General features: G+C 40.2%; 2 long non-coding RNA genes across 4 annotated transcripts; both read left to right on the forward strand.

The window, feature by feature from the left end:
* The first annotated feature begins 3,184 nt into the window (after positions 1-3,184).
* On the forward strand, positions 3,185-11,183 carry LOC117082700. Its single transcript, XR_004436737.1, has 3 exons — positions 3,185-3,390; positions 5,589-5,919; positions 11,144-11,183. It is a non-coding gene; the product is annotated as an uncharacterized LOC117082700 (long non-coding RNA).
* An 8,836-nt stretch (positions 11,184-20,019) lies between these two features.
* On the forward strand, positions 20,020-54,498 carry LOC117082135. 3 transcript variants are annotated; one of them, XR_004436485.1, is made up of 5 exons: positions 20,020-20,280; positions 20,976-21,104; positions 21,482-21,773; positions 22,924-23,122; positions 52,671-54,498. It is a non-coding gene; the product is annotated as an uncharacterized LOC117082135 (long non-coding RNA). The 3 variants fall into 3 exon arrangements; XR_004436484.1 differs by having other exon boundaries at positions 20,020-20,250; positions 21,479-21,773; XR_004436483.1 differs by having other exon boundaries at positions 20,020-20,250.
* Positions 54,499-60,948: the final 6,450 nt, after the last annotated feature.

The following is a 60,948-nucleotide window of genomic DNA, read 5'->3' on the forward strand; positions in this document are numbered from 1 at the left end:
GAGGGCTTAAAGGAAGAGGAACACAGAAAGAAAGAAGAAAACGAAAAGATTCGTAGAAGTAGGGGGCAGAGTTCCAGGGGAATGGTGGTGAAGTGTTTTGCACCTTAGGAAGTTCAAGAGAAAGAGAAACTAGGAGCCGTGAGCCTTCTACTCACACGCAGAGAATACTAACCCCATATGGCCTCGAACACAGTTCTCTTCCCATATTTTCAGTCAACACTGGTTTGACTTCCCTTGTGGATTAAGTATGTTTTCACTTCAAGATAGGTGGGTAGGCAGGCGAGGGATTTCTTTCTCTTTTTCTTTTTCTTTTTTTTTTTTTTTTGAGATGGAGTCTCACTGCAGTGCCCCAGCTGGAGTGCAGTGGCACAATCTCAGCTTAGCACAAGCTCCACCTTCCGGATTCAAGCAATTCTCCTGCCCCAGCCTCTCAAGTAGCTGGGACTACAAGCATGCACCACCACGTCTAGCTAATTTTTGTAGTTTTGGTACAGACAGGGTTTCACCATATTGGCCAGGCTGGTCTCGAACTCCTGACTTCAAGTCGTCCGCCCTCCTCAGCCTCCCAAAGTGTTGGGATTACAGGTGTGAGCCCCCGCGCCTGACTGGGAAAGGTATTTCCTAGGATGGAAGAAGAACAAACTCACCCCACGATCATCCAGTATATTGGATGATATACTCAGGGACCAATATGCATGGTGGGCTGTGATTTTATATATAAATCTAAGTTTATATATTTATATATGAGTATAAATATGAATACATATATTCAAAATGAATCTGTATTGTGTAACAAAATCTCGTAAATAAAGAAGATATTTAAAATTAATTGCTGGACTCCCAAGATAAAAGTCCATTAAAAGTATTCATACTGTATCAATTTTTCAATTGCTGATTTAGATTGGTAAACATTTCATTGTCTTTCCTCAAAATTCAGGAAGAAGAAATGATGTTGTAATTTTCTTCATAAAACACAATGCAATCTGTGCATATGCAATTTAGCAGATCAAATTTTATGAAAATTGATGACGATTAGCCAAGGACATTCTATCAATGAAAAACCACAACAACAACAGCAACGAAAAGATTGAGTGCCTGTATGCCAGGTTCTGTAGTCAGCATTAAGAATGCAAATGTGAGAAAGTTACAGCACCGTCTGGAGGGGGCATGATATTACGGGAAAGATTACAATGGGACGTGTCCATTCTGACACGTGTTCTGTACTCTTACAGAGCTTCAAAAGGTGTCACTCGCACAGGAGCCCTCCATCCTCAACACCACATGTTGGTGGTAAGGGCCCTGGAGAGTCTCTGGTCATGCAGAGATGACACAGACCAGTTTTATTTGTTTTGGTTCCCTCTGTTTGTTTGAACTTCACAGTACTCACTGCTATCATGGGAGCAGAGTGAGTCATGGCTCAAGTTTAGCTCAGAGTAGTGCATTTTACCAAGCGTGTGTGTGTGTGTGTGTTTGTGTGTGTGTGTTTGTGTGTGTGTGTTATTAATATATATGTGTGTATATACATATTTGCTAATATGTAGTTTATATATGGGTGTATATATACTTTGTGTATATATGTATATTACAAATATGTACATATATAATACACATATTCATATATATTCATCCCATGATATATATGTATATATGTATGTATAAAATCACACACCTATCATGAGATGTAGGTATTAAAATAATGCAAGAATATACATATATATGTATAAATGGATGAGTAAATACACACGTGCACACACACACACACACCCTCATACATATGTACATCCCCTTCCCCTTCCAGTTGTACAATTGCCTCCTGGTTGAGAGTTCTACCATTATTTTAATATCCACACCCCATGATGGGTCACTGGGGCATCATCCAGATGGGTGGGAGAGGTGAGCCTGAAACGTAAACTTTACCCCACCTCTTGACAAATTGTCTGTGCTCAGAGTCTCATCTGGGATCTAATTTGCTAACTTGAGGGCCTTAGGCATTTTTGTAATGCAGCATATGGCCAAAAGAAATCAGGATCTTTTTTTTTTTTTCAGTTGAATAAGGCTAAGAAGAGGAACTCACCCAAACTGAACATAAGTACATGAGAGGAGGATAAAAAAATCCAAAGCTGTGCCTGCAACCTAGGCACAGAGAGGTGCAGACAAAGCCTCTGACATGAGGTGCTCTGATGAGCACCAGAGGCATTCTTTAATGTGCAGGCAAATGAAGAATGATGCAGGGCTGTGCCAGAGCCTCATCAAAGGCAAAGGTGTGCCAAGCACTGAGCTTCATCACAGAGACTAGTGAGCTTCCCTATATCTATCTGGAGCCCTCTCAGCATGGAAACATTGCAATGGGAGGAGAGGAAAGAATGTAATGATGGAGGAGTCCTATAATTGTACCTCAAAAGAGGTGACAGTTACAGGTAGGGGCTGTGATCCCTAGAACAGATTGCCCAATAAAAGCAAAGAGAGATTTCAAGTTGTCTGATCCTGAAAATTAGAAAAGTACATGGCTTAGCTGATATCACTCTTTTTTCTTTCATTCACCTCTGGTGGCCTCAGAAAGCCCATAACCTCTAATGTGGTTTTCTTTCCCAAAATTTCTCCAGTTTCACCCTAACCTTCTTCCACACCACTCTTCCTTCCAGCTCCTGGCTCACCTAGTGTAGTACGAGTAGTGCTGGAATCATCCATCATCTTTCCATCATCTTCCTCAGAATTATCCCTTTTATCTATTCCTTCTGCCCTAAACCCTGGTACCATTGCCTGATAACTGAAGTTCTCATGCAACTCTTGAGTTTTGTCCATGACTAGTGAGCATAGATGGAGAAGATTTCATTGGTGGCCAAGGTTGCTGAGACTATCAGGTGCCTTTAGCATTTGTATGGGACTTTAATGAGTAAGGAGGGATGTGCTGTGTGGAGAAAGGAAGAAGGGCTTCCAGGCAGAGGAAGCAGTGTGCACAAAGGCACAGAGATACACAGAGGGCACCAGGGATGGAGACAGCATGAGTAGCACTGAGGAGACAGAGCACAGTATGCACGGGGAGACAGTGGGTGATGTGTCTGTAAAGTTATGGCGTCATAAAGAAAAGTTATGACATCATAAAGAAAAGCCACCCCGGGAGTAAAGCAAGTCAGGGTTGTAAGAGACATTTCTGAGATTAAAGCAGCCAGATCTATGAAGGGGTGGTTACGTGTGGTTAAAAAGAAAGAGAACGTGAGAATGACTCATGAGACTATTAAACTGACTTAAGTGAAACTTAAAAAAAGGAGGAAATACCAACTACGATGCATCCCCCACCCCGCCATGTTTCAATGCTACTCAAGGTCTATGGCTGGGAAAGGCCACTTGTTTTTCTTCAGTTAATGCTGAGAATTTGTTTGTCTGCCAGGGGTAAGAATGTCCTGCTTGGTCAAAGGATATGCTAGAATTTTGGAAAAACAGAGGAAAGGTTTATCTTCCAACAGAATAGACCTAGATTCTGATATGCTATATGCTATTCCACCAGATCTAGAGAAAGTTACAGTAAAACCTTTTTTTTTTTTTAGAATTATCATGGGACATTTGACATTAACCAAGTCCCCTAGTTATGCTGAATGTGTCCACTGGGCCTGACATGGACTCCTTGCACGGGAAGCATTCATGAAGTTGGGCCAAGTTGTCCAGCTGCATTGGCAATGGCTGGCCAGTAAAGGCCAGTCTGGATCCCATTTCATTTGGGCATTTCGTGCCAGGGCTGTTGTCCTGTCTGCAGAGGGGCTGCTGGCAAGAAGCATCCCCAAACATTCAGTTGCAAGGTTATAAATTTCAGCGAGGCTTTTTAATATTCATGCAATTACCCCGGAAAGCACATTTGACATTTCATAAATATAGCAGAATATTTAGCATTTGTCTCTCCCTCTCTGCTACCTAAGCATACATGGGAAAATATTCCCCAGAGACCCTGCTGTCTGAAATGGCAACAGTTATTGAATCCATAAATTTGATGGCTCAAAGTCTTCCTTCTTCATCCCTTTTGTAATTTATAAATGGAAGTGTGACCATATAAATAAGGTGGCAGGGTGTCCTTCCTCATGGAGTATAACCAGCCATTCCTTGCAAAAGACCAGCCTCCCACCAACTCTGCCTGCAACTTTCGTCCTTTATGTTTGAGTCTCCAAAGTGAGCTCACAAACCAATAGACCCCACACAGACCTGTGGCCATGGCATGGGGTCCTGAGCATGGAGGCCTCAGACGCCCAGGCAGCAGTAGACAGTGCCAATGACAGGTTTGTGTTCCTGCCTCAGGGCCACCAAACACTATTTCAATTTCTCAAGGACTCCTCGGGGCTCTGCAGATGGATTGAGAGAACTCTGGGGCCTTGCACACAGCCCTCCCCGTCTTCCCACAACCCACACAGGCTCAGGAATAAAAACTGCATCTCTTCAGTAGCTCACTTGAGGGTGCATCAATGAGAGAAGCAAAACACCTAGCTTGACTCAAGCCTGGCCTTCATGAGCCAGCGCTGAAGACAGAACTTCTGTATAAGAGCAGCTCATCTCATAGTGGCCCTGTGGTATCCCAAACACCGGCTGGATCTTCATAGACCTGGCTCCTCTCCTGAGACAGGAAAGTGGTATGGCCACAACATGAAACAAGGACCTCCTCTGCCACCAATAGGCTTACGAAGATGACAAAATGCATATTTTTCTCTAAAAGAAGTAACGAGCCGTTTTCCATACATGAGGCAATAAGGTTGACCTACCAGAGAGTTATTTTCAGAGCTAGATAGTGAATTATTTTGACTTTTTTCAATATTAGAGATGAATTCTTACTATGTAGAATGTGTGTTTATACACATGCCTGCATACATACATACATATATAATATGTGTATGTATGCATGTGTGGATATATGTGTGTGTCTAATAGTGTGGTGTATCTGAGAGTAAGTTGATATATGTTCATAAATGTGTATATTAAAGTTTATATGTATAATATATAAATGAGCATAAATGTTAATGCCATCCACAGATGTGTATAAAATTATTGTGTGTTGGTATTTATGACTGTGTATGTGCTTGTATATATGTAAGAATTTATATGTGTATAGGAATGCATGTATGCACGCATGCATTTGTATGAATGAATATGTGTATGTGAGTCTATGTACGCATAGTTTAAATGTAGTTTATATTTAGTTTGAATTTCTCTATAGCAAAATATGTGTCAGGCACTGTATTTTACATATATTAGCTTATTCTCACATCTTTAAAAATCTGTAATTACTTTCATTTTAACTGATGCAGAAAGTTACTGTCAGAGAATGGTTTGTTCAGGATCACACAGGTGGCAAAAGGCAAAGTGGAGATTAACTCCTTGGTCTGACACACTGTAGATAGACAGGGCTCCTAATATATATGTATATACACAAATACTCATGTATGTTGTATAGGTATGTGGGGGTAGGGGTGTGCAAGTGCACATACGTATGGAAGGGGTCTCCTGTACAGGGTCTCTGTGCACAGGATTCACCTGCATGCATATGTAGTCTAAGCCACCTCCTCTCATTGATCCATTTATTTTCCTGAAAGCCCTTTCTTCACCATCAGTCTCTTCACAGGATGATTGTCTGTCTGTGGCACTTTGGCCCTTTTAAGTGCTGCTGCAACAACAGAAGCAATAACCAGATATGGGACCAGCCACTTTGGCAAGGCCACCCAATTCATCTAGCACATTCAAGAGACCTGCAGAGCCAGGGGTTAGGAAGACCTGCGGTGCCGAGTGGCTCCAGAGTAGGCCCACCAGCTTTCTCCAGTTCATGAAGAAAGTGGGTACCTTCAGGTGGAATGTCATCATAAGGTCCCAAACGAGTTGCCAATCATAAAATGAGGACTGCTGTGTCTCCCACTCAAAGTAGCTGATGGAAGAAAGCCAGAGAAGGTAAGTGTCTGGCATATGGCTATACAGATGCAGTGCTCTAAAACTGTCCTCTCCTTGCTGTGGAGACACAGTACACTGCAGCAGTGCTGGCCAACAGGCAGATATATATTTTATCATTCGTCTTCTTTCTTTGAAACCGTTACATTTTGCACACGTGAGTTCACTTCCAGTCTGCATCTCCCTCTTTGGGAACTGCCCATAGTGCAGCAGTAGAGGCCCTGCAGCCATGTGGACACCATGTGATCTGCCTCCACACTCAGAGACAAATGATTGGAGAAAGGGGAGCCTTCCACAGTGACACCGGTGAGATTCCGGCTCCAGGAACCTAGACTGAGGTGGAGGGGCTCTTGTAGGCCTCTGGAGCCCATTGGAACTGATAGCCCAGCTAGAGAAGGACTGAGGCAGCCCTGGCACGCTGGGGTGGAGGAAGTTGTTTATACAGGAAAACAAAAAAATTAGCTGGAAGAAACAATCAAGATACCATGTGGCCCCTAGAAGACAAGCAATGACCTTGCTTCTTAAATTTTCATTTCCATGTTCATTCCCTACCAGACCTGGCTATTACTCCTCACCTCAGTTTCCTTCAGGCAACTGCTATGTCCTTCCAAAAACACCTCCCTTTTGCTTATAATATTCTGGACGCATTTCTTTTCCTGTATTTTGCTTATAATATTCTGGGTGCTTTTCTGTTCAGTGATGCCTGAATTTCAAATGCTCAGCTGTGTCTGAGGCACTGAGTGTTCTAGAACATTCCTGCCACCCCTTTCACTGTTCTGACATTCCTGTGATCTATCCCCATGTAGTTTATAGTCTTAGTGAAAAAGAGGCTGGAAAAAACTTCAAAAGGTTGGGATATCCTAATATCACCAAGTAAGAAATGTGACCCTGAAAATTTATGATATACTGAAAGCCCCCAAATTCAAAATATCCTCCTAATCAGCCATCTTTGTTTCTCCTGAAGATGTAGTATCTGCACGTAGTATTCTAAAAAGACATTATACATGCAGATATCATGAGTGACATTTGACATACACATGTAGCCAAGGGTGACAGCTGGCATCTCTCTGTTCTTTAATATTCAAATAAAATTGGTTCAAAAGTATATGCTTTTCTGTTCTGAAGTTTAATATTTGCCCATGTCTTTGTGATTTCCCAGGGACTTCCTTGTTTATGTCACCCAGTTTCTGCTGTCTGCTTATATTGATGCTCCCCTCCTTTGGTGATTGTCTTAATCTCTCACCTGCAACCCAGGCCCCGCCCCTTGATTTCTGGGAAACACCATTCATGCAGGCATTTTGGATTTGCAGTTGCTTTTCCTGAAGAAGCTCAACAGTGTTGCTCAGCAAACAACCTAAGACTGCACCACACACACCTCGTTCTCTTCTCAGCAGCCTTGGAATGCCCTTTCCCCTGCACGCCAACTGCACCAAACCCTCTCAGCAAGACAATACTTCCCACTGCTCCCTTCCCCCACTCTCACCTGCTTCTCCTCCGCACTGCGTCAATCTCCTTCTCTCCCACCCATGCTTCCCCCTTAATTCCTCTAAGCGTGAACATTTCGCTTTCCTTGATAAACCCCCACCCCACTCAGACAATCCCCACAGGGCCTCCAATCATATCCATAAAGGCCCATTAAGGCTTGTTTTTAAACAAGCACAATTCTCTCCCTGAGTGGAATTCTGTTTCCAACATCCAAAATAACATTATTTCCCTCCCCCTTACACAGGCAGCTGAAGGAAACAAGGCCCTCTTGAAGAGCTCGAGACCTCCTTCTGTCCCCAGTCTCTTTTTCAGCTCTGTCCCGACACCTGTCTCCTGACAGCCTGCCTGCCTCCTTCCCCGCTTCTCTCCATGTGGGCCTACAACGGCCTGGCTCCTTCCTGCAGGCCCTTCCTTCTTCCTGGAAGACCTGACCTTTTCAGCTGTGAAATTTCCCTTCATCCTTCTGAACTCAACTCAAATACTGCCTTCTCTGAGACTCCTTGCTCAATTCCATGAACCCAAGAGGAATTAGACACTGCTGTCCCCGGGCTTTCTCAGACCTCTGGTTTCATGGCAGGAACAATTGCCCCTGTGGACAACAACATGCTCATACCAGCACCTTCCCCTTCCCAATCAGGAAACTTTTCGGTAGGGGCCAGGTCTTTTCCATCCCTCTATCTTTGTCATGGGAGATGACAAGTAATTACTGCTCTAATAGTGTCACACAAACAGATGTATAAATGAAGAACAGGTGACATTTATTTAATCACTCCCACCACCATACGTGAAGCAGTATTCTAGGCATCTGATAATGTATTAACTTTTTTGAGTACCTATGTGTACTTCCTCACCACAACACTACAAGGCAGGAGAGAGCATTAGGTGTTTCATATACCTGTATCCTGGGACTCATCTATGTCAAGGAGTTTATATAGGACCATCCAGGTAGAAAGGGTTGGAGTTGAAACCTGAACCCAACCTAGAATCCTAACAATTATAGCAGACTCTGAAATAAATGAAATTTTTTAAGGTCAAGGGGAAGAAAAGGAAGGGTTTCTTCATGAACAGTGGTGTTAGGTTCATGCGAAAGACATTTACTAGGGAACCATATTGATACTGTGCGAGAATCAAAAGCCACAAAGACACCTGTACCTTACTATAGCTGTGACTATAGCTGAGACTTATTATAGCTGTGACTGTTAGGTGCTCTGGAGTCAAATAACTTCAGTGGGAATTCCTGACCTATCTTTCAACTGAGGTAGGAAGTACCTATCATAAATACTTGGGACTCCATAAAGTACAACCATTTTTAATCTCACTGCTGTGTAACATAATGGGAGGAACACACACACACACAATAATTACAGTCAGTCCTGGTAAATGCCATAGCTCTGTAGACTAATCTGAGGCCAGTGGTTGTTACAAGAACTTGGGGTATGCCTTGGCCATCCAGACAGGTCAGTACCCAGAGTACTTTGGCTATAGCCACAGAACAGAAAGATAAGCTCAGAATCGTGATTGTAGGCCCCTGGCCCTGCTTAACTGGCCAGGTTGGGAGGAAGCTGACCCTTTCTCTAACACTTTAATGGCATTTGAATTGTGTTTTCTTTGCCAAAAGAAGTGTTAGTCTCTTTGCTAAAATCACACTCTAAAGCACTCATAAAAAAGATTCCAGTTCCATAAGCCAATATTGACATAAGGACAATGAGAAGCATATGCAAAGAGAGTTTATTTGAACCCATGGGAACAAATGCTTCCTCTCTCACTCATTAGAAGCAACAGCAGTAGCCAGTGTGGAGTTGCTTTCATGTATGTACAAGGAGAATAGGAGCATGCAGATGAGAGCACACATGAAGATAAGGGAAAAGAGACTACTCTGAATAAAACTGATCATGTTTTTGAGCTTTTTCTAAATAGTACTGATAATACGTGATTATATTAGTTAGCTATTGCTACATAACAAAGCACAGCAAAATTAATGACCTAAATAACACCCGTATAGAATTTCTCAGGCGACAAGAAGATGGCTGGGTGGTCAGCTGAACCTAGCTCATGCATCTGTGGTCAGTTGGCCAGTTGTCTGGGGCTTGCTCATCTGCAGTGACCTCAGCTGGAATGACCGTTCTGCTCTGGGTGGTTTTTCATTTTCCAGCAGGTTAATCCAGGCTTGTTCTCATGGTCATGGTAAGAGTTCAAGAGAAAAGGTGGAAACATGCAAGGCCTTTTCAGGTTTGGAACTAACACATTTTTACCTCTGTCACTTTCTTTTTCCTAAAACAAGCCACCAGGCCAGTCCAGATTTCTGGGGTAGGGAAGTAAATGTCATCTCCTGATGGGAGAAGCAGAGGTCACTTGGCAATCGATTTTCTACCCTGCTCAACACTAACATGGTGACAAATTAACTGATACTTGTTGAACATTGAAGACCTACTATTACCTAGTTATTATTATCCCCACTTTTATGAGGAAGCTAAAATTTAGGAAGGTAACTTGGGAGAACCAGAAAGTGGGAAAGTAAAAGAGCTAAGGTTTGAGCAAGCCTGTGCCTTTTCTGGTTCACCAAATAGGCCTGACAGCTTTCTATGCTCTTTAATATTGATGTAAAGAAGCAGGCATGCTTGACTTTGGGTGTTCACAGGGATGTGTGACAGGAGGGAGGATTAGCCAAGACACTGGGGAATAGGCAGTGTCCAGGCAAACAGGCTAGCACAATAGAAAGAAAAATGGTTTTGGAGTTAGACACTCCTGGGTCCAAACAGCTATAAATCTCTTTCCTCATCTGCAAGATAGTGATAGCAGCCCCTTTTTCACAAGATTGTGTGAAGAATAAATATGCTTTGAGTTACCTGGTTTCAGATGCAGGAGCTATCACTGGCTGGATGTTTGACCTCAAGTAGGTCATTCTGCTTCCTGGGCCTTGGTTTACTCATCTGTAGAATGGGCCTATCAAGGGTCCTTGTCTTATAGAGTTATTGTGAGGATTAAATTAATTCACTTCTGCAGAACATTTAGAATGCCTGGCATGTGGTGATATATAATAATCAACATGCAAATATGCCTGTGCACTTATTGTGCCTTAGAGACAAAGGCAGTCATACAAGGCCAGGGTGCTGAGCTCCATCGAGGACCTGGCAAAGGATCTGCTATGGAGTGAGCACTTCACAAATTGCACCTCCGCATGTAGGGATTGAGGGACCTGACAGAATCAGATCTAGAGACAAACTCTGACTTCATGCCCTGTTTGAGGAGTCAGTTCTTCTGTCCAACTCAGAGGGAAGCAAAGGAAGTGGGTTTCAAAGCCATTTTATGTGGAAGTTCTCAGAGAGAACTTGCTCTACCAGAGATAGAATTGCCATGCTTTTTGAAGGCACACAGCCCAGCAGCTGTCATGTGCAGTTGAAAAGTAGAGAGATAAAAGTATTATCAGGGAGAAAAACTAGTCCTTTTACAGTCACACATACATATGCAAATATGCACACATACATACACACACATACACATATACGTACACACACTCACATTTCTATCTGGACAGTTGATGGTATTTGAGTGGAAAATATACCAAAAGAAATAAATAGACTGAAGTGTGTCCAACCCTCAAAATTCATATGTCAAAATCCTCATCCCCAATGTCTCAGAATATGACCATATTTGGAGAGAAGGATTTTAAAGAGGTAATTAATGGGAAAGTAAAATGAGGTCATATAGATGGGCCCTAATCTAATACGACTGTTGTCCTTAGAGGAAGAGGAGATGAGGACACAGACATGCACAGAGGGAAGATCGTGTGAGGACACAGGGAGAAGGTGGCCATCTGCAAGCCTCAGGAGGAGCCAACCCTGCTGACACCCTGATCTCAGCCCTGCAGCCTCCAGGGATACAAGAGAATGATATTCTGCTGCTTCAGCCACTGTCCGTGGAACTCGGCTGTGGCCGACTAATACAGTCAATAACTGGCCATTGACTTTATATAAAATTTCAATAAAAGAATGTGGGACTCCCAGACCTAGTTTGCTTCCCCCAGGCCAGGAGAGCTGCTAATTATTATTTTTAATTGTCACATAATAATTGTCCATATGTATGGGCATGTGTGATATTTTGTTACATGCATAGAACATGTCATGATCAAGTCAGGGTATTTAGAATATCCATCTCCTCAAGCATTTATCATTTCTGTGAAGCTGTGGACTCTTCATGAAAAGTATGGAGGAGCTGGCCTCCAGAACCAGGGACCAGGGTAAAGGAGGAGCTGGAGACACACTCCCATCCTTCTCCCCACGCAAAGTCCTCCTGACATGACCATGCCACTCTGGTTGAACGCTTATTTCTGGGACCCTCCCCAGTCTGTGTTCATGGTCAGCTTTGACCTCAGCCCATGTCCTGGATTTTCCACTGTGGCATCCTGCTCCTCCCATACCTGCCTTCCCTCTCTCCTCCCACGGGACACATGCATATCTGACCGAGAGACTCCTGTGTGCCACCCCCTGCTGTCTCTGCATCTCCCTACTTTTGGGTCTGAAGAAGTGTGAGGACAGAGTACTATATGCACGCCCATAATGCCTGCCGAGTCTTCAGGGTCCCTTAGCTTGTAACTTACTTCACATGAATGTGAACAAGTTGACATTTTTAACGTTAATGACCCAGTTGCTTATAAGACAGGCGGGGTTTGAAATCAAACAGCTCATATGAACCGGAAGCCTGTGAAACAACTTTTATTATGCGGCTCGGCAGTATCCAAGAAAACTAACTCATCCTTTGGCACCAATACAACCATCCAAGACTCGTGTTCTCCAGCTAATTTACACTTTAGAAAAAATTTCCCCTAGTCTTCTCACTTCAGTAAGTGTCTCACGTTTTTTTAATTTAATTATGTACATCAAGACTCAACTTGTTGCAGTTGCTGAAAGTAAGCTGAGCCCGCTTACCTACAGGGCAATAGAAATAAATTGTCCTAAAGAGAATGGGCTGCAGTGAACAATATTGAGAAATTATGCTGATTTATAACACAGATAAAAATTGTCCTTTTTTCACCAGTCACAATTAAAATTGGGAGGTTTTCAATTTTACAAGTAGCATATCATCTGTTTTCTCATTTCTTCTTAATTTTAAGAGGCTGTGAGTTTTCCATCTTTTTGCACATCTCCTCACTCTTGCAAATTCACTTTCCTGTCTGTAAGATGGGTCCTGAGTTAATGCAGCCAACCCCAAAAATGAAAACAGAAAACCCAAACTGAGTTCTGTCAAATACCAACTCTGTATAGGACTGGGCCTTGCGGGCCACCTGCTCTTTCTTAATGAAGAGGAGTATGCTGAATTTTACCTCCCTATTTGATGGTCTATTTTTTTCCTTTTAAAAATTGTTTTATTATTTAAAGATAGCAGTGATGCATAGTAGTTCTACCACATTCTAAAATTCAGAGTTATAAAAATCTTATTGAATCTTCTCCCCATCTCCTAATCCCACCTGAGTTAAACAGCATTTGCAGGGTCTATCCTTGCCTTTCTCTCTAATTGCATGAAGATCGATGATAGATAGATTGATGGATAGATAGATAATAGATATGCATATAAAAGACTTTTCATTTTTAATTGTTTTACAGAAGTGTGATGATACTATTCACATGACTGAGCCATTTGATTTTTGTACTCAGTGACCGCTAAATCCCCCTGACCCTCAAACATGCACCAAATTTTTCCCTTTTAACTGTAGCATAAAATCTGATAGTAAGAATGTTCTGTGGCTTAATCAACCATTCCCCTCTGGTAGCTGTTTAGGTTGTTTTTATCTCTGTGCTTTTTCTTTTGAATACTGCAAACATTACTGTGATAAACGTTGTACTCATGTTTGTAATATCACCTTCCAAAAGGTCAACATATATAGATACTCTCAGCTGCACTCTGTACACTGATATTATTTTCCTTAAAAGTTACAGCAATTTACAGTTAATCAGCAATGTGTTCTTCATATCTTATTTCACTTACCTATTATCTATCTAAACAACATATCAAGAGTGGGAGTCCTTCACATATTCAGGAAAGTGACCTTCCGTGCTACATGCAATTTGGATTTTCAGCTACCTACGAATGCCTCTAAATTTTCTTTTCACTTAAGCTAAGTTCACTTTTATTCTTTCACTTGCAAAAGACTTGATTAATACATCATATATTTTGCCATATATGGTATTTTTGCTATAAGTTTTCTTCTCTAAAATATGCCCTCATCCAAAAATTCTACAATTATTCTTCTAAATTTTCATTTAGATTTTTCATTTGTCAGGAAGTATTTTTTTCCTCCATTGGCTTTAAATATAAGCGTGCTAAAAGGTTAAGATTTTCTTGATAGCAGGGAGGCATTAGGAATGTTTACACATCTGTATCATTCTCAATGCCCTCTACTCAGTATTTCACAAAAGAAGGGCTTAGAAGACATCTGTTTAAGAAAAGAAAGGAGAAAAGATTGAAAGAAGAAAGGAAGAAAAGGAAGAAAAAAGAAGGAAAGAAGAAAGAAGAAAAGAATGAAGAAAAAGGGGAAGGGAGAAAGGAAGGAAGGAAGGAAGGAAGGAAGGAAGGAAGGAAGGAAGGAAGGAAGGAAGAAGGAAGGAAGGAAGGAAGGAAGGAAGGAAGGAAGGAAGGAGAGAAAGTTTCCCTAGAAAAGAAGGAAAAAAGATGAAAATGTGTTTCTAATCTTTTAGGAAAAAAAAACATTTTTCTATATTACCCAAGATGGTGATGTTAGTCGCTGAGTCTTTCATAACTTTTGTATTTGTTAAGATTTAAGATTTTCTCCTTTTTTCCTTGCTTTCTTCCATATTTTTTTTTTCTTTCCTTCAACAGGTATTCCTGAGTGGCCTCTACTAATGAAGACTATTCTTCTACATTCTCACTTCCCTTTTCAGAAGTTCTGGCATGCGGGTCACACATATTTGAGTTTAAAATCCTTGATCATTCACCTACAAGCTGGTTTTCCTTGGAAAAGTAGTCTGGCATCCCTGGGCTCATTCCACCCACCTGTAAAATGTGGCTAATTGGCACCACCCTTAGAGATCAGCCATGGAACTTCATTGGGATTACAGGGCAAAGGGCCTGACGCCAGAGGTGCAACACAGATGGCCCTAGGCTGACTTTGCTCAATTAGTCCTGTGCCCAGATTGCCTTTGACTGCCCCATTCTAACACATTTAGAAAAAGAGGAAACACCAGGCCCTGGGGATGTTCTCACACATCTCACCCCCTTTCCCTTCCCCTCTCACACCTTGTGTGTGTTGGATCCCACAGCATGCCAGGGACCAAGCTGCTTTCCTCTGTGTCACGGATTGCCACATAGCATTTGCCATCCATTCACGTTTTCTGGGTCATAGAACTCCTTGAGAAATTGATGAATGCTTTAGATCCTTTCCTCAGGAAAAAAATAAATAAATATAACAGCCTCCATTACTATGTGCATGTAATTTCGGTTTCACAAACACCCCATAGAGGATCCATCCTTAGACCTCAGTTAAAGGCCTGGATCTGTAAAGTGGTGGCTTCAAACAAATCTAGTCCCTGCATCCTCCAGAGATCATAGCTGACATAAGAATGTATGTGTCTATGGCAGGCAGCCATGTGTGCATCAGTCAGCAGTCTCCTCATCAGCACCCTACAGTGGAATTGTAGGGCCTCCCCCAACAACGTGAGTGGTAATGCCCATGGTGGGCTTGGCAGAGGTGACTGCCCGTTCTTCATCAGCCAGGCCTAGACAGAGGTGGAGGGTGGAGGGAGGGTGCCCAGAGAGTTTCACATGCTTTTTATCTCTTGTGCTTACTTGGCAGTTTATCAGTTAGTAAGGGAAAATGAAAAGTGGTTATCTTATTTAAGTGACTATATTTTTTAACCCCCATAACAGCCCTGAAGGAGCTTGTTATCATTCTTCCAGATTAGGGATGGAGGAGTCTGGGAGAGAATGTGACTTGGCTGAGGCAACATCAATAGCAAGAGGTGGAAGGGACCATATCCGTGCCCGAAGCCCATGTTTTAATATTCCAGTGTGGTTTAGTCAAATCCAGACTGCTGCATGTTCTAGGACTCAACAATCTAATAAAATTAAGAAGCTAACCAAAGAGCAGAAAGGAGCCCCCCACCCTCAGGAGCAGTTTTCTAAATATCTAGAGACATATCCAGAGGACCCAATGTTAAGGCAACAAAAGAGAGGCCTCACCAACCATGAAGACTCTAGAGGCAAGGATCTAAATGAAAGAAACTGAGTGTGACCTTGGGGAAAAGTCTCAACGAATCTCATCACAGACACAACGGTGCCCGTCCAAGTTCAATCAGACAAGTATTGGTGGGTGACTTCCCTCCCAGAGCCAGACCTGTGCTGGTGCTAGGGATAGAAGGATAAATAACAGATGATTCTGGTCTCCAAAGGGCTCACAGACTCACAAGAGGAAGATAAGTGCAATGCAAAGTAAGAAGGTGTCTGCAACGTGCTGCAGGGGGTAAAGAGAGCAAGTAATTGTGCTAAAGAGTGGTAAAAATTCCCTACAAGATGTTAATATGACAGCTGGGTATTTTCAAAAATGTAGCAGTTTGTCATGCAGAAAAGAAAAAGGGAGACATTCCAGGCAAAGGAAAGATCATGAAAGTGAATAGCTTATGCATTAGTAACAACACGTCTAAAATGTCAGTGGCTTATCACAACAAAGATTTTCATCAGTTGGAGATCCGCATATTCAAGGAGAGTCAGGGATGAGGTTGGGAGCCTGGATGCTGCTCCACACAGTCATTAAGGGACCTAGGCTGAACGGAGGACCTCCAAGGTCACAGGCCAGGAAGAGTCTGGACAAGGAGAAATAGCTGTTAATAAATCAGCCCAGAAGTGACACACTTTATTCTCACTCATCTTCATTGGCTAGAGCTAGTCATTGAACCCCACCTAACTGCAAGGGCACTGGGAAATGTTTTCTTCCTAGAGAGCAGAGCCACAACTAAGTGGGATTGGTCGGATCGTGGTTATATATTGTGTGCGTACTGGGACAGTGCATGCTGAATACATGTTTTGGAATCTTTTTTTGTCCACGCTTTCTGCAAACCAATTTACCCTGATAATTAGGGAAGGGTCATGTATGCTTGTATAAGAAATGAGCAGCCGAGCATGGTGGGTGGCTCGTGCCTGTAATCCCAACACTTTGGGAGGCTGAGGCAGGTGGATCACCTGAGGTCGGGAGTTTGAGACCAGCCTGGCCCACATGGTGAAACCCCGTCTCTACTAAAAACACAAAAATTAGCCGGGTATGGTGGCACATGCCTGTAGTCCCAGCTACTCAGGAGGATGAGGCAGGAGAATCACTTGAACCTGGGAGATGTAAGTTGCAGTAAGCTATCATGCCACTGCACTCCAGCCTGGGCGACAGAGTGAGATTCTGTCTCAAAAAAAAAGAAAGAAATGAGCAAAAACTAAATATTCCCTTTCATGTTCATAGACCCTCCAAAATCAAGAAAATATTTCAAGGAAATGCCACATGGAGAGGACATGCAGGACAAGTGATGAGAATAATCCTGTTCTGAAAAACCCCCTGAAGACAAGTTTGGAAACCTGATTTCCAAACAGCACCTCTGACTGACTGTCTGGAAATCATCCTACCCCCTCTGAATCTTGCAACAGGCATCTCCAATTGGCGTCTTTCACCGCATCATGAGGCAGTAGCTCCTCTGAGTCACTTCCCAGTTGGGATTGGGTCTGCTCAACCCAGCCACTCTGCCTCTCCCACCCCACCAGCATCACCATTACCCACTGTTTTTCTGTTGTTGATTTTTTTTTTGTTTGTTTGTTTGTTTTGTTTTTCTGGTTTCTGTGGAACAGCCTGTTCCCTCATAGACGCGAATTCTCTCGCCACCATGACACTGGGCTAGGCAAAGCTCTCTCCTGCCTGCGGCACCTTGGTATTCTCAGCCTCACACCTGAGGGCATTTTTATTCTTTTCTATGCATTTTGTCCTTTTACTGGAACTTATCTTACCTGCTTCTCAAGTCAAGAGTGGTACCATAAGAAAACCATGCATTGTTTCTGCCAGCCCTAGCTCTAAGCAACTCCCATCTGAACCACTGCAAGGACCTCCCAACTACCCTCTCTACACCTAGGCATGCACTTTCTAATCTATTTTCTATACCAAAATACAACCAAAGCCACAGAGCACAGTGGTTAAAGGTGCAGCCTTCAGAATCACCCCAAGTTCTAGCTATTTTGCTTCTTTGAGCCTTCCTCTCTGCAAAGTAGAGATGACCATTAGACTTACCTCGTTCAATGGTTGTGATTGCTAAATGCAATAACGTGTAGGGTACTCAGCAAAGTTGCTACCACAGTACAAATGCTCCATATACTTTACCTATCATTATCATCATCTCCAACATCATTACCATTGCAGACCCCATATGCTTAGAATTGGCCCAGCTTCTCCTGGCAACTGGACAGAGAACAGTATGAACCACCATGGCTTCTTACACCACACTTTGAAAAAGGAAGTATTATCGCTCCAAGATCCTGCCCACAAGACCCACACTGGCATGTCAGTGAGACCGTGACCATCATTGTGGGCACCATCATAGCTGCATAATAACAGTTGGCCATTGGATTGCACAATATGGCACACAGAGCCACCTCTAGGGAGTCTGAAACTCCATGTCTGTGATTGAAGGTGAATTTGAGATTTGGGAAGAGCAAGTGGGTAACAATTATAGATCTAGGTGCTCAGAAATAGGGCAAACAAAACAATTGCGTGAACCCACAAACCTACACAGTGTCTGTAATGTGTAGTCCACTCCTGTGGCACTACATTTTATCTCAGAGATATAACTAATCTGTCTTGCCATCTGCAAAGCTTCCTGAATCCTTCTCTCCAGGATGAATAAATTTCTCGGCAAAACAAGGCCCAGGGGAAAGGTTTGAATCCATATAATAATATATCACTGCATTTGCCACAAACTCTTGATTCAACAGAACTGATTTTGTGCACTTAGTCCTTGCCCTGGGGATAGAACGTGAACAAGAGAGACATGGGGCCTGCTCTCATGGTCTTATCCTTTAGCAAGAGCGATAATAAACAGGTAAAGACATAAATAAGTAATAGACCTTCGGAGGATGGTAAGATCTACAGATAAAAATATAACAGGGTAATGAGCTAGAGAAGGTTAGAGAAAGAGAAGATTGCTGGGAAGATGGAAGGGGCTGCATGTGGCTACTGGGAAGATGAAAACATTTGTAATCCAGGTCTGTTGTGCATGGGACAAGGACACACAGAGTAGTATGGAGAAAGGACAAAGTGACATGTGCTGTCACCAAGAAGCTCCAGAAATGAGGTGTTATGTTCGAATCTACTGGGTGTCATCAAGGGTGACCCAGGTACGGAGCCTCTGGACTAGGGGAAAAAAGAGCCAGACAATTAGCCAAATTGGAGGCACCTCCTCCCAGGAGAGGGCCCTTTTGAGCAAGCTGCCAGTGGCTGTTCCCTACATTCAGAGATGCTGCTGCCTGAGCTGCCAGGTTTCACATGCACAGGGCTGGCCTGGAATCAAGAGGCCCTTCTTCTCGCGTTAAAGCGTAGCAGTCTGTTCTGTTCTCCTGTCATGTCATAAATAAAGGAGCCTTGATCTCATAAAATGGGCATCTCTGGCTTTGTTGTGAGTGAAGTGCCTGCAGACAGATGATTGTAGCTGCACAGGATAACTGAACATAGAGGAATGCGGCCACCTCAGTGTACCAGGGAGTGCTCTAGAGAGGAGTAGCCAGCAGCCTCCGGGGTGCTCCAGAAACCTACATGAAAACGAACAGGCCAGAACATCTGGTGAGGTCAGAGCTGAGTCTACGCACCTCAGAGCTTTTGTTCTTCCTGACTAATTGTGCTCCTGCTGGTGTCACAGATCAGACAGGAGGTGCCAGGGCCATGGGGTACAGGAAGTACAGGTTAACAAGAGCACATTCGCACACAAGCACAAGAAAAGCAATTAGGAAAGGCCAGCAGGCGATCGGCCTGGCCTTCAGCCTCTTCTCTCGCTGAAGGTTTCCCAAGGTCTGGGAAAGGTTTGCCTGTTTCCTGTGGACTGAATCACAGGCAGTTCTAAAGGCAGGGAGACCCCTGAAATGCCTGACTGAGATTCTGGGAGGAGATTCTTAAAAGTGAACGTCAGCATTAATAGCTCAGTGTGATTCTTTTCTCGGAAAAATGTTCACGAATTTCATTTTGCTCTCAAAAGGACCAATGGCCCCCCAAAAACTTTCAGAGACAGAGCTCTTACGACTTTACCATGCCAGATGTCATCCCAAGTCCAGGAACCATGTCTCAGGGGAGGAATCTTTTTACTGAAGGGCATGAAGAGGGGAAAGGACACTGGCCCTGGGTCCGGCATTGTGTCAGCTGCTTCACATCCAGCATCTAATGCAGTTGCCCCATCTAATGCTCAAGCGGTAAGGCTGCCTCAGTTTTCCCAATTAACAGATGAGAGGCCAAAGGTCCAAGTAGTTGGGCAGGTTGCCCAGGATGGGTGCATACACAGAAGATGGAACAACCCAGAGTGGTGTGATTCCAAACCATGCTTTCTCCATTGCATCACAATGATCTTTAAGATCTCCAGCAGAGTGGAGTGGGACTTCAGGGTAAGATCACATCAAGACATCAAGTCCAGACAGGCCAACCCCACACCAGTCACATGATCTCTGAAACAACTTTTCAAGAGCAGCATTGTGAATTCAACTCAATACTCTTCCATCAAACAAGGACAGAAAACTCCAAATGACTGTAAGACAAGAGCTCCCAGGAAACACATAATTCCAGAGCAGATTCTTCTTTTGAAGCTTCTGTGAATGAAATCTCATAATCAGGTGGGGCTTTGAGCCACCCTCTCCTTAAAGGTACCTTCTAGCCTTGTGGTTCTAGATTGGGTTCCTACTCAATGTAGGGATTTACTTTTTTATTATTATTATTTTATTTTATTTTATTTTTTTGAGATGGAGTCTCACTCTGTTGCCCAGACTGGAGTGCAGTGGTGTGTTTAGCCAGTACTCAGCCAGTACTGGGTTCACACCAGTTTCCTATCTCAGCCTCCAGAGTAACTGGGACTACAGGCATCCGCCACAATGCCCAGATAACTTTTGTATTTTTAGTAGAGACGGAGTTTCACCATGTTAGCCAGGATGGTCTCGATCTCCTGACCTCGTGGTCCGCCCGCCTCGGCCTCCCAAAGTGCTGGGATTACAGGCATGAGCCACTGCACTCAGCCAGTGTGGGGATTTTTTTAAACATGTAAGTGCCTGGATGGGTCAGTGAAAAACATTCCTGCTGGCATAAGATTCTAGCAAAATTAAGACCTTTAAGAGTATAGCTTTTATCTTATTCAAATCCCATTTTCACAGATGGGAGAAATGGGGCAGAACTGGCAAACAACCTATCCAATGTTGTACTATTTTTGGTGCCTAGAGTTGGTCAAGCTGGAAGTCAGATCTAGCTTTGACTTATTCAGTGGGAAGGACTTCTTCCTTTTTGCATGTGTTAGTTTCTCATACCATTTCCTGGCTCTGAGTGAAAGCTGGAGTGTCTTGTTTCACAGTTCAGTGTTACCTCTGCACTTACAACAAAGTACTATGAAAACAGCATGGCCTTGAAGTCCCAACAGTCTGGAATGAAGTTTTCTCTGCCAAGGCTGTCCACTGATTCGACCCTCAGTCTCTTCTTATAGGTAATGGGAAAAAATAATGTCTATGGCATAGGGTAGTTGTAAGGAGACAATGAGATCAAGCACACAGAGCACTTAATAGGTCCTCAGTGGATGATAGGTATCTCTTATAATATTCCAACATCAATTGTGACTGCGACTCAGCCGGCAGGGCCAGCTTGTAGTTTGTGACACTACACTGCTTGCCCCTGGTGGAATTCCTTGCCCTTGGGCTGGTCACATGTTCTTCCCTTGCCAGTTGCTCTTTAAGAGAAACCAATTTCACACTTCCAGATAGATCCACACTCCAAATTGTGTTTGTTTTAAAATAATGAATAGTGGCATTATTATCCTCACTGCTCTCCGGGGCACTCTGTGCTGAATGTATTTTGCATTAGTAGAGCTTCACCGCAGCAGATAAATGGGCCAGCGCCTGAGCTCAAATGCACAGAAGCAAGGAAGACCCACCCTGCCTGTCTCCCACCTCTCTCAGTGAAACCTTCCCAGGAGGCTTCAGATGCTTAGGGAAGCAGTTAAATGTTTCAGCAGCCAAGTCTGTCATCCTCCTGACTCTCAGATGACGTCCATAGTGAATGGAGCTGTTGAGGAAGCCGGAAAGGAAATGAAGCTGTGACAAATAGATTCTTGCATAAAAAAAACCAACAAAAATTTAACGTGTGCATTGAATGCCAGGTAAGCTCAAGATGCACAAATGAGATATGGTTATATCCAGGAATGTTAGCAATGAAGTCCCTGAACAGAGCAATCACAAGCCAGGGCAGTCCTGGTTCAGCCAAGTTGCTTTTCCTTTTGTGATCTGGAACAAGATGTTGCATCTCTTTGTTCTCTTGGTAGTGAGGATTATGTGAGGCTCACCATGAGGCTTCTGTTGCTTATTATTTTGCTTTTTTTTTTTTTTTTTTGAGACAGGAGTCTCGCTCTGTCACCCAGTCAGGAGTGCAGTGGCCGGATCTCAGCTCACTGCAAGCTCCGCCTCCCAGGTTTACGCCATTCTCCTGTCTCACCCTTCCGAATAGCTGGGACTACAGGCACCCACCACCTCGCCCGGCTAGTTTTTTGTATTTTTTTAGTAGAGACGGGGTTTCACCATGTTGGCCAAGATGGTCTCAATCTCTCAACCTCGTGACCCACCCGCCACGGCCTCCCAAAGTGCTGGGATTACAGGCGTGAACCACTGCACCCAGCCTTCTGTTGCTTTTAAGAGAGGAAATAGAGGCTCTTCTTCCTGCTTCCTAGTCCTTCCCCTTGGGTGGGTGAAGGTGGGAATCACCTACCATTCTCTGGTAGGACAGGCCTGCCCAGTATGTGTGGCCATATGCTGAGTTCAGGTCTCTGTGTTGGATGCCATCTTCCCCGTCACACTGAAAAGGAAGATTCGGCTGGGACAGGTCTGAGTCCATCATAAGGGTTGCAAAACAGAAAAGCCATTCAGTTAATGCTTCTGATGATACAGAGACTTCCAATGCACGCTTTTTGACCCACACATTTATGTTCAGTACAATAACACACAGTCATAGAGTTAACTCGGCTGGCTGAAGAAAGAAGACACCCATCACACAACTTTAAATGTGAAAGAAGTCAAAGCTTTTTATACATAAATGCCTTCTCCATCCCCACACCAGGCCTCCTGGAGCACCATCTTGTAATATCAGCTACACGAGATTTTTTTGTTTTGTTTTGTTTCTTTAATTCTGGGATTATATTGTACAATTTTATCTTTGCCTTATTTTTGTTGAAGACACTAACTTGTTTAAAGTAAGCATGTAATATCTATAAATTCTATGACCTTCTTTTCAATTTCTTTGTGTTTTTGATATATCAGGAACCTCAAAAATAGAAGTGCCTTGGATCTCTGACAACCTCTAGGGGGTCCCACGGGAGTGTGCCTCTCCTTCTTCCTCTCAATTGCATTCCCTAGCATCTGTCTCCTGTGAGAAATGCTTCCCATCTCTGGCATTCCACTCTACTGCATCCTGCGTGTGACCTCCCAGAACTGTGGAATGGAGTTCCAAGACACAGAGGTAGATTTTCAGATGGAGGTGGTCAGGGCAGATGGCCCGTCCAAGGTCAGGAATCTCCATAAATTCTGACGAACATTCTGTACTTATTCACCATAGTTGATCGGAACTATGGTAGGCATAAAGTGCTGCTTCGCTTGGCTTTTATCTCTGCACACATATTTCCTGGGAGGCCCTTGGAGGGAAAGGTGACTTGTCAATGGCATCTTCAGCAAATTTGATTGTTCTTGGATCCCCTTGTTAAATAACACCAGAATATCAGCTGGAGATCTCCAAATAGCCCCCACAGCCAGCAGAGTGCCAACTATAACATGATCAACATTTTGCATCTATTCAAAATTCCCAATAAAAGGCCCACCCAGGCCGGGCGCAGTGGCTCAAGCCTGTAATCCCAGCACTTTGAGAGGCCGAGGCGGGCGGATCAAGAGGTCAGGAGATCGAGACCATCCTGGCTAACATGGTGAAACCCCGTCTCTACTAAAAAATACAAAAAAACTAGCCAGACGAGATCCGGCACCTGTAGTCGCAGCTACTCGGGAGGCTGAGGCAGGAGAATGGCGTAAACCCGGGAGGCGGATCTTGCAGTGAGCCGAGATCCGGCCACCACACTCCAGCCTGGGCGACAGAGCGAGACTCCGTCTCAAAAAAATAAAAATAGAGAGGGTGGAGCAAGATGGCTGAATAGGAACAGCTCCAGTCTCCAACTCCCAGCGCAAGTGACACAGAAGACCGGTGATTTCTGCATTTTCAACTGAGGTACTGGGGTCATCTCACTAGGGAGTGCCAGACAATCAGTGCTGGTCAGCTGCTGCAGCCTGACCAGCGAGAGCTGAAGCAGGGCGAGGCATCGCCTCACCAGGAAAGTGCAAGGGGGAAGGGAATCCCTTTTCCTAGCCAGGGGAACTGAGACACACAACACCTGGGAAATCGGGTAACTCCCACCCCAATACCGCGCTTTAAGCAAACGGGCACACCAGAAGAATATATCCCTCACCTGGCCGGGAGGGTCCCATGCCCACGGAGCCTCCCTCATTGCTAACACAGCAGTCTGTGGCGATCTAACCGCAAGGCAGCAGCGAGGCTGGGGGAGGGGTGCCCGCCATTGCAGAGGCTTAAGTAGGTAAACAAAGCCTCTGGGAAGCTGGAACTGGGTGGAGCTCACAGCAGCTCAAGGAAACCTGCCTGTCTCTGTAGACTCCACCTCTGGGGGCAGGGCTCAGCAAAAAAAACAACAGGGGGAGCAGCAGAGGCCTGAGCAGACGCAAAAGACTCTGTCTGACAGCTTTGAAGAGAGCAGTGGATCTCCCAACACGGAGGTTGAGATCTGAGAAGGGACAGATTGCCTGCTCAAGTGGGTCCCTGACCCCTGAGTAGCCTAACTGGGAGACATCCCCCACTAGGGGCAGTCTGACACCCCACACCTCACAGGGTGGAGTACACCCCTGAGAGGAAGCTTCCAAAGTAAGAATCAGACAGGTACACTCGCTGTTCAGCAATATTCTATCTTCTGCAACCTCTGCTGCTGATACCCAGGCGAACAGGGTCTGGAGTGGATCTCAAGCAATCTCCAACAGACCTATAGCTGAGGGTCCTGACTGTCAGAAGGAAAACTATCAAACAGGAAGGACACCTATACCAAAACCCCATCAGTACATCACCATCGTCAAAGACCAGAGACAGATAAAACCACAAAGATGGGGAAAAAGCAGGGCAGAAAAGCTGGAAATTCAAAAAATAAGAGTGCGTCTCCCCCTGCAAAGGAGCACAGCCCATCGCCAGCAACGGATCGAAGCTGGTCAGAGAATGACTTTGATGAGAGGAGAGAAGAAGGCTTCAGTCCATCAAACTTCTCAGAGCTAAAGGAGGAATGACGTACCCAGTGCAAAGAAACTAAAAATCTTGAAAAAAAGCGTAGAAGAATTGACAGCTAGACTAATTAATGCAGAGAAGGTCATAAACGAAATGACAGAGATGAAAACCATGACACGAGAAATACGTGACAAATCCACAAGCTTCAGTAACCGACTCGATCAACTGGAAGAAAGAGTATCAGTGATTGAGGATCAAATGAATGAAATGAAGTGAGAAGAGAAACCAAAAGAAAAAAGAAGACAAAGAAATGAACAAAGCCTGCAAAAAGTATGGGATTATGTAAAAAGACCAAATCTACGTCTGATTGGGGTGCCTGAAAGTGAGGGGGAAAATGGAACCAACTTGGAAAACACTCTTCAGGATATCATCCAGGAGAACTTCCCCAACCTAGTAGGGCAGGCCAACATTCAAATTCAGGAAATACAGAGAACGCCACAAAGATACTCCCCCAGAAGAGCAACTCCAAGACACATAATTGCCAGATTCACCAAAGTTGAAATGAAGGAAAAAATCTTAAGGGCAGCCAGAGAGAAAGGTCGGGTTACCCACAAAGGGAAGCCCATCAGACTAACAGCAGATCTCTCGGCAGAAACTCTACAAGCCAGAAGAGAGTGGGGGCCAATATTCAATGTTGTTAAAGAGAAGAATTTTAAACCCAGAATTTCATATCCAGCCAAACTAAGTTTCATAAGTGAAGGAGAAATAAAATCCTTTACAGATAAGCAAATGCTTAGAGATTTTGTCACCACCAGGCCTGCCTTACAAGAGACCCTGAAGGAAGCCCTAAACATGGAAAGGAACAACCAGTACCAGCCATTGCAAAAACATGCCAAAATGTAAAGACCATCGAGGCTAGGAAGAAACTGCATCAACTAACGAGCAAAATAACCAGTTAATATCATAATGACAGGATCAAGTTCACACATAACAATATTAACCTTAAATGTTAATGGACTAAATGTTCCAAGTAAAAGACACAGACTGGCAAACTGGATAAAGAGTCAAGACCCATCAGTCTGCTGTATTCAGGAGACCCATCTCACATGCAGAGACGTACATAGGCTCAAAATAAAGGGATGGAGGAAGATCTACCAAGCAAATGGAGAACAAAAAAAAGCAGGGGTTGCAATCCTAGTCTCTGATAAAATAGACTTTAAACCATCAAAGATCAAAAGAGACAAAGAAGGCCATTACATAATGGTAAAGGGATCAATTCAACAGGAAGAGCTAACTATCCTAAATATATATGTACCTAATACAGGAGCACCCAAATTCATAAAGCAAGTCCTTAGAGACTTACAAAGAGACTTAGACTACCATACAATAATAATGGGAGACTTCAACACTCCACTGTCAACATTAGACTGATCAATGAGAAAGAAAGTTAACAAGGATATCCAGGAGTTGAACTCATCTCTGCACCAAGCAGACCTAATAGACATCTATAGAACTCTCCAACCCAAATCAACAGAATATACATTCTTCTCAGCACCACATCGCACTTATTCCAAAATTGACCATATAATTGGAAGTAAAGCACTCCTCAGCAAATGTCAAAGAACAGAAATTATATCAAACTGTCTCTCAGACCACAGTGCAATCAAACTAGAACTCAGGACTAAGAAACTCAATCAAAACTGCTCAACTACATGGAAACTGAACAACCGGCTCCTGAATGACTACTGGGTACATAATGAAATGAATGCAGAAATAAAGATGTTCTTTGAAACCAATGAGAAAAAAGATACAACATACCAGAATCTCTGGGACACATTTAAAGCAGTGTGTAGAGGGAAATTTTTAGCACTAAATGCCCACAAGAGAAAGCAGGAAAGATCTAAAATGGACACTCTAACATCACAATTAAAAGAACTAGAGAGGCAAGAGCAAACACATTCAAAAGCTAGCAGAAGGCAAGAAATAACTAAGATCAGAGCAGAACTGAAGGAGATAGAGACACAAAAAACCCTCCAAAAAATCAATGAATCCAGGAGTTGGTTTTTTGAAAAGATCAACAAAATTGACAGACCGCTAGCAAGACTAATAAAGAAGAAAAGAGAGAGGAATCAAATAGATGCAATAAAAAATGATAAAGGGGATATCACCACCAACCCCACAGAATACAAACTACCATCAGAGAATACTATAAACACCTCTATGCAAATCAACTAGAAAATCTAGAAGAAATGGATAATTCCTGGACACTTACACTCTCCCAAGACTAAACCAGGAAGAAGTTGAATCCCTGAATAGACCAATAGCAGGCTCTGAAATTGAGGCAACAATTAATAGCCTACCCACCAAAAAAAGTCCAGGACCAGATGGATTCACAGCTGAATTCTACCAGAGGTACAAGGAGGAGCTGGTACCATTCCTTCTGAAACTATTCCAATCATTAGAAAAAGAGGGAATCCTCCCTAACTCATTTTATGAGGCCAACATCATCCTGATACCAAAGCCTGGCAGAGACACAACAAAAAAAGAGAATTTTAGACCAATATCCCTGATGAACATCGATGCAAAAATCCTCAATAAAAGACTGGCAAACCGGATTCAGCAGCACATCAAAAAGCTTATCCACCATGATCAAGTGGGCTTCATCCCTGGGATGCAAGGCTGGTTCAACATTCGCAAATCAATAAACATAATCCAGCATATAAACAGAACCAAAGTCAAGAACCACATGATTATCTCAATAGATGCAGAAAAGGCTTTTGACAAAATTCAACAGCCCTTCATGCTAAAAACGCTCAATAAATTCGGTATTGTTGGAACACATCTCAAAATAATAAGAGCTATTTATGACAAACCCACAGCTAATATCATAGTGAATGGGCAAAAACTGGAAAAATTCCCTTTGAAAACTGGTACAAGACAGGGATGCCCTCCTCACCACTCCTATTCAACATAGTGTTGGAAGTTCTGGCTAGGGCAATCAGGCAAGAGAAAGAAATAACGGGTATTCAGTTAGGAAAAGAAGAAGTCAAATTGTCCCTGTTTGCAGATGACATGATTGTATATTTAGAAAACCCCATTGTCTCAGCCCAAAAGCTCTTTAAGCTGATTAGCACCTTCAGCAAAGTCTCAGGATACAAAATTAATGTGCAAAAATCACAAGCATTCTTATACACCAGTAACAGACAAACAGAGAGCCAAATCAGGAATGAACTTCCATTCACAATTGCTTCAAAGAGAATCAAATACCTAGGAATCCAACTTACTAGGGATGTCAAGGACCTCTTCAAGGAGAACTACAAACCACTGCTCAGTGAAATAAAAGAGGACACAAACAAATGGAAGAACATACCATGCTCATGGATAGGAAGAATCAATATTGTGAAAATGGCCATACTGCCCAAGATTATTTCTAGATTCAATGCCATCCCCATCAAGCTACCAATGAGTTTCTTCACAGAATTGGAAAAAACGGCTTTAAAGTTCATATGGAACCAAAAAAGAGCCCGCATTGCCAAGACAATCCTAAGTCAAAAGGACAAAGCTGGAGGTGTCACGCTACCTGACTTCAAACTATACTACAAGGCTACAGTAACCAAAACAGCATGGTACTGGTACCAAAACAGAGATATAGACCAATGGAACAGAACAGAGTCCTCAGAAATAATACCACACATCTACAGCCATCTGATCTTTGACAAACCTGAGAGAAACAAGAAATGGGGAAAGGATTCCCTATTTAATAAATGGTGCTGGGAATTGGCTAGCCATAAGTAGAAAGCTGAAACTGGATCCTTTCCTTACTCCTTATACGAAAATTAATTCAAGATGGATTAGAGACTTAAATGTTAGACCTAATACCATAAAAACCCTAGAAGAAAACCTAGGTAATACCATTCAGGACATAGGCATGCGCAAGGACTTCATGTCTAAAACACCAAAAGCAACACGAGCAAAAGCCAGAATTGACAAATGGGATCTAATTAAACTAAAGAGCTTCTGCACAGCAAAAGAAACTACCATCAGAGTGAACAGGCAACCTACAGAATGGGAGAAAATTTTTGCAATCTACTCATCTGACAAAGGGCTAATATCCAGAATCTACAAAGAACTCAAACAAATATACAAGAAAAAAACAAACAACCCCATCAAAAAGTTGGCAAAGGATATGAACAGACATTTCTCAAAAGAAGACATTCATACAGCCAACAGACACATGAAAAAATGCTCATCATCACTCACCATCAGAGAAATGCAAATCAAAACCACAATGAGATACCAATCTCACACCAGTTAGAATGGCAATCATTAAAAAATCAGGAAACAACAGTTGTTGGAGAGGATGTGGAGAAATAGGAACACTTTTACACTGTTGGTGGGATTGTAAACTAGTTCAACCATTATGGAAAACAGTATGGCAATTCCTCAAGGATCTAGAACTAGATGTACCATATGACCCAGCCATCCCAATACTGGGCATATACCCAAAGGATTATAAATTATTCTACTACAAAGACACATGCACACGTATGTTTATTGCAGCACTATTCACAATAGCAAAGGCTTGGAATCAACCCAAATGTCCATCTGTGACAGACTGGATTAAGAAAATGTGGCACATATACACCATGGAATACTATGCAGCCATAAAAAAGGATGAGTTTGCGACCTTTGTAGGGACATGGATGCAGCTGGAAACCATCTTTCTTAGCAAACTATCACAAGAACAGAAAACCAAAGACCGCATATTCTCACTCATAGGTGGGAACTGAACAATGAGATCACTTGGACTCGGGAAGGGGAACATCACACATTGGGGCCTATCATGGGGAGGGGGGAGGGGAGAGGGATTGCATTGGGAAGTTATACATGATATAAATGATGAATTGATGGGTGCTGACGAGTTGAATGGCGCAGCACACCAACATGGCACAAATATACATATGTAACAAACCTGCATGTTATACACATGTACCCTAGAACTTAAAGTATAATAAAAAATAAAAAGAAAAAAAGAAAGAAAAACTTCAAACTTTAGCAAATCTTGTATTAGTCACTAGTTAATAAAAATTGCACTTCATTAGTAAAAAAAAAAAAAAAAAAAAAAACACTATTCACTTTCCTCCCAGCCTCCATCTACAATGCAAATATGAATTAATCAGGAATTAAGCCTCTAGAAATGGGACTTGGGTTGGAGGGGATAAATTATCAAAGGAAGGGTAAGATATCTAAATAACTAACAGTCCTTCAGAATGTTAAACACAATAGAAGATTTCATTTTAGCCATTGCCCTGCTTGCAAATAGGAAGCAGAACAGCAGATAACAGTTCAAATCAGACAGGCATCAGGTTCAGCAGTGCACCTGCAGACTTCATCCGTTCTAGTTCCATCATTGTACTAATAAAAAAATCTGAGCATGGCAATGTTGAAATTCAGTTGCAAGAATATTCATTGAAGGAATTATCAGAACCCAAGAAAGACTTTCGCAATGACGAAAAAAAGAAGCAAAGTGTGTGTATACACACACATACACAAACACACACACACTATATATATATACCTGCAATAATTATTTTCACACCTAAATCAGCCAACTATTGAGACCCCTGATATAAAGAAAATAAAAGAAACTCAACTTCTAAAATAAAGCTACCAGAAAAATATCAGCAAAGCAGTTTTCCAGAGCAAAGTAAGTGGATGTTGCTTCAGTATATTGATTGATATAAAATCCAAACTATTGACTTATGTGTAATTAACAAAAGAGTTTAATTAATCTGCTGATTGAAAATGTCATCAATCTGATTCAAGTGAATTTGAATTCAAAGATAATATCATTATGAGTATTATGCACAAGTAATTTCATTTAATTAATCATAAAACTTGTTCTCACATATGCCTTTAGCTTCAATAAATCATAAATAGATGACAAATTTTCTTTCTAGAAGAAAATTTAAAAAATAAATAAATAAATAAAAATAAAATAAATAAATAAATAAATAAAAATAAATAAATAAAAGACCCACCCACCAAGCGGAGGGATTCTGAGGATGCAGAACAGAGCTTCTACTGGCCTCTGCCTTAATTCTCATCTGTCCCATGTCAAACATCAGTGCACAGAAACAGAGCTACATCCACCCAGTGAGACCCATGAGCCAGAAGCTTTGGGCTGATGATGTGTCCTTGAGCGTCTTGCCTTTAATTTACTTTCCTTTACGTGTGGCTCCTGGGCTGTGAGATGCTTCTTGATGCCAGTGTCTTGACTCATATACTGAGATTATCTCTGCCTGAGCATCTCCCTCAAGTCTGTTCTGTTCTGCAATAGCTGGAGACCGAAGGTGAGGCAGGTTTCTCCACTTCCTCAGTCTCAGCAGTGAGACATGACTCAGGGTCCCTCATGCAATCTTGAGCCGGGGGCTGGCCAAACACTGCGTGCCAATTTGAATACAGGAGCCCAGGGTCCCTTCAGGACTGTTATCCACCCTTTCATTTTTGCTGAGAATCTCTCCCTTCAGTCATCACAGACTCTAACACACAAGATTTAGATGAAATTTGAAGAGAGAAGTCAAAGCTTTTCATATATAAATGCCTTCTCCATCCCCACACCAAGCCTCTAACTCTCTCTGTGTTGTGCCATCTTTCTGGAGAGGCAGTGAAGGGATACATTACTCCCACATTAGCCTACAATACCCACTAGTAGACCCTGTATACCAGTAGGAGTGATAACAACAGATTCCTCTAACTCGTTGCTCTCAAATACCAGCAAGCCTCAGAATCACAAGTGGGCCCTCCTGCCTCAGAGATTCTGATTCCATACACTGGGGTTGGGCTTAAGAATCTGCATCTCTTAAAAGTTCCCAAGTAGCCCTAATGCTGCTGGTCCAGGCTCACACAAGAACTACCACTGGGATTCACTTCAGGACAGCATTGCACCACACATCGAAAGCCATCGAGGGCTAACCCATCTCTCTCCATTTCAGACTACTTTCATTGTGATTCTTTCCAGAGACTTTGGCCTTCCACTGCAACAACTCATCAGAAATGCTACTTACTTGCCCCAGTGCCATGTCCTAGGACCTCTCTCAACTACTTTTCTCTTCCCTATAAATAATAGCAGCATGGTCTGCAGAGCTGAAGTGGAATGGGCAGCTTTATGTGCCAGGCTGAGGGAGTGTTCTTCCTGGGGAGCTGCTTATCCACAGTCTGTCTCAGCCAAGAGCTGGGGTTCCACTTTCCCAGAGATCTGGTTGTTTCACTTACTCAGCAGCCTCTTGCCTTGTCTAGTCTTGTTTCCCAGATAAGCTGCCTTTTCTGGACTGCCATTCAAATACTGCCATGCTCTCTCAGTCCCAGAAAGAATCAGAATAGCCTTTGGGGAATTTTATCACATATAGGAAAGTAGTGAAGTTTGGGCAAAAAAGAGATTATATGACCCAAGTATATTATCCTGCCACTAGTAGTAGACGTCTCTGAGTTCTAACAGCTATAGGAGAAAGAAGGACTCAGCCATTGTTTGATTCCACTTGATTCCACCATCATTTACTAAGCAATCTCCATATGCTGAGAACTGTAGTGTTTTAGAGATGCCTGCTAACTGTTGCTCAACAAGTTCATAAGAATGACAATAATGACAGCTGACCATACCATTACTGCAGGGCTCGGCAGCATCAGAAATTGCTTACACATAGCCCACCCACCCTTACCATCAAAAGAGTTTGCTGGATTCTACATGCCAGACCCTGCATTACGAGACCCTCCAGTCTCCTAATGGTGCTTCCTATTGGACAAACTGAAACCAAAGCCAGGCAGTAAAGGAACCCATCAATACAATCCGTATAGTTGAGCCCCTCGCCGCACAGAGCAGGGTGAAGAAGGGTGTGAAATAGAGTGAGCGAGGCAAATGGAAGGTGCCCAGCACATTTCCCAAAGAGTGAAACTGCATTTGAGAGAAAGGTGGCCCTGTGGGCAGGCATTTAACCCCGAATGGGAAGGTGGGGAGGGGTGGCTAATACGAAAACATTCAAAAAACCCTAAAAAATGGCTACAAACTGAGTATCCCTGACATGCTTTTAAACAAAAGAAGATCTGGCTATGAACTCGAAAGATTATGAGGCACAAAATGACTCAACTCTTATCACGAGAGGAGCTCGACTCTCATATTCAATATTGAAAAATAGAACAGGGGCACATTAATTAAGAAGATAGACAGGGGATCTCATAAGGGTTTAAAAGGGTATTAGCATTTTCTTTGAGTCTAGAAGAAACGGGAAGCACTTCAATAGAAAGGAGGTCATATGTAGGATAGTCTGAATAAAGGCATGAAATCAGAAAAATAAGAGTGTATTCAAGGATTGATGAATTGCCAGGAACAGGGCAATGCACAGTATGCTGGCAGGAAAATGTGGTCAGATTCATATGAAAAAGTAGACCGGTGCCAAATCAGAAATATTTTGGAATGGCAGACAAAGAACAGACTGCTATGTATGCAGCTGGGCATGTTCGAACGGGGAGTAACTTGCTCAGCCCAAGATGGACATGGCACTAACCTACTGGGTAACTCAGCTGCAGGACAAATTAGAGGACACTGAGGGCAGATGGAGAAGGCCAGTCAAGAGGCACACAGTAAAGAAATAAAATGGCTCTGGACAGTGGAAGGGGGAGAAAAGAATAGCTGCAAAACATGTTATAAGGCTAGCAATAAACACATGGGCACCTAGACATCACGGTGGATGGAGAAGGAGAAACCAAGTGTGCCTCTGAAATTTCTCCACTATCTTCCTATGAAGATGTTTCTGCCATTCATCATGATTATTATTATTATTTTTTTTTTTTTTGAGACGGAGTCTCGCTCTGTCGCCCAGGCTGGAGTGCAGTGGCCGGATCTCAGCTCACTGCAAGCTCCGCCTCCCGGGTTTACGCCATTCTCTCGCCTCAGCCTCCCGAGTAGCTGGGACTACAGGCACCCGCCATCTCACCCGGCTAATTTTTTTTTTTTTTGTATATTTTAGTAGAGACGGGGTTTCACCGTGTTAGCCAGGATGGTCTCGATCTCCTGACCTTGTGATCCGCCCGTCTCGGCCTCCCAAAGTGCTGGGATTACAGGCTTGAGCCACCGCGCCCGGCCCATCATGATTATTTGGAATGAGGTTGAGGGGTAATTCAGTTGTAGAAGTTACTGTAGGACATCCAAGTTGCAATGCTATATCTGGTAGCTGAGAGTATAGATCTGATGTGGGAAACTACAATGAGGTGATGGGTTTTAAAACAGGGTGAAAATTGAAGCAAGAATTAGAGTTGGGGACCATTTAAGCATGTGACATATCTGACATAGAGTAACTCTGGCTTGGGAATGGTTCTATACATTGTCTGATGAATACAAAGATGAAGTCTGAGGGAAAATAGGGAAGGAGAATTCCAGTGTGAGGAGGGTTTAGAAGCAGGTAACCAGGTTTTCAGTAACATTATTTGCTGGATGTTAAAAAATTTTGAGACACAAACAGAAGGAAACTAATACGTGTCCTGGTTACAAGAGGAAGTGCATGGAGAACCAAGCCCTTTAGAGTACACAACCTCTCTGGAGCCAGCTCCCAGTTTTCTCTCTTTGGAATGTATGAAGTTCCTGCAGCTGTTGTAACAAATTACCACAAACTTTGTGACTTAAAACAACATAAATTATATTATATTTCAATTCTAGAGGCCAGAAATCTGAAATGGGTCTTATGAGACCAAAACAAAGGTGTTAGCCAGGTGGTGTTCCCTTGGTGGCTCTAAAGGATAATCCATTTCCTTTCCTTTCCCAGCTCACAGAGGCTGCTGACATTCCTTGGCTCACAGCCTCTTTCCTCCATCTTCAAAGTCAGCAGATGAATGTCTTCAGTTCTCTCTCTGATCCTCATACTCTTGCCTCCTTCTTTCACTTATAAAGACACTTGTGATGACAGTAGACCTGCCTGAGTGGGCCAGAATAATCTTACCATCCTAAGATCCTTAACTTAATCACATTCACTAAGTCCCATTTGCCATGTAAGGCAACATATTCACAAGTTCTAAGAATTAGGGCATGGAAGTTTTCAGGGACGGCATTATTTGCGTATCACAGAGAATACACTTTGCCCTACTTGGAATGCCCTAGAATATTCCAGATATCCCTTAAAATACAGTTTAATTAGTACCTGCTTGGGACTCATTCACTGATGACACCTCCAGGCAGCTACTCCCTTTCTGTTCCCTGCTCCTCCGGGATGGAACTCAGCACTCAAGAGACCATCAGGCTGGTTCTACTGCCACCAAGGACTTTCCCTCTGATAAAGACAGCAAGAAACTTGATCAAACCATTTCCATATGCTCAAGGACCAGCAAGATTTTTTTTTTTGGAAGAAGGAAAGGGAAACAAAAGAGAACATGAAGGAGTGAAGGGTAGAAAAAAGGAAGAAAACTGAAGATTATTATTGAGTCTATTTAAGTTAGGCCTTTTCCTCATTTTCTTGGTTCAGCTCTCAAATAATACAGTCTAATAGGCATTGTAGTCCATATTTGACTCATGAACAGATCAGGGCTCAGAAAAGAGATTTGCCCTGCCCAAGGTTGAGCTAGGAAGATGGGAGCTGGGAGCTGTCTGGCTTTTGCCATCATATTGTCAATCATGATCCCCTAGATTTACTCCACCCCAGCCACACTGGACAGCATGCTGCCCCTACACATCACTCCTTCTCACTGTAAGCACATCACTCTTTCCCGCCACAGTGCCCTCATATTTGCTACTCACTCTGCCTGGAATATTCTCCTCTAAACATTGTCATATCACTTGCTCTATAACTTTAGGTGTCTGATCAAATGTCACCTCTCCAGTAAGGCCTTTTAAGACCATTCTTTCTATAATAAGTCCTTTCCTCCAAAACACTCTTGAGCTGCTCACTCAGGTGTATTTTTTATCATAACACTTCTCACTAGTTGAAGTCAAACTAAATATATATAATAGATATATATTGTGTGTGTGTATGTGTGTGTGTGTGTAAAGGTCCAGGAAGGCAGGAACTTATGCATTTCTGTGCCCCTAGAGCCGAAAAAAAAAATCTAGCATAGAAAAGATATTTCTCAATAAATGTCTATTGAATAAATGTGTCAAATGCAGAATGACAAGGTTTATAAATTTGGAAAGGAGAGCTTTATTTCTCACAAAGTTTTGCAGCCTGTAGGGTGGCCTTTCTGACAACTTAGGTAGCACAGCTTCCGGAAGGAAACCAGAACAGATACTTCAAGGGAGGGATACGGACAGCAGTAATGCATGCTGAACGGAGTGACTGAATATACATATTTAATAAGCTATAGAAGGAGTTATTAGTATTCATGAAAGGAGAAATGTGTCCATGTGCAATTGAACTTTATGCCCCTTAATGGGACCCCTGTATAAGAAATGGCGGTGTTAGCATGATCTGAGGGTGGAGTTGTCAGCCCCCTAATGTCAAAAGATGAAACAGAGGACAAAAAAACCCTTCACTTCATATTCTTAGTAGACTGGCCAGAACAGCTCCGTGGTGGGTGGTCTCTTATCAGACAAAACGGGAGGGGCAGTGTCAGGCGATTAATTGAAATCAGCGGCAAAGCCTTCTGAATGGGCTGGTTTCTGTTATGCCCTTAGGGAAGAAAGCATTTTATTTTTAGTTTATAAATTAATACATAAATGAATGAGGTGTGAGATACAGTAATGCTATAGGAATGTTGAGAAGGCGGGATTCCAGGAAACATGAGCTACAGAGGAAGAGCTATTACAGATAAGTTGGCATTTGGGGTGATTCTCAGAATTAGGGATGAATATCCCATTTGCACCAGGAAAAAAGCGTGGAGTTTGGCAAATGTGTGGGTCCTTCTTAGAAAATAAAAGGCACGTGTCAATGTGTACAGACCTTTTATTCCCGAATGGCCTACTTCTATTTCATTCTGGTGAAAACGAGCCTGTCATTCCTGAAAGCAGGGGTCTACGGCCGACGACACAGTTCTGGGGTCAGGCCAGTTTATATTTCATAGCCACACTCTGCCACTTATCAAACTTTGCAAATCAATCACCCTCTCTGACCCTAGCTTACTTCCTCAAATAATTAAGATGATAAATCTAGTTTCCAGCATTGCCCTAAATGTGCAAACTAGAAAACATATGTAAATCACCAGGTACTTAGAATGTGCTCAGGAAAACTCAGTTATTTCCTTGACCCTAGCTTCTCTAACTGGCCTAGACCAGGACTAGGTTGTTGTTTTTTATTTGTTTGTTTGTTTGGAAATTGTGCTGACATTATTTTATTCTCAGTAATTTCTTGAAACTTCAGGGTTAGATCTAAAGACTATTATCGGCTGCTTCAGCTGCCCCAGGATGGCTGTGTTTTAATGGAGTCACATTTCTCCACAGAGTCTGCCCTGAGGGGCTATAACTTGGGGCCGTCATGAGCCCTGGCAGCTCCTTGTGACCTTGGGTAGAAAGGAGGACATGAGGTTCCCTTGGGCCAGCCCCATACACAGGAAATCAGATGACAAGAGGCCAGCCTGGCTTTGCTTCCTGCCAGCAAGTCTGCCTCCAGCATCCATCCTCTCCCCACAGACCAAATGTGCCGCAGTGGGAAAATGTTCCCACAAAACCATGCAGGCCCTTGGGCAAAAAGCTGATCCCATTACCCATCAGTCTTCATTACAATGAGAAATTAGAGCTGGGAAGGTCCCACAGGGTGCCTGGAATTGCCTCCTTTCCTTTCCTGTAAATGGTCACTCCCACAATCAGCCTGCAGCAGCTTCTTCTTAGAGAATAACAGATTTTTTCATGAAAAAGTCCTTTTAAAGAAGTCCAGCTCCAGTCCCCTTCCTTGGTTTCCTCTATCACTTTCTGCTATTTAACTGAGTCACTTGAAAGGGACCCATGCAAACACCAGTATCACTTCTAGTTGTGAGGTCAGACAATTAGCCCCCACCACAGAACTCAGGAAAATGCATATCCAAAAGGTTGGTGCCCTTGGAGAATTTGACCCTCTAATATGGCAGAAACTCCTTCTATCTCTTACTTTCTGAGTACTGGAGAAAATCAAAGACTGTTTTCTAAGTGGGGTTCAGTATCACTGTAGATAGAAATTTGATAGAAATGCAAATTTTTGGACCCTAGACTAACCTACTGCATCCGAAGTTCTGAGGGAGAAGTCAAGCCATCTGTGTTTTAGCAAGCCTTCCAGTTGACACTTTTGCACACTCAGAACCACTGGCCTAGATATCTCAGCTCTTTGCAAGGAAAGTAGTACTCTAGGAGATGACTTGTTATGGGGACAGAAGAAAAGAGGGAAAGGCTCGTAGAGAAGAATGAGACCTGTCTCAGTGGCTGAGAACTGGCAGACCCAAGACAGGCCAGCTCAAGAGGTCTCTGAAACCCACTCATTGCAGGTCTACCCAGATGACCTCAGAAAGGAGGTGACTCTGGCAACCTTGGTCTAAGTCACAGTGAATTTCTTGACATTCTGGTGGTCTTAACTTTCAGGGTGGTAATTCATGATTCAACATCACCCTTGTGATGATCTTCATTAACACAGAAGCTAGAAAGAAATTATTTAGGCAGATAGTGAAGGTAAGAGAGTCCTTGATAAGGTTTCCTTTTAATAAAAAGCAGCCCACAAATCATTTCTTTTGTACCAAAAAGCAGCCTGAGAAATCAAGCTGCAAGCATAAATAAGCAAGCCAAAATGCCAGCAGCTGTGCCAACAGAAAAGCAATATATGGAAACCATGCATATTCAACATGAGGTTCCCTCGCTCTTTTTCTTTGTCACCGTGTGTGGTAAAAAGGCAGACAACATGGCACCAGCTAGGTAGAGACCCCATCTGCATAATTCAAGATTAGGGTGGGATGGTCAGCTTCTTCACAGGCTATGCAAACAGCACACCTGGTCCAACTAATCTTTTGGGTGCTATGTAAACCAGACACTGCCTCCTAGAGCTCGTCTATGAAACCCCATGCATTTCACCACAAAACTGGAAGACCCAGTCGGGATCCCTTCTCTCTCTGTAGGAGAGACAGCTTTTCTCTTCTCTTTCTCTTGCCTATTAAACCTCCACTCTTAAACTCACTTCTTGTGTGCCTGCATCCTCGATTTCCTTGGCATGAGACGACAAACCTCAAATAGTTACCACAGACAATGATGCCACTTCATCATGTTCCCAGTACTGCACTACCAGATGATGGGAGGGGGCCATGGAAAGTCCTAACTATCCCAGCCATGAGGTTTACTTGGGTTTTCCCTTTAACTAATTGTTTTAAGCTCTTTCTGCCTACATTTTCTTTAGTCTTCGCTCAGTCAAGACACTAATCTTAATCTTAATCGCTTATCTTATCTCTTAATCTTATCTTAATCTCTCCTTTTACCTGTTCTATATGTTCTCTTCCTTTTACAGAAGAACAAAACAAAAATTAATATTTATTTAATATCTATAGATACTTGGCATTTTACTAAGTCAATGAAATACATTATCCTGTTTAATGCCCAGATAACCCTATTAGGCAGGCATAATTATTCAATTAGGTTTAAATGAAGTAACTGAGGTTCCAGGAAGTCGTTATTTGAATAAGGAGCCTGCCTAGTATGAGATGGAACTGTGTGTGATTCTACTTCCCTCTCCAAGTTTTTCCCTTAAGCACGAGCTTTCTTTTTTATATTGGTAAATTTACTGTGTACACAAGGGTAAATAAATAAATCATGTAAGTTCACTGCATTAAACAAGAAAGATTAATTTCTTCTGCAGTAACAAATGTCTACATCTCAGTAGCTTAGCACATGAATTATAGTTTTTCACTTACACAAAGTTCACTGTAGGTCCAGAGGTTCTCCAGGGCACCCCCTTTCAGCAGTGACCCAAGAGGTTCAGGCTGTCTCCATCTTCTGGTTCAGTCAACATGACAGGGAAAAGATCTCAAGGAGATCATGTGATAGTTTTTACTATCTCTGTGTGGGAGCGATGCTCCTCACGTCCCTTCACATTTTATTGACTAGAACTGAAGTTATGGGTTCCCCTAAAGGCAAGCAGGCTGGGAAATGTGGAACTCTATGTACCCTGCAGAACAAGTTTTTGTGAACACAGAGCATATATTCTGGCAAGCATTGCTTAAAGAAAATAGTAAAATGAATATACATATACCTACCACTCAGCTTGACAAATTCTACAGTATCAGAGAAGCCCACATGTACCCTACCCACTGCACCACCCTCTCATAGCAAAGTTCTATCTTAAATTTTGTGTTAACCATTCCTTTCCTCCTTTGTAAACAGAATCAAACACTTGCTTGTATTTTTTTAAAAAAATATGTACAGAGTTCCTGTTCTTTATATAAATGGAATCATAATATATATATTTTTCTTTGACTCAATATTATGTTTTTGGGATTTATTCACACTGCAATACATAACTTTAGTTCATTTATTTTCACTAATGCCTGGTATTTTATTGAGTGAATGTACCAACATTTTCGATTCTACTGTTTATGTAAAAAAGAAATTCCATTTGTTTGCTAACATGAATAATGTTGCTCTGAATATTTGTGTGAGTACCTTCTCATGAACTTTCTCAAGAGCATTTTAGGGTATATACTGATGAAATAAATTGCTAAGTTATAAGATATTCTCACTGTCAATTTCACTGGAAATGACAGACTGTTTACCCATAAATGAAATTGGACAATAAGCAGTGTTGATGAGGATGTGGAGCAACAGAGACTCTCATCTTCCTAAGTTCAGTGGGAGCAAATGTTGGTAAAATCACTTTGGAAACCAATGTGTAAATGAGTCCCATATTCAGAAACAATGTTGTTTGGGACAAAAGGATAATATTCTGTAAGTTTTCGTTGGTGATGCTGGCAGAGATATTAAGATATTAAGGCAATTTCATATCCAAGGTAGAAGGCCCTCCAGTGAGTACAAACACATCCCCAGTGGAAGGCCTTTCATGATGGAAGGGGTCATTGCAATCAACCTGCCACTAAATAGCTGGTTGATTCCCCTGGAGAGTGTGACTGTATTGGGGGTACAATGTTGTTCTCTATCATTGGCTGGTAGACACACACACACAAAGTTGTCTAGCTTGGTATTGGCCAGGGAGAACCTATGAGGTTTAGCTCATAAATATTGTTCATTCCTACTGCTCTGGCTGCCACTTCAACTCTTGAGTTCTGTAAACAACTATTTTAGTGGCTAAGGGAAGATGTTGACTACATCTACAATTTTGTCATTTTGTCAACCTGATTATTGAGGATTTCCCTAGTGTGAATTCTCTTTGGTGTGAATTCACACAAATAACTATCTTCCAATTAGGGCCCATTTTGTGAGATTCACACATACATCTCTTTTTCCAGAACTCCTTGTCACTAATTCTCAAATCTTGTCATTCCACGTCACTGGCCATTAGTCATAACCATTAGCCATTGCCCATGAATCAGTGCACATAGATACCTCTATTTCTTCTCTCAATCAAAGTGAGCAAACAAATTTACTGACCATGGTCTTGCCCAGTGATAAAATATACTTTCCCCACTGCAATTGATGGCTACCCCAAATTGGGGCTATAAAATTGGCTCATGTAAGCTTACTATCATACCCATCTATAAATAAAGACTAAAATATTTGGTCACAGGGAACTCTCCCCATTAAGTTGAAAATGTGAGTTGAAAGAGTAGTGTCAATGCAACACAAGTGAATGCCATGAGAATCTTGTTTCATTCAAGATCTGCTTCAGCCTGATTTCACATGAACTGTTTCCAGGTGCTAATCAAGTACTTCAGAACATCATAGTGGCCAAGTGCAGTGGCTCACACCTGTAATCTCAACACTTTGGGAGGCTGTGGCAGAAGAATCATTTGAGTCCATGAGTTTGAGACCAGCCTGGGCAACACAGTAAGACCCTGTCTCTATAAAAAATGAAAAATGAAATAAAAAAAGAAAAGCATAATGTGATGAAGGTGTGATGGCTCATGCCTATAATACAAGCACTTGGGAAGGCCAAGATAGAAGGAGCACTAGAGCCCGGGAGTTCAAGACCAGCCTGGGCAACATAGTGCACCTATGGTCCCAACTACGAGACTGAGGTGGGAGAAGCACTTGAGCCCAGGAGTTTGGGACCAGCCTGGGCAACATAGTACAACCATATTGCTACAAAAAAATTTAAAAATAAAATCTAAAAGAAGGTTTTGCCCAGTGGCTGACACCTGTAATTCCAGCACTTTGGAAGGCTGAGGTGGGAGGATTACCTGAGCACAGCAGTTTGAGACCAGCCTGGGCAACACAGTAAGATCTTGTCTCTACAAAAAAAAAAAAAAAAAAGAAAGAAAGAAAGAAAAGAAAAGAATTGGGCATGGTGGCATGTACCAGTGGTCCCAACTACTTAGGAAGCTGAGGCAGGAGAATCACTTGAATCACTTGAGCCCAGGAGATCAAGGTTGCAGTGACCCATGATCCTGCCACTGCACTCCAGGCTGAGCAATAAAGCAAGATTCTGTCTCAAAAAAAAAAAAAAAAAAAACTGCAAGTATTACACTGTGATGGATTAAATAGCAAGAGTCTCATTACCATATATACAATTACTACTAGGTTCCAAAAAAAAAAAAAGCCCAGAAACCTTTTTTCCAAAGAAAAATACTTGATGAGTGACATGGGCAAAATAGTAAAGTTTGTAGCTACAGGCTTTTTTGCCTCCACGGAAACATTGAAAACCAAGCAGAAACTGTAAGATCCAAATTTGCTGGAGCTCTTAAAAAATAGTTAAAAGTTTACAGAAACTAAGCAAATGTTGAATAAACAAAGAGATAACTTCAAAATAGTAGAAAAACATCACAGTATTTTTACTTGACCTTGTAAACCCTCCCAAGACAGAGGTGGTTTTGAAGAAAACAACCTGCATTTCCAGGAGGGGACCCTGGTTTATGCTTCCAGAAGGAGCAAAGAAGACCTTTTTACGAGTTATTGTGCTTGTGTTCTAAAATGTCTGGGAGTTACCTGAAGAACTTATACAAGTCCCTCATTTCTGTTTGGCCTAATTCAGAACTCATACAAGATAGAAAAGTCACCGGCAATGCTAGAAAGTGTAAAATGAAGGAAAAACTTGCAATCACCTGAGATAAAGATTAAGACACAAAATTGAGACACATAATAGATCACCTAAAGTCTGTAGGAAGATCTAGGGGAGGGAGTTTTTTGGGGGGTGGGAGGAGATTAGGACATTCAAAAACACCATGTGCATACCCAGAGTAGAATGCATGCTCAGAAAAGATTTGAGAAGACCACTGGCTAATCTCTAGGCTCAGAGAAAGAAACCTAGCATAGCATTGAAAAAGTGCTCCAGCACAAAACTAATCTGAAAAGAGAGCTGGGCATGGTGCCATGCACCTGGAGTCATAGCTACTCAGAAGGCTGAAGTTGGAGAATCGCTTGAGCCCAGGAGGTTAGGCCACCCTGAGTAAAATAGCAAGACCATGTCTCTAAAAACAAAAGAAGTAAAAATAAAAATATAATATAAAAAGACTGTGAGCTGTAGTGCTATAATTTCTAAGTGTGTCCCCTCCAAATTTCATGTTGAAATTTGATTCCTAATGTTGGAGATGGAGTCTAATGGGAGGTTTTTGGGTCATGGAGGTGGATCTCTCATGAATAAATTAATACCCTCCCACCAGCAACGAAGACTGGGTAAGTGAGTTCTCATATTTTAGTTTCCACAAAATCTGGTTGATAAAAAGAGCCTAGCACCTCCTGAACATGTGGGCACTCCTTCACCTTACATCATTAGTGGAAACTTCCTGAGGCCCTCACCAAATACAGACACTGGTACCATGCTTCTTGTATAGTCTGAAGAACTACGAGCCAAACAAAACATTTTTCTATGTGAATTACCCAGTCTCAAGTGTTCATTTATAGCAACACAAAATGAACTAGGACAGAAAATTGGTGCTGAATACTGAGATGTTGCTATAGGATACCTGCAAATGTGAAGTGCCTTTACAACTGAGTAATGGGCTGTTGAAAGAGTTTGGAGAGCTCAGAAGAAGACAAAAAATAAAGAAAAGTTTGGAACCTTTTGGAAATTGGTTAAGTGGTTGTAACCAAAATCCTGATAGAAATATAGACAGTAAAGGCCGTGATAATGAGGTGTCAGACAGAAATGAGAAACTTATTGGAAACTGGAGCAAAGGTCACTCTTGTTACACTGTGATGAAAATCTTGGCTGTATTGTGTCCATGCTGCAGGCTCTGTGGAAAGCTGAACTTAAGAGTGATGACCTGGGGTAACTGGCAGAAGAAAAACATAAGTGTTCAAGAAATTGCATGGCTACTTTTTATAGCTTGCAATCAGATACAGCAGCAAAAAAAAAAAAAAAAAAAAAAAAAACCTAAAGGTGGAATTTATGATTAAGAAGAGAACAGAGCGTTAACATGTGAAAAATTAACAGACTAGCTCTGTGGTAGAGAAGGAAAGAAGATTTTTATGAGAGTAACCGAGTAACCTGAGGGCGCTGTGGAGCAACCACTTGCTAGAGAGATTAGCACAGATAAAAGGGATCCAGGTGCTAACAATAAAGACAATGATAAAAAGGACCTGAAGACATTTCAGAAATCTTCAAAGTCACCTCTCCCATCACAGGCCCAGAGGCCTAGGAGGACAGAATGGTTTCAGGGGATGGGCCTGGTATGCTACTTCATTGTGCTGCCCTGATACTTCTTATCACATCTCAGTTACTCTGGCTCCAGCTAAGACTCAACTGCCCCTGGTACTGCTTGGGCCACCTGCTCTAGAGAGGTAAAGCAGTAAGCCTTGGCAGCATCCTCATGATTCTGAGTCTGCAGGCATCCACCCAGAATGCAAGAATGGGAGAAGCTTGGTGGTTTCCAACCATATTTCAGAGGATGTATTAGAAAGCCCAGGTGCTCAGGCACAAGCCTGCCACAGAAGTGGAGCCACCACAGAATGCCTCAACTAGGTTAAGACCTATGGAGTCATATAAGCATGGCCATCACCTTCCAGACCTAGCATTATAGAGCCTTTGGCAGTGTGGAACTTTAGCCTAGAAGAGCCACAGGCATTTGAGTCCAACCCATTAGAGTAGTCAAATGGGCTACATCAAGCAAAGCTTGGGGGTGGGGCTGTCCAAGATGTTGGGAACCTCCTACTCCTTACATCAATGTGTCCAGGATGAAGTACATAAAGTCAAAGAGATTATTTTGGAGCTTTAAGATTTCATATCTAGGCAGAGAAAGACGGTGGAACAGAAGGCTCCACCAGTCAACTCCCCCACCAAAAACACCAATTTAACAACTATCTCCACACACACACACACACACACACACACACAAATCACCTTCATAAGGATCAAAAACTAAATGAGCACTCATACTACCTGGTTTTAACTTCTTATCACTGGAAAAGGCACTAAACAGGTAGAGAAAACAGTCTTGAATCACTGATGCCACCCCTCCCCCACCACCCCACTGACCAGTGTGGTGCAGAGAGTGTTTCTGTGTGCTGGGAGAGGGAAAGCACAGCAATTGTGAGGCATTGAACTCAATGCTGTCTGTCAAACCAGAAAGGAAAACCAGACCAAACATATCTAATGTTCATCCTCAGAGGGAACATTTAAACTAGCCCTAGCCAGAGGGAATCACCAATCCCATTGGTCAGAAATTGAGTTCCTGCAAATGTCATACCATGAACTAAAGTGCTCTGAGCCCTAAGTAAACTTGAAAGGCAGACTAGACCACACAGACTACAACTCTTAGGTGAATCTTAGTGCTGAACTGATCCAGAGAAAGTGGACTGGAAATGTACATGACCAACTGAGATGCTGGGGTGGCTAAGGGAGTGCTGGCATCACTCCTTTTCTTACCCTAGCCTACACAGTTTGTGGTTCCAAAAGAGACTCCTTCCTTCCACTTGAGGAGAGGAGAGGGAAGAGTGGGGACCACTTTGTCTTGCATCTTGGATGCCAACTTAGCCACAGCAGCACAGGGTACCATTCAGAGTCATGAGACCCCCAATCCAAGCCCTACCTCCTGGGTGACATTTCTAGACACACTCTGAGCCAGAAAGGAAGAACCCAGTCCTCACAGCATTCATCATCTGCTAACTGAAGAGCCCTTGTGCCGTGAATAACTAGCAGTGATACTCAGGTACTTCATCGAGGGCCTTAAAACACTAGATAAACTCAAGTCAAAGAATTAGATATTTCAGGGACCATAAACACAAAAGAACACAGTCTATGAAAAAATAGTTTTGAAAAGCCATTAAACAACGGGATAATTAAAATCTTATACAATCAAAACTAGCAACCCTAGAAAAGGGAGACAATCTTATTTCCAAGGTTACTACATCATAATACTTAAATGTTTAATTTTCAACAACAACAACAAAAGTCACAGGCATAAAAACAAACAGTAAAAGATTCCCCTGAATGGGGAAATTAGGAAAACAATTAATCGACACAAAATAGTTGACAGAAAGGAAATTAGGAAAAAAACTAATTGACAGAAACTATTCCTGGGGAAGTCCATACATTGGACAAGGAAGAAAACCTAAAAACAACGGTCTCCCATATGTTCAAATACTTAAAGGAAGGACAAAATGAAAGCAGAAAGACAAGGAATGAAAAAAATGAGAATATCAGTGACTTACTAGGAAGAAAACCTTAACATATCTTAATACTTAAATGTTTAGTTTTTGACAACAAACCAAGTAACATCTTGGGAGTTGAAAATAAAATAATGGAAATAGAAAGTTTACTAGATGAGTTTATCAGCAGGCAAAAGAAAGAATCAATGATGTTGAATATAGTACAATTTATATCAACCAGTCTGAAGAGCATAAAAAAGGAAAGAATGAAGAAAAGTTAATAGAGCCTAAAAGAACTGTGGGGGACCAAGATATGCAACAGAAGAATCCCAGAAAGAGAAGAGAGGGGTAAAAAGGTAGATACATATTATTTAAAGAAATTGTGGCCAAAATCTTTGCATATTTGATGAAAGATATGCATCTACAAATCCAAGAAACTCAATAAAATCTAAGTAGGGTAAAGCCAAATAGATTTACAGTGAGATGTATAGTCAAACTGTCAAAAGTCAAGGGAAAGAGATAATTTTGAAAGTTGCAAGAGAAAAGCAACTCATCACATACAAGGAACTGTTAATAAAATTAATAGTCAATTTTACAAAAAAAAAACTAAGGAGATAAGAAGGTAGTGGGAAGATATATTTAAAATGCTAAAAGAAAAAAACCAAAACTGTCTATAATGACACCCTTGATCAGATAAAGAAGACAAATTTGAATAAGCTTTAGCAGCAACTTCAAAAGTTACCAATCTTTACAAATGATGCCTATAGATTATGATTTAATGCATTTACTACAAAAGTTACATTTATGTAATTTATATAATAAAATGACTTTTCACTTAGATCAAATGACTGCTTTTCTAATTTCACTTATATTTGGTTTCATAATTTCTTTTGAATATATGAAGAGTGAGGAAAAGCTGTTAACAAGTTAATTTAAATATCAGAAGGAAGATTTTACAAATAGTTAAATGAAGTGAGACTTTTATAAGTTCTATCAGATGCTTCAAATGGAAAATTAATTGAGGTAGCTCCAATAATGGATCAGATTTTAGTCCATTTAGAGAATCTAAATAAAGAGGTTATAAGTTCCTTTTATTGAAGGAGAAACATACGATGTTATTGTAAATACAATTTTAACTTCAGCTAAAAATTTCCATTTTGAGAATTAATTTGTTGGGCAGTAAAAATACAAATGAAAATTTTAGTGAAGCACAGTCTTATATTATTTTGCAAAAAGAACAATTTTACTAAATTAATGGGCTTATGTAATAAAAATGTAATTGGAATTGTTTATAGTACACACATAATTTCTAATTGCTCTCAAACAAGCATCAATATTCTAATGATGCAGATACAAAGCATAGCCAAAATATAACAATATTTGCATATATACAGAGTAACTAAATGACAATTAGTCTGGCAAAAATAACGACTACAAAAATTCAGCTATGGCAGCACATTCTTTCACTCTGTGTTGCTTGATATCAGTCAAATTTTAGAAACATATAAGCCTTTTGAAGAAGTACTTTGTAAATCAACTTAAATGTCCTACAATGGTATTGGATATTGTTCAAATAAGTTTTCTAAATCTTTCATGTGTTTTATTAAAAATCAGCTGTAAATCATTAGGCAGTGTATTCAATAAATAGAGCACAAAAGAATCCACTTTTGCACTTTCAAAAATTTGGAACTTTTGAAAGCAAAGCTTACAAACAGAAAGACATTTAAATTTAATTATCAAAAGAAAAAATGAAACTGAAAAAATTACACAAGAAGAATTCAAATAGTGTTCAAGATTTTTTAAAATTCTATAATTATGCTTTCAAATATCTCAGTTGTGGGAATAATTTTTTAAATAAAGATTCTATTTTTATTTCAATAGGTTGATATTCAGTAAGAGAGCAGAATGAAATCGAGATGACCTCTGGCTTTACAGCATCTGAATTTGATAAAACAGTCAAAAAAATTATAATTGCAAATAACCTATTTGATGAGATTTTGGTTACAAAAATATTTTTCAAAGAAAAGTACACTTGACTGAGGCCAAATAATAGTCCTTGGAAAATATATTATCTAAAATAGATACCAATTTTGATACAAAAATAGAATTATGACTAACCTCCATTTAGCAGTATTTTCTCTGAAATTATAAAGTTTCTCAGCACTTGTAAAGAGGGAGTACTTTTTCATTTAAAAAAATTGTGGTCTACAAAGAAAGATTAATTGAAAATGTCAACAATTTGAAACGTTTTGCTTGTAAAAGGCAACTTTGAAAACATTTTAGACATTTTATTATTAAAATATTTAATAAGTACACATTAAAAATAAAATCTTCTGAAAAATACCTATGACACAGGTAAGCTACAAAATTCATGAAGATACAAGTGTTTGCCAAGAATAAAATATTTTTTGTTTCTTGTAATTTTAGATAATCAATAAAAGGCTTATTTTATGTTGCTTTAATGTATACAAAAGTATATTATTATGTGTTAGAAAAAGTTACAGAAAATCATTATAAACAGTCATTTTACACATCTACCAATACAACAAATTCAATTTATTAATCAATTGATAATTATTTCAAAATGATATAATTTTAATTCCATAAATTATATGGTCAGCCTATTACCCTCCTTAACCCTGATCCATTTATGCCTAATTCCTGACCTTGAGTTAACAATCACAGGGTGCCAAAAATGGATCACCATGTTATCTCTAATGCCCACTAAACAAATATAAATAAATACACATTATGAGGAATAATATCACTTGGAGGTTAAGAGAATGAATTCTGGAGCCATATGAGGTCTGTGGTCCCAGAATTGCTATTCTGTAGCTGCCTGACCTTGCTTTAATTTCTTCATCTGTAAATGAAAATGATAGTCATAGCCTAGTCATGGCAATCAAATGAGTCAATATATGCACTTACAGCAGTGTAGACCTAATGAGAACATAATACGCCTTTTTTATCTTATTTTTGCAATCTAAGTAGTACTGAATTATTACAACTTCACGAGAATTCTGTTATCTGCAATTTCCCTCCCATTTTCATTGATGTCCCCAAGTCTCTTGTTCTGAGCAACTTGAATTCCACTACTTATATTCCCTTCCCAGTATCCCTATCCTTATTTTCATTCATACTCTATCTAATCCCTTTCATATTTCAGCCTGTCTTATGGCAAACCAATCTTAAGTCCTGAATTTCTCTTTGCTCAATTTGCCAAACATAGCATATCAGCAGTAAGGACACTTCTGAATGCAATTCATCAACAGATTAGGAGGTATTGCGATAAATCAGAGTTTCCAGATTAGATTTCCAGAGACTTAAAGGAAAACTCTGACGGGTTTCTCTTGCCACTGGTCCCTAAGGTAGAACACAACAGATTTATGGATGGTGTCATCTTCAACATGTCCACCAGATTACAGTCCAGCAGTTCTCTTGTTTGGCTTGAATCCATTGGCTGTACTAATTATTGAGATGGCTTCATGTGTGATCATGCCAAACAGCATCTTTGTTTGGATTTAGAGTTCTAGCAAAAAAAAGCAAGAATGGCTTCTAGCCCAGAGATGATTTGCAAAAACACAAAGCAACCAAAAGGAGCAGAAAAATGACTGGCCAGAAGTTTCAAACAAATGTTCCCCTTTAATAACATTTACTAGTGAAACAAACACAGAATAGGATGACAGTGCTTGGCTTGTAAGCAAACTTTAGGCTTAGTGTTTTTAGCCAAATTTCCATGTAACTTAAAGAGCTTAAGTTTTCCTGGGTGCCAAAAAGTGAAATCTCGTCCACATTCCAAATCTTAGGGACCTCTGAATAAAGGTAATTGAATCATAAATGACATGTAATTTCATGACGATAAAGTACAAATGAAGCAGAGATTGTTTCCTCCAATAAAATAATTATGAGAAATACAGTAAGAAATTCTTTCTCCTCTCTTCCCATAGATTTCTGCCATGCTTGTTTTTTCTGTGTTCAATATATTTACCTGATAGCTAATTGGCATCCTTCTCCTCTTCTCCTCCTTATGCTAGATCCCCACTCATATTGGGAATGAACCACCTACTTCTCCTACTGCTTGACTTGATACTATGACTCTGCGATCTTCCTCCAACCACAGACATTGGTCACATTACTTCTCAGTTCCAGATATGATGCTACAACTCTTTTTACTCCCACATTTGTGCATCCACCCAACTCTCTCCATGACACCAAAGTAGGGAAAATATCTTTCTATCCTGTAGAGTCCTCCTTGTGAAGAAGGCTCTCTTTAGGCCATAAATGGGGCTATCATGTACTTCATCTAATCTAATCTTTTGGTCTCAATCTTCATCACACTCAGCAAACTAGACTAAAAATTGCCCCTTTCCTCCAGTAATCAACTCTTGTCCTAGTAACAAGCTTGTATGCAATATCTCCATCTTGCTTTGACCACGCATTCCACAATAATTTCCTGAGAACTTACCTTGTGCCCTGCCCTGAGTTACAAGCTAAATGTATGTGTATAAAAGTTTCTGACCTTGTTTGTATTTGTTCTCTAGGTTACAATTTTTTAAAAAGTACCACAAAGCAGATGGCTTAAAGCAACAGAAATTTGTGACTCGCAGTTCTGGAGGCCAGGAATTCAAAATTACCCATTTCTAGGTTTGTCTAATGTTCTCTAGATATACCAAGCAGTCACAATGCAAGAGAAAAGGAAGGCACATATTTTTATTTACCCAAGCTCATGGTATTATGGAGGGGAAGAGGGAGAAGGAGAGGAGGCTATTGGTGAGAATATAGAAAAAGAAATGAACCTGAGAAGACATCGATAGATAGAAGAGCATGGAAAATTGAGGATCTTCTGCCTTATTACATTGAAAGATGAGGTAAGGCATCTAGATGGCAGAAGACATAGAACTTTACATTCAGAGCGTAATAAGTTCCAGAAGTTGAAAGATCCTAGGTGTCAGGAAGTTGGATGGCTATTTCTGCATGTGACCTAAAGTAAAATCAGGTCTTAGGGTAGGGTAGAAGGCTAGACTAGGTGCCCAAGTTGCTTGGATTATAATATGTGACCAAACAAATAGTAGAAAGGGAGAATTAGAAAGTTTTCTGGTTGAATGTCATCAGCTTTGGTAACTATTATAGTTGCTAATATTTATTAAGTGTCTTCTAAGAGCTAGGTATGGATATATATGTTAATTTAATTTTCAAAATATCTATATGGGTATATGCATATCTACGTTATTTTCTTCAATTTACAGGTGAGCACTATAAAAATGAGTCAAATAACTGTTCAGTAAGGGGTATAGCAGCATTTTATTCAGGCTATCCAACCCCTGGTTTTGCACACTTAACTACTACCTAAGATGAGAGGAATGGTTTATTTGGGTTCAGAGAAATAATTTGGAAGAGGCACTGAGGGCTTCCTACCTCAGAGTGAGCATCTGCTGATGAAGACTGCCATAAATCAGCATCAGCAGGGTATACGGAAGGTTAGTTTTATCAGGTAGAGGCAAGACTCAGTGAGGACTTTGATGATGGGCATGTGCTGGTTTAACATATAGCAAGACCTTAAAGGCTCCAGTGCTAGAGGAAGTGCAACAGCATGAAGGTGGATTTTGGAAGCAGAAGCTCTAAAACAGTATGGAGTTCAGAGAAGACATGCATTTTATTATAGAATAAAAAGTTGCAAGAATATGAGGCAGAGAGTTTTGGCTAGTTCTAGGATTTCACAAAAGAATCTGGATAGAGCTGTTTACCACCATGATGGATTATAGCCCAGAGCTATCAGAGGCTTAGTGATGCCACTAGACAAGGCATTATGTTGAGCATCTTTGCATGAGGCATAATCTTTATGCTGCCAGGTTCACTGTGATATATTTATATTTATAATAAATTTTATCTTAGATTCTCTCTGGACTACAGATCAAAATTTTAAAAAGGTAAGTCTCTACTCCATTTCAAGGCTGCTTGTTGACTGGTCTAGCCATTCTTTGTCTTTGTCATTGGGTGATCAGTTAAGTTTGGCGGTGGAAAGCACATACCAGGCTTGCAGGTAGCTGAGGCTTGCTGGAGCCAGGGATTATTCTCCAAACTGCCATTCTGAGCATGGTAACCCAGATTTTATCCATTCAACAGATGCAGTGCTGCAGATTCTGTGTGAATTCAAAGAAAGGAGGACTCAAACAAGAGGTGATAGACTTGTGGGATTTCAGATATTGATCACATCCTTGTCCAAGTGGAGAAAAATTTTCTACATCAGATCCCAGTGAATGAGCTCATGATAATACCATGAAATCAAGACTTCCAAATCCCTTAAACACGAAAAAAACCCTCAAATCTAAACAAACATTCAAAGCCACTCAAGACATAGAAAAAAGCACTATCTGCCAGAGTATACAGGCTACCAACTTGACAATTGTGTATCCATACATATGCATGTGCACATATGTGCATGAGTGTGCACACATATACCCACATACACACACATAAGAAAAGTGATTGATCTGGTCTAATGCAGGAGAAGGAAAACCTAAGCTTAGCATGATGCTAAATACAGAATTAATAATAAAGTTAGATAATCCCCACTTGTACTACAACTAGTGAATGAATGTTTCGTGGGGAAAAGGATACTTACATAGTCTCAAAGTTTCTTCCCACAATTTATTTTTTTACAAAAGGGGAAAAAAAAGTAATTTCACAGTTGAGAAGTCTGGTGAATTATCATGTTAACCAAGTGATTAGAGTTAACATAACTAATACTGGATAATCTAGAATCATGTGATATTTGATATAAATGCATTGAGAAGTATACAGTATTGCTTCTGTTCCACAAGTGACAAGTAATAATAAAAACATAAATAAATAAAATGATGAGAAGACATCAGACAAACACAAATTGATGGACATTCTAACACTATGCTTGCAGTGTTAGAATATTTCATATTAGAGACTGAAGACTCATGACAATTAAATGCAATGCCTTTAATATTGGATTACTAAACTGAGAAAATAACTATACAAAGGACATTATGGGACAAATGGGTAAGTCACTTAACCATTCTGTGTCTCATTTTTCTAAACTGACAGAGGGGGGCTAAGCCTATTCATCTCCAAAAGTTATTAGTGCATGAAATGAGATATCTTTGTAAAGTATGTAGCACAGGTCTGAGCATAATAAATATCTAATATGTACTCACTGATAGCTTTCTTATTCACCATAGTCCCCTTTCTCCACTCCGTAATTTATTCTTACTTTGTAGTTGGGCTGATTCTGACGATGTGCTTTATTTTTGCCACCTAATTGTAGCTTTAGGGTAACTTTTGCAACTGCCCAATGTCGGGTTGTAATAAGTTAGCTTCTGGCCTTTGCTTTCTCTTCTACCTGTCCATAGTGTCAGTATGTGAGTGCATCTGAGGGTCTCAGCCTTCTCTCCCGATACTATCTACATTTGTTCTCAAATGTCACTGTCTGAGTAATGCTTTCCCTGACTACATTTACATGGAAATCTACAACTACTCGACAATTTCTAACCTGCTTCATTTTTCCTCATAATATGTATACTTTAACATGCAACAGGCATTTACTTGATTGTTTTGGTTATTTTCTGTTCTTCCCCTCATTGGAATATAACCTCCAGGAGCGCAGGATATTTTGGCTGTTCTTAATTGATATATCTCCAGCATCTGGAACAGAATTGACACTTCGTAGATGTCTGTTGACGGGATCATAAAGGCATTTATGAAAGGCGTTCATAAATATTTGTCAATGAATGAGCTTTTCTCATTTGCCTGCCAGGTGCCCTCTCCTTTCTTAGATGAGGGATGACTCCTCAGATATGGGGTGCATGGCAGCCACTGTGAGCCAAAGTGGGAATTTATGGCCATTATTTAGGTTAATTAGTATTTCTTAAAGAAAAACTCAGAAGTTTATGAATTCATGTAGAACTAAAAAGATGAATTCTCTAAGATTGTATTGGGGTAATTATAGAAATTAGAGTAAAAATTTGGGACACGTGAAATATAAGGAAATGAAACTTATCCCTAGAGTTTCTTGCCAAAAAAAAAAAAAAAAAAGATTACCTTGTTACACAGAAAAATAGGGCCACAGACAGAGTCCCCACTCAGAAACTAGGGATAAAAGGAAAACAGAAACAAAGGTATTTTAAGTGAATGTGAGGAGAAAATATAAGCATCCAATTATACCTAATAATTTAGGGTGTCACCATAACAAGTTTCTAAATATTTCAAAAATAACAATGTTTTGAATATATACTTTTAAGAAAAAGTATGAATTAACTTTTTTCAAGCTAAGAAAGTGCTCATTCACAATTATAAAATTAAACTCAAAAAGGTGTATTTTGGTAAGGACAGTTAACATGAGATCTATCTGGTTAACCATATTTTAAGTGTCTAATGAATTATTTTTTACTATAGGGACAATGTTGTGCAGCAGCTCTCCAGAGCTTATTTATCTTGCTTAACTAAAACTTTATACCCATTGATTAGAAATTCCCTATTTACTCTTCCCCCAGTTCCTGGCAATGACCACCACTCCTTGATTCTATTAATTTGATTATTTTAGATACCTCAGAGTAGGGTAATCACACAATATATATCTTTCTGTGGCTGTCTTATTTCACTTATTATTGTGTTCTCAAAGTTCATCCATGTTGTTGCATATTGCAGAATTTCCTTTTTTTTAAGGCTGAATGGTACTGTATTTTATGTATATAACACATTTTCTTTACCCATTTATTTATCAACTTACAATAAAGTTGTGGAAATAGTACTGCAGTAAATATGAGTGCTAGTATCTCTTCAAGACACTAATTCCAATTATTTGGATAGATACCCAGAAATGAGACTGTTGTATTATATGGTAGTTCTATTTTTAGTTTTTCCATAAACTTCCATACTGTTTCATGTAGTAGCTGCACTAATTACATTCCTGCCAATTGTGTACAAGAACTTCCAGTTCTCTATGTCCTTACCAGCATCTGTTGTTTTTGTCTTTTTAATAGTAGCCATTCTTTGATAATAGCTATCCTGACAGTTATGAGTTGATACCTCATTGCAGCTTGGATTTGCATTTTCCTGATAATTAGTGATGTTGAGCATCTTTCATATATCTGTTGGCCAGTTGTATATCTTCTTGGGGTAAGTTTGTAGCCCATTGTTTAACCTGGTTATACCTGTTATTTTACTATTGAGTTCCAGGAGTTTCTTATATATTTTGGATAATAAATAATTATCAGAAATATGATTTGCAATTTTTTCCCATTCTGTAGGTGTTCTTTTCATTCCATTTATTGATTTATTTTCTCTAGAGAAGCTTTTAATTTTGACATAGCCCCACTTACTTATTTTTGGTTGTGTTCTTTGTCTTTTGTTGTATTATCCATGAAATAATTGCTGAGACCAATGACATGAAGTTTTTTCCCTATGTTTTCTTATAGTATTATTATAGTTTCAGGTGTTATGTTTCAGTCTTTAATCCATTTTGACTTGAGTTTTTTGTGTGTATGATGTAAAATTGGGTTCAATTCCATTCTTTTGCATGTGGAAATCCAGTTTTCCCAATGTCTTTTGTTGAAAAGTCTGTCCTTTCTCCATTGTATATTCTTAGCAGTCTTGTCAAAGATGAGTCGATCATATGTATGGATTTATTTCTGGGGCCTCTATTTTATTCTTTGTTTTGTATGTCTGCGTTTATGCCAGTAGCATACTGTTTTGATTACTGTTGCTTTGTAGTATACATTTTTTAAAATCGGGCCATGTGTTGTCTTCTACTTTGGTGTTTCTCAAGATTCATTGGCTATTTATGTTCTTTAAGGATGCCATATTAATTGTAGAATTTTTTAAAATGTCTATAAAGAAGTCACTGGGATTCTGTTAGCACTTGCATTAAATCTGTAGATTGCTTTAGTGAATATGAATGTTTTTACAATATTAAGTCTTTTGGTTCATAAAACTTTATTCCTAGGCATTTAACTCTTTTGATTGTATTGTAATAGGACATTTTTCTTAATTTCCTTTTCAGATAGTTCATTGTTAGTGTATAAAGACACAAAAAATTGTTTGTTGATTTTGTATTCTGCAACTTTACTGAATTCTTCATAAGCCCTAACATTTTTTGTGGAATATATATATATATATAATGTTATCTGCAAGTATGGGCAATTTCACTTCTTCCTTTTCAATTAGAATGTTGCTTAATTTTTTTCTTGTCTAATTGCTCTGGTGAAGACTTCCAGTACTATGTTGAATTGATGTGGCAAGAGTGGATATCTTTTCTTTGTTTCTTATTTCAGAGCAAAAGCTTTTAGTCTTTTACTGTTGAGCATTATATTAGTTGTGACTCTTCACATATGACCTTCATTACATTAAGGTTTTTCCTTCTTTGCCTAATTATTATGAGTTTTTAATAATGAAAATATATTAAATTTTGTCAAATGACAAAATACATTTTTCTGCATTTGTTGATATAATCATGTGACTTTTATCTTTTATTCTGTTATCTTAGTTAGTCTACCTGTTTGTCAATTTTGTCTGTAAAAAAACTCTTAGTTTCACTTATTTTTAAATTGATTTTCCTTTTTAGACATTTTTATTTTTTCACATCTATGCTTTTTTACTATTTTCTATTTTAGTTATTTTTACTGTAAATTTTGTTATTTCTTACAATAACATAAGGAAGTATGAAACTCATTAATAACAGTGAATATATTAACAAACATGGAATACATTCTACTTTAATTGTGGTGGTTAAATAACTTTTAATTATATTATTAAAGTTAAAAGACAAAAGTATTACAAATAAGCATAACTATAAATATGTTAAAAGATACACAATATAAATAGATGTAAAGTATAACAATAATAACATAAACAGTGGGAAGAGGAGAAGTTAAAGTGTAGTCTTTGTGTGTGACTGAATTTAAGTTGTTGTCAGCTTCAAATAGTCTGTTACAAATATGCCATTTTATATAATCCCCAAAGTATCTGCACACACAAAAATACCTATAGATGTTACACACAAGAAAGAGAGAAAAGAATCAAAGTATAACAATATGTAAATGAACAAAACACAAAGATGACAGTGAGAGGAAGAAAACTACATGACTAATGGAAAACAGCTAACAAAATGGTGATGATAAATTTTTCTCTCTTGATAATTACTTTAAATGTTAATGGTTTGAATTACTTAATCAAAAGGCATAGAATGGATGAATAAATTAACAAACAAGACCCAACTATATGCTGCCTACAAAAGAATTACTTCACTAAGGACATGCATAAACTAAAAGTAAATAGATGAAAAAAGATGTCCCATGCAAATGGAAACCAAAATAGAAGAAGGGCAGCCATATTTATATCAGATAAAATAATCTGTTTGTTAAAAATTCTGACAAAAGACAAAAAATGTTATTATATATTGGTAAAGAGGTCAATTCATCAAATGTTTATATAAACATTTGTCTATCTATCATCTATCTTATCTATCAATCTATCTATCTATCTATCTATCTATCTATCTATCTGCAACCAACTTTGGAGAATCTAAACATATAAAGCAAATATTAGCAGATCTGAAGGGAGAAATAGATAGCAATGGAATAACAGTAGATGACTTTGATGCCCCACTCAGGTATATTTGTTCCAGATAGAAATACTATGCAGATAGAAAATAAAGGAACAATGGACTTGAAATATACTTTAGAACAAATATACCTGACAGATATACAGTAAGTCTTCATATCAGCTTTAAGTAAAATTACATACAGTATGCTATGGGAACTTGACTTTTTAAATATTAATTAGCTTATGGTAAAATTGATTTCATTATACAATCCACTGTTTTACTTAAAGTCACAGTTTCCAAGAACCTATCGATAACTTTGAATGAGGACTTAACTCTATACAGAAAATTTCATTCAATAGCAGCAGAATAAACATTCTTCTCAAGCATACATGAAACATTTTCCAGGATAGATCATATGTTAGGTCAGAAAACAAGTCTTAACAATTTAAGAAGATTGAAATCATATCCAGCATTTTTTTCAGAGCACAATGGTATAAAACTAGAAATAAATAACACACGGACAAAGCCAGAAAAATTACAAATATGTGGAAATTAAACAACACCCTGCTGAACAACCAATAACTCAAAGATGAAATTAAAAGCAAAATTAAAAAATATATTGAGACAAATAAAAATGGAAACAAAATATATGAGATATACAGCCAAAGCAGGTTTTTTTTTTTCAACTTTTATTTTAGAATTGGCGTACACATGCAGATTTGTTACAAAAGTATAGTGCATGATGCTGAGGCTCAGAGTATGATTGAATCCATCACCCAGGTGGTGAGCATAGTACCCAAGAAGTAGTTTTTCAGCCTTTGCTCCCTTCCCTGTCTCCACCTCTAGTAGGCCCTTCTATTGTTCACATAATTATGCCCAAGTGTACCCAAAGTTTAACTCACACTTATAAGTGAGAACATGTGGTATTTGGTTTTCTGTTTCTGCATTAGTTCACCTAGGATAATGACTTGCAGCTATACCCATGTTGCTGCAAAGGATATGATTTTGTTCTTTTTTATGGTTGCATAGTATTCCCTGGTGTATATGTACTGCATTTTCTTTAATCAGTCCACGATTTTTATTTTCATTTTTTTTTGAGACAGAGTCTCACTCTGTTGCCCAGGCTGGAGTGCAGCGGTTCTATCTCGGCTCAGTGCAAGCTCTACCTCCTGGGTTTACGCCATTCTCCTGCCTCGGCCTCCCAAGTAGCTGGGACTACAGGCACCCGCCACTGCGCCTGGCTAATCTTTTGTATTTTTAGTAGAGACGGGGTTTCACCGTGTTAGCCAGGATGGTCTCGATTTCCTGACCTGGTGATCTGTCCGTCTTGGCCTCTCAAAGTGCTGGGATTACAGATGTGAGCCACTGCACCTGACCTATCCAGTCCACCATTGATAGGCACCTGGGTTGATTCCATGTCTTAGCCATTGTGAATAGTGCTGTAATAAACACATAGGTGCATGTGTCCATTAGGTAGAACAATTCATTTTTCTTTGAGTTTATACCCAGTAATGGGATTATTGGATCAAATCATAGTTCAACTCTTAGTTCTGTGAGAAATCTTCAAACTGTTCTCAACAGTAGCTAGATTAATTTACATTTCCACCAACAGCATGTAAGTGTCCCCTTTACTCCATAACCTCGTCAACATCTGTTATTTTTTTTACTTTGTAACAAAAGTCATTCTGATTTGTGTAAGATATTATCTCATTATGGTTTTGATTTGCATTTGTCATAATTAGTGATGATGAACATTTTTTTCATATCTTTGTTGGCCACTACTATATCTTCTTTCAAGAAGTATCTGTTCATATAGTTTGCCTAATTTTTAATAGGGTTGTTTGTTTTAACAAAAGCCATTTTCAAAGGAAAGTTTATGATAATTAATGTCTATATTATAGAAAAGTAAGATGTCAAATAAACAAGCTAAATTTAACTTCAAAAAAGTAGAAATAGAACAGAATAAGCCCAAAGTTAGTAAAAGGAAGGAAATAACAATTGCAGAAGAAATAAATGAAAGAAAGACTAGAAAAACAACAGAAAAAAATATGAAAAACAAAGAGTTGGTTTTTTGAAAATGTAAACAAAACTGATCAACTCTTAGCTAAATAGAAAAAAAGATAAAAAATTCAAATAAACAAAATCAGAAATGAAAGAGGAGATATTACAATTGATGCCACAGAAATACAAATGATCCGAAGAGACTACTGATGATTAATTATAGGTCAACAAATTGAATAACCTGAAAAGAAATGTATAATTTCCTACATACATGCAAACTACCAAGGTTAAATCATGAAGGCAAAGATGTCTGAAGAGATTAATAATGAGTAAAAAGATTGAATGAGTAATGAAAAATCTCCCAACAAAGAAAAATTTAGGACTAGATGCCTTCGCTAGTAAATTTTACCAAACATTTAAAGAAAAATTAACACCAATCCTTTCCAAATTTCTCCAAAAAACTGAAGAGGAGGGAATACTTCAAATTTTATTTCATTAGGCCAGCATTACAGTAATACCAAAGCCAGACAAGAATACTGTCAGAGAAGAAAATTATAGGTCAATATTCTTAATGAGCATAAATGCAACAAATCCTCAACAAAATACTAGTAACTGAATTCAAACGTATATTAAAAGGATCTTACACCATGATAAAGTGGGATTTTTCTCTGGGATGTAATAATGGTTCAACATATGCAAATCACTAATCTTGATACATTGCATTAACAAAATGAAGGAAAAAATAAATATAATAATCTCAATAGATGCAGAAAAAGTATTTGACAAATTCAACATCCTTTCATGATAAAAAAACTCTCAACAAATTAAGTA

This window comes from Trachypithecus francoisi, unplaced genomic scaffold (assembly GCF_009764315.1).
Source record: "Trachypithecus francoisi isolate TF-2019V2 unplaced genomic scaffold, Tfra_2.0 Lachesis_group9, whole genome shotgun sequence".
NCBI lineage: Eukaryota > Metazoa > Chordata > Mammalia > Primates > Cercopithecidae > Trachypithecus > Trachypithecus francoisi.